Source organism: Oncorhynchus nerka, linkage group LG9b, assembly GCF_034236695.1.
Source record: "Oncorhynchus nerka isolate Pitt River linkage group LG9b, Oner_Uvic_2.0, whole genome shotgun sequence".
NCBI lineage: Eukaryota > Metazoa > Chordata > Actinopteri > Salmoniformes > Salmonidae > Oncorhynchus > Oncorhynchus nerka.
Genome location: NC_088424.1, coordinates 40872440 through 40944528, shown reverse-complemented (window position 1 = coordinate 40944528; position 72089 = coordinate 40872440). Strand labels below are relative to the sequence as shown.

The 72089-nt window shown below is 44.7% G+C and overlaps 2 protein-coding genes across 10 annotated transcripts in view; both read right to left on the bottom strand.

The window, feature by feature from the left end:
- LOC115114733 (rho GTPase-activating protein 12-like) overlaps positions 1-15244 on the bottom strand; it is a 182779-nt gene extending 167535 nt beyond the window's left edge. For 4 of the 8 annotated variants that reach the window (XM_065013699.1, XM_065013703.1, XM_065013702.1 and 1 more), the window contains exon 1: positions 15014-15244. The gene's annotated coding sequence lies outside the window, so the exon portion shown is untranslated. Of the gene's footprint in view, positions 1-14747; positions 14990-15013 lie in introns of those variants that run through there. The other 4 variants (XM_065013704.1, XM_065013705.1, XM_065013706.1 and 1 more) reach the window with 3 other exon arrangements.
- Positions 15245-18741: 3497 nt separating this feature from the next.
- On the bottom strand, positions 18742-61621 carry LOC115118034 (kinesin-1 heavy chain). 2 transcript variants are annotated; one of them, XM_065013697.1, is made up of 25 exons: positions 61265-61621; positions 47033-47120; positions 45164-45342; positions 44077-44125; positions 43247-43302; positions 42514-42601; positions 41355-41479; positions 39043-39147; positions 38603-38748; positions 38229-38377; positions 35893-36080; positions 33687-33755; positions 33397-33483; positions 33189-33308; positions 32883-33026; positions 32521-32709; positions 27138-27255; positions 25955-26010; positions 25612-25721; positions 25250-25351; positions 24775-24835; positions 24331-24507; positions 21870-22086; positions 21612-21747; positions 18742-20363 (listed from the first exon to the last, which is right to left on the bottom strand). In XM_065013697.1, the coding sequence occupies exons 1-25, from the start codon at positions 61391-61393 to the stop codon at positions 20357-20359; spliced, it is 2895 nt and encodes a 964-aa protein (XP_064869769.1). In that variant the 5' UTR covers positions 61394-61621; the 3' UTR covers positions 18742-20356. The 2 variants fall into 2 exon arrangements, with proteins under 2 accessions (XP_064869769.1, XP_064869770.1); XM_065013698.1 differs by having other exon boundaries at positions 18742-20360.
- Between the last annotated feature and the right edge of the window lie 10468 nt (positions 61622-72089).

Here is a 72089-nt window from a genome sequence, read left to right as displayed (position 1 = left end):
GTGTTCCTCTTTCTCCCATTCTGACTGACCGGCCCCAGACCTGACTCTGACTGACCGGCCGTAAACCTCTGAGCAGCTCTGACTGACCGGCCCCAGACCTGCAGCTCTGACTGACCGGCCGTAAACCTGCAGCTCTGACTGACCGACCTGCAGCTCTGACTGACCTGCAGCTCTGACTGACCGGCCCCAGACCTGCAGCTCTGACTGACCGGCCCCAGACCTGCAGCTCTGACTGACCGGCCCCAGACCTGCAGCTCTGACTGACCGGCCCCAGACCTGCAGCTCTGACTGACCGGCCCCAGACCTGCAGCTCTGACCCCAGACCTGCAGCTCTGACTGACCGGCCCCAGACCTGCAGCTCTGACTGACCGGCCCCAGACCTGCAGCTCTGACTGACCGGCCCCAGACCTGCAGCTCTGACTGACTGGCCCCAGACCTGCAGCTCTGACTGACTGGCCCCAGACCTGCAGCTCTGACTGACTGCAGCCGACTGGCCCCACCCCCCCAGACCTGCAGCTGACCGGCCCCAGACCTGAGCTGACCGGCCCCAGACCTGCAGCTCTGACTGACCCTGCAGCCTGACTGACTGGCCCCAGACCTGCAGCTCTGACTGACCTGGACTGGCCCCAGACCTGCAGCTCTGACTGACTGGCCCCAGACCTGCAGCTCTGACTGACTGGCCCCAGACCTGCAGCTCTGACTGACTGGCCCCAGACCTGCAGCTCTGACTGACTGGCCCCAGACCTGCAGCACAGTGCCATTCGTTGTTCTGATTACTCAACTCACACATACTTCCCTCATGAAGCCACACATACCTGAGGCTAGGGACAAAAAATGAGCTCAGTCATGTGCAGCTTGTTGCACAATCTGACCTTTGATGAGCAGCTCCACCTAAGAGAGACATTCACTAGCCTGGAATCCAAAATGAATTGCTCAATTTCACTTTTGACATTCCCACAATTGGTCTAGAGACGAAGTTGACAGTCAGTACAAGTATTTGAGCTTGTCACAATCCAACCCAAAACCCTGTGCCAGCTCAGTGATAATGTTTAATGTCCTGATGTTATGCCGACAGGCTAAACTGTGCTCCAGAAGGGGAAGTTGGTGGTTTGCCGAGCCCGAGGCCCTTGCTGATTTGCCGAGCCCGAGGCACTTGCTGATTTGCCGAGCCCGAGGCCCTTGCTGATTTGCCGAGCCTCAAAGTTAGGCCATGTTTCATGTACAGTACTTGGATAAATCCCGCCGTCCAACTTTACACAGGCTAGTTAAGACAGTCATCATCACACAAACACGGTGTCAGTGCTCTCAAATGTCCCCCAGACCACCAAACCATCCATCCACCAAACCATCCTTTTCAAAAACATTGGTTTTGAGTAGCCTAGTTATTGGGGACTTAAGAAAGAAAACCACAGCGAGCCAAACTGCTTTGAGTATTTATACCCTGTCTCTACTGAGCCAGCCAACACCCAGCTAGAGGCCCCGAGACTGGTCTAAAAACGACCCAGAAAGGGGTACGAGTTATGTGGCCTTGTGGTTAGTGTCCCGCCCTGAGATTGGAAGGTTGGGGGGTTTTGATCCCCGGTACCAAAGAGTATGGCGCTGGCAACGCCAAGGATTGTGGGTTTGATTTTCACTAGGACAACCCATACCAAAGCCGTCCAGGGGGATGTACTTGTTCATCAAGCTGCCGTACGCTACAGAAACAGGCTCAGACAAGCCGTACTGAAAAGGGTCCTAAAGCAGAACGCTCATTAACAAACCAACCAAGTCCACCGCCTGCTTTCTTCATAGGGGTGATTGTGGGATAGGCACGTCCAGCCTTGAGGTGGCTCAGTGTGCACTGTGCTGACAACTTTGGATTTATTCTCATCCTTTCTTTAGCTTGCCTAGTTAAATAAAGGCTCAATACATGTTTGTTTTTCTAAAGCAGAGCAGTGTGAAGATAAAACCCTCAGAATGTATTAGCACTGAAGACTCAGGTGGATCACACATCACACGCTACAGAAGAACAAGAAGCCAGAGAGAGGATCCAAATAAACAACACAGTGTCTCATGGGTAATTTAAATTCAAACCCAATAACCCACTGTGGTAAACAAACAGATGGTGGTTTTATGAATCACAATTCGTCAGGCCTAGGTTGCATCTCAAACAGCACCCTACTTCGTAGTGCACTATATCGGAAACTAGTTGCCATTTCAGACACAGATAAAATGTGTTCTCAATCAACATCTGTCTACACAGTCTGCAATAGGCTATTATAGCAGTATCTCTCCAGCAATTCCTAGTTTGTCCCAAATGGCACCCCTTACCCTTTCTAACAAACTACTTTTGACCAGAACCTTTACAAAATGGGATGCCATTTGTCTGCAGTCACTCACAGTAGATGTTATCTTTAGATCATTACCTTAAAACACACACCGTGAGACTGTGTGATTAACTAACTCCCCTAATAGGAATACCTCAGCCAGAACACCAATATTACCACAACCACACTCTCCACGGCTACTAATCCCACCAAACATCCATGGTTTACCGAATGATAAATCACAGCTGAGCTGAGCAGAGCCACTGGCCAGCATATTCATTCTATAGTATTGGACACTGAATAGGGGCCAGATGTGACGACTGTGGGTGCATCCTAAAATGGAAACCTATTCCCTATCAGTGTTCTACTTTTGACCAGAGCTGTGTGGTCTCTGGTCAAAAGCAGTGCACTATATAGGGAATAGGGTGCAAAAGTAGTGCACTATATAGGGTATGGGTGCAAAAGTAGTGCACTATATAGGGTATGGGTGACATTTAGGACAGAGACTTGGTCTGATTGATTTCCTAGCTGCATTTCCTGACAGACAGACGGACAGTTTCTGCAGGCGAGAATGACAGGAAGATGCAGCCGTTCTCGGTCTGTCCAGACTAAACCTTATTTTGAGGAGATATGGAGGGTGGCCAAGACAAGACGCCAGTCTCTTCTAGCGACCTTGCTTCCCAGAGGCTTTTCAGGCGTCTCTGGCACATGAAGAGAGCAGCACTGACAGGATGTGTGCCTCCTCGCCTGCGGTAGTTGCAGACTGACTAAGGTATTGGGTACTGCTTTGCAAGGTGTGAGGTTAGGTCCTGTGTGGCTCAGTTGGTAGAGCATGACGCTTGAAACGCCAAGGATTGTGGGATTGATTTCCACCGGGGGGCTACCCATACTGAAAATGTATGCACGCATGGCTAAGTCGCTTTGGATAAATGTGTCAGCTACAAATGGCATATTATAATGTAAAAATCTCAGAACTAGCTCGTGGCAAGAAAAAGTATGTGAACCCTTTGAAATGACCTGGATTTCTACATAGAATTGTGCTTAAACTAAATAACACTAATTATTGTATTTTTCTTGTCTATATTGAACACATCATTTAAACATTCACAGTGTAGGTTGGTAAAAGTATGTGAACCCCAAGGCTAATGACTTCTCCAAAAGCTAATTGGAATCAGGAGTCAGCTAACCTGGAGTACAATCATTGAGACAAGATTGGAGATGTTGGTTAGAGCTGCCTTGCCCTATAAAAACACTCACAAAATGTGAGTTTGCTATTCACAAGAAGCATTGCCTGATGTGAACCATGCCTCAAACAAAAAGAGAGCTCAGAAGACCCAAGATTAAGAATTGTTGACTTGCAATAAAGCTGGAAAGGGTTACAAAAGTATCTCTAAAAGCCTTGATGTTCATCAGTCCACAGTAAGAGAAAATGTCTGTAAATGGAGAAAGATCAGCACTGTTGCTACTCTCTCTAGGAGTGGCCATCCTGGAAAGATGACTGCCAGAGCACAGCGCAGAATGCTCAATGAGGCTAAGAAGAATCCTAGACTGTCAGCTAAAGACTTACATCTCTGTTGACGAGTCTACGATACATAAAACACTAAACAAGACTGGTGTTCATGGGAGGACACCAGGGAAGAAGCCACTGCTGTCAGCTAAAGACTTACATCTCTGTTGACGAGTCTACGATACATAAAACACTAAACAAGACTGGTGTTCATGGGAGGACACCACGGAAGAAGCCTCTGCTGTCAGCTAAAGACTTACATCTCTGTTGACGAGTCTACGATACATAAAACACTAAACAAGACTGGTGTTCATGGGAGGACACCACGGAAGAAGCCTCTGCTGTCAGCTAAAGACTTACATCTCTGTTGACGAGTCTACGATACATAAAACACTAAACAAGGCTGGTGTTCATGGGAGGACACCAGGGAAGAAGCCTCTGCTGTCAGCTAAAGACTTACATCTCTGTTGACGAGTCTACGATACATAAAACACTAAACAAGACTGGTGTTCATGGGAGGACACCACGGAAGAAGCCTCTGCTGTCCAAAAAAACACTGCTGCACGTCTGAAGTTCACAGAAGAGCATGTGGATGTTCCACAGCGCTTCTGGAAAAATATTCTGTGGACAGATTCAACTAAAGTTGAGTTGTTTGGAAGGAACACAACACTAGACAACAGAAGACAATACACCTGTGGCCCAGTCAGAGTCCTGACCTTCTGGAGTGGCCCAGTCAGAGTCCTGACCTTCTGGAGTGGCCCAGTCAGAGTCCTGGCCTTCTGGAGTGGCCCAGTCAGAGTCCTGGCCTTCTGGAGTGGCCCAGTCAGAGTCCTGGCCTTCTGGAGTGGCCCAGTCAGAGTCCTGGAGGAGTGGCCCAGACAGAGTCCTGGCCTTCTGGAGTGGCCCAGACAGAGTCCTGACCTTCTGGAGTGGCTGGTCAGAGTCCTGGCCTTCTGGAGTGGCCCAGTCAGAGTCCTGGCCTTCTGGAGTGGCCCAGTCAGAGTCCTGGCCTTCTGGAGTGGCCCAGTCAGAGTCCTGGCCTTCTGGAGTGGCCCAGTCAGAGTCCTGGCCTTCTGGAGTGGCCCAGTCAGAGTCCTGACCTTCTGGAGTGGCCCAGTCAGAGTCCTGGCCTTCTGGAGTGGCCCAGTCAGAGTCCTGGCCTTCTGGAGTGGCCCAGTCAGAGTCCTGGCCTTCTGGAGTGGCCCAGTCATTGTCCTGACCTCAACCCGATGGAGATGCTGTGCATGACCTCAAGGCGGCGGTTCATACCAGACATCCCAAGAACTTTGCTGAACTGAAACAGTTTTGTGAAGAGAAAGAGTCCAAAATTCCTCCTGACCGTTGTGCAAGGTCTGATCCGCAACTACAGAAAACGCTTGGTTGAGTTTATTGCTGCCAAACGAGGCTCAACTAGTTATTAAATCCAAGGGTTCACATACTTTTCCCACCCTGCACTGTTAAAATGTGTACACGGTGTGTTCAATAAAGACATGATAACGTATAGTTGTTTGTGTGTTATTAGTTTAAGCAGACTGCGTCCGTCTATTGTCGTGACCTAGATGAAGACCAGATCAAATTTTATGCAGAAATCTGGGTATTTCCAAAGGGTTCAGGTACTTTGTGTTGCCACTGTATGCCTAGGCCTCTCGTACCAAGTCCATGCACTGCTGTCGACTGACAACCTGACTGAGCCTGGCTAGCACCGTGTGGACTGGACAGAGAACCAGTTTGCTACTAGTTGATTAGACCTATATCTAGACGGCACTGTCCCAGATAAACACCCCTAGAAATGTAGTGAAGCACTCGTTTCACACCCCTTCCATACCAAAGTGACTTTTTCATAGCTGGTTTGGAGAATTTATTACAGCAGATTAGGATAATTAAAGTAGCAGGTTAGGGGACTCAGGTTAAGGTTAGAAGACTCAGATTAGGATAATTAAAGTAGCAGGTTAGGGGACTCAGGTTAAGGTTAGAAGACTCAGATTAGGATAATTAAAGTAGCAGGTTAGGGGACTCAGGTTAAGGTTAGAAGACTCAGATTAGGATAATTAAAGTAGCAGGTTAGGGGACTCAGGTTAAGGTTAGAAGACTCAGATTAAGGTTAAGAAAAGGGTTAGGAGACTCAGATTAAGGTTAGAAGACTCAGGTTAAGGTTAAGAAAAGGGTTAGGGTTAGGAGACTCAGGTTAAGGTTAGAAGACTCAGATTAAGGTTAGAAGACTCAGATTAAGGTTAAGAAAAGGATTAGGGTTAGGAGACTCAGGTTAAGGTTAGAAGACTCAGATTAAGGTTAGAAGACTCAGATTAAGGTTAAGAAAAGGATTAGGGTTAGGAGACTCAGGTTAAGGTTAGGAGACTCAGATTAAGGTTAAGAAAAGGATTAGGGTTAGGAGACTCAGGTTAAGGTTAGGAGACTCAGGTTAAGGTTAGGAGACTCAGGTTAAGGTTAGGAGACTCAGGTTAAGGTTAAGAAAAGGGTTAGGGTGAGCAAAAATGCTTTCCTAACCTGCTATGAAGATCACTTCTTATCAAAGTGGCGGGAACAGAGTATGTCCCTAGCAGCATCCCTTTAAAAGGACAGTGTGACATTTGGGCAATTAAACCCATTTTCTACAAACCCAGTCAGATTAATTTATGGATATAATTTGTATGTCTCTGCGTGCAGTTTGAAGGAAGACGAAGGCAGTTTCTGGAGCCATTGTCTACAGGAACAACTACCACACTTTAACACGGCTTTGATCCGCATCAGTCTGCCTGCAGAGAGCCAAAAGACACAGCATTGACTTTTAAAAGCCACTTGTATTCCGTGACAATAAGGGGATGGGATTTACAATGGAGGTGCTTTAGGGCGGGCGGGCCCTATGTTCCTCCAGGAACAAAGAGGATTACGTATAATGAGGTATGGGGTGGGACTTGGAGGGAGGGGCAGTTTCAATGGTACTGAACACAAACAAGGGTCACAGAGAGAATAGCTAGAGGACATAAATCAGGCCAAGTTAGGAATGCTGGGACTCTGTGGTAGCATCCCAAATAGCACCCTATATAGTGCACTACTTATGACCAGAGCCCATAGCACCCTATTCCCTATGTAGTGCACTACTTTTGACCAGAACCCATAGCACCCTATTTCCTATGTAGTGCACTACTTTTGACCAGAACCCATAGCACCCTATTCCCTATGTAGTGCACTACTTTTGACCAGGACCCATAGCACCCTTCCCTGTGTAGTGCACTACATTTGACCAGGACCCATAGCACCCTATTCCCTATGTAGTGCACTACTTTTGACCAGGACCCATAGCACCCTATTCCCTATGTAGTGCACTACGTTTGACCAGGACCCTGTCTCTTCATCTAATAATCAATGCCAGACACCGTGGTAATGACTGATGCACGGCTGGTGTCTGCATTACCACATGTTTCTATGTCCCCCCTCACTTCATTGAAATCACACTTCAGTTATCATAAAACATTATTTTCCATGTTTTAAACGATCGGTTATAAAGGCCTGGGGGAAGACTGTAATTGAAATAAAACCAGAGAGGAGGTGAACTTTAGGATACTTGGTGAATTTAAGGCATGAACGAAAAGACATTGCGAAATGCAGATTACCAAAACATATGAGCATCTTTCGTCTGCCTCCCTCTCTCCGGCTAATAATGGAGGTCTGTGTGTATCCTAGCGTATTCATGGTACCAATGTCTTAGGGACAGTCCTGCAAGCACAGATAATCCTTCTCTTCATTTTACCTCATTACAGTAGGCTATCGGTAGCATGTATTGCTTACGCTTTCCAGACATAATGGAATGTGGCCCGTTAAACGCACCTCGGCTACAGCATGTCTGTCTGTCTGTCTGTTAGGGTAGGCTACATTACGGGTTTTTAAAATGCCAAACCTTCTCCGGTGATATGAACGGACATTTTACTTGTCTGTAACAGGAATGCTGCTTCTGACTTCCATCACTAGGCAACCAGAACTGTCAATCAAATCATCTCAAGCTGCTGTGCGCAACCTGCTTGCCTGCGCACAGACCACTCTCTCCTAAAAAAGTACTTTCAAGTTTGTTAAATACTGTAAGAAAAAAACAATACATCAATCAGCAAAGTTTATTGTTAATTGGGGGAAAAATACAGAACACTTTACAGAATTCTACTGAATGAAAGGGTACAGACCTGATGGCAGTATGCTTTGTGCCAAAGAACAGCCCTAAACATGTGCTATATTGGCCATATACCACACCCCCATATACCACACCCCCATATACCACATTATTGCTTAAATATACACTGAGTATCAGTGGTGGAAAAAGTATCCAATTGTCATACTTGAGTAGAAGTAAAGATACTTTTACTTGAGCCATTTTCTGTTAAGGTGAGTCACCCAGTAAAATACTACTTGAGCAAAAGCCTAAAAGTATTTGGTTTAATATCAAAAGTACATGTAATTGCTAAAATATACTTAAGTATGAAAAGAAAAAGTATAATCGTTTCAAATCGTTTATATATAAAGCAAACGGCACCATATTGTTTTTTTTTTTTTGGGGGGGGGGGTCCGGTCATCCCTACTGCCAGACCAGAGGCAGTATGCATGACCAGGGATGTTCTCTTGATAAGTGTGTGAATTGGACTCTTTTCCTGTCCTGCTAAGCATTGAAAATGTAACAGGTACTTTTGGGTGTCAGGGAAAATGAATGGATAAAAAAGTATATTATTTTATTTAGTAATGTAGTAGAGTAAAAGTAAAAGTTGTAAAAATATAAATAGTCAGGTAAAGTACAGATACTTCAATAAACTACTTAAGTAGTACTTTAAAGTATTTTACTGAAGTACTTTACACCACTGCTGCGTACACAAAACATTAAGAACACCTGCTCTTTCCATGACAGACAGACTGACCAGGTGAATCCAGGTGAAAGATATGATCCCTTATGTCACTAGTTAAATCCACTTCAATCAGTGTAGATGAAGGGGAGGAGACGGGTTAAAGAAGGTTTCTTAAGCCTTGAGACATGGATGGTGTCTGTGTGGAATTCAGAGGGTGAATGGGTAAGACAAAACATGTAAGTGCCTTTGAATGGGGTCTGGTAGGTGCCAGGTGCACCAGTTTGTGTCAAGAACTGCAACGCTGCTGAGTTTTTCACACTCAACAGTTTCCCGTGTGTACCAAGAATGGTCCACCACCCAAAGGACATCCAGCCAACTTGATGGTATTGCCATGGTGTGAGTCCAACTCATCTCGTCCCCAAACGGCGCTCTAGTAATTGAGCCTGTGGATGTCTGAGGTTATGCTGCAACATCCAATGGACTCTAAATGACCTGGTCAAGCTAAATAAACGAAATCCTTCTCTAGCCGGGGAAGGATGGGCTGAGTCTGGTTCTTCTGAAGGTTCCTTCCTCCCTGGGCCTGACTGCTGCTGCCAGCATTACATATAAATCAACATCATATGGAATGTAGAAGCCCAGAGAAATGATCAAACCATAAACCAGGGATCATCAACTAGACACAGGCGTGGCCTGTAGAGCGGATGGTCACGGGGTCAAAACATCATTTCAAATCATTTGTAGATTGCAAATTGACCGGAAGAAGCCCAAACAGATATAATATTTGACTAAAATAATCATGTCAAACCTTGCTTACATTTGTATATGAACACATATCTCTCTATTATGTGGGAACACTTTGGAGGCAGGACAACATGCAGCGCCTCAGAAAGTATCCCTACACTTTGTTGTGTTACGGCCTGAATTTAAAATGGATCACAATTAGATTCTGTCATCACTGACCTACCCACAATACCCCATAATGTCAATGTAGAATTATGTTTTTAGACATTTTTACAAATTCATCAAAAATGAAAAGCTGAAATGTCGAGTCTAAGTATTCAACCCCTTTGTTATATGGCCTAAATACATTCAGGAGTAATAATTTGCTAAACAAGTCACATAATAAGTTGCAATAATAGTCTTTAACATGATTTTTGAATGACTACCTCACCTCTGTACCCCACACATACAATTAACTGTCAGGTCCCTCAGTAAATGTAAAAACACATTCTACCACACACCAGGGAGTTTTACCACTGCCTCACAAAGGGGACCTTGTAGATGGGCTTTAAAAAAAGCAGACATTGAGTCTCCCTTTGAGCATGGTGAAGTTATTCATTACACTGGATGGTGTATCAATACACCCACATCAACAACACTGTAGGATGGTGTATCAATACACCCACATCAACAACACTGTAGGATGGTGTATCAATACACCCACATCAACAACACTGTAGGATGGTGTATCAATACACCCACATCAACAACACTGTAGGATGGTGTATCAATACACCCACATCAACAACACTGTAGGATGGTGTATCAATACACCCACATCAACAACACTGTAGGATGGTGTATCAATACACCCACATCAACAACACTGTAGGATGGTGTATCAATACACCCACATCAACAACACTGTAGGATGGTGTATCAATACACCCACATCAACAACACTGTAGGCTATCCACAATACTAACCTAATTGACAGTGACAGAGTGACAGAGTGCTGAAGGCCCAAAAAGGTGATACTTTGTTTTGTGTTGCACTGAAACATGCACAAAAAAATCCCTGCTAGGGGGAGATGCAGGTTAAACTAATTACATTTAATTTTTTTATTTTACCTTTATTTAACTAGGCAAGTCAGTTAAGAACAAACTACCTTGTTCAGGGGCAGAACGACAGATTTGTACCTTGTCAGCTCGGGGATTTGAACTTGCAACCTTCCGGTTACTAGCCCAACGCTCTAACCACTACCCTGCCTCCCCAAATAACAAAGAATGTGATCTACATAATCAGTCTCTGTGTGTAACATTAAAAGTGGTTCATGTGAACCTAACTCACAGCTAAAACATGTAAAGAAAGCAGTCCAATGTTATTTGTTGCCAAGACTTTACTGCAAAATGACATGTCTTAAGATGTCATTTTCACCTAATTCTCTCATTCTGAAAATGAACCACATACTGTAGATGGAAAAGATTGGTTAATAGACAGCGGTTAGTTCGTTAGCTAGTTAACGTGTCACACAGATTGCCGGGGTCCAGTGAGCAACTAACGCGTTATAACTTGAAGAACGGCAAGGAGTCGTATAGTTAATACAATAGCGAATTGGTTAGGTTACTAATGTTAGCTCATCTGATGTTGTAACGTTAGCTGTCTGACTTTATTAGCAAGCTAATTCTCACACCATAAACTCAATTATTTGATCAGGTGAGTTGGCTAATGTTGCTCAACATTTCTCTGGCTAGCTAACGGACAAGTCGATACAGTTAGCAAGATACTTAACAATGCTAATACTTGTTCCACCACACTTTCTCCCTCACCTCAAACTTTCCAAATGTTTTTTTGGTTACAGTGATTAATTTGGTGGCTAGTTTGTGAACAGAATAAGAGATATTCCAAAACATCCTGTTTTCAACTCAAGGAACTAAAGTAAAACTGCAACAACAACAACAAAATATGACAAAGAAATGCACTTTTTGTCCGGAATACAAAGTGTTAGATTTGGGGCAAATCCAATAAAACACATTACTGAGTAACACTCTTCATATTGTCTAGAACAGCAGCGGCTGCGTCATGTTATGTGTATTTATCATGGATCCCCATTAGTTCCTGCCAAGACAGCAGCTACTCTTCCTGGGGTTTATCATGGATCCCCATTAGTTCCTGCCAAGACAGTAGCTACTCTTCCTGGGGTTTATCATGGATCCCCATTAGTTCCTGCCAAGACAGTAGCTACTCTTCCTGGGGTTTATTATGGATCCCCATTAGTTCCTGCCAAGACAGTAGCTACTCTTCCTGGGGTTTATCATGGATCCCCATTAGTTCCTGCCAAGACAGTAGCTACTCTTCCTGGGGTTTATCATGGATCCCCATTAGTTCCTGCCAAGACAGTAGCTACTCTTCCTGGGGTTTATCATGGATCCCCATTAGTTCCTGCCAAGACAGTAGCTACTCTTCCTGGGGTTTATCATGGATCCCCATTAGTTCCTGCCAAGACAGTAGCTACTCTTCCTGGGGTTTATCATGGATCCCCATTAGTTCCTGCCAAGACAGTAGCTACTCTTCCTGGGGTTTATCATGGATCCCCATTAGTTCCTGCCAAGACAGTAGCTACTCTTCCTGGGGTTTATCATGGATCCCCATTAGTTCCTGCCAAGACAGTAGCTACTCTTCCTGGGGTTTATCATGGATCCCCATTAGTTCCTGCCAAGACAGTAGCTACTCTTCCTGGGGTTTATCATGGATCCCCATTAGTTCCTGCCAAGACAGTAGCTACTCTTCCTGGGGTTTATCATGGATCCCCATTAGTTCCTGCCAAGACAGTAGCTACTCTTCCTGGGGTTTATTATGGATCCCCATTAGTTCCTGCCAAGACAGTAGCTACTCTTCCTGGGGTCCAAACACACCAAACCATCCACATTACATTTAAAACAACAGATAAAACAGAGAACTATGTTTGTACTGAATGAGCTAAAGATAAAACAGTACATCATATAACATCCCTACACCACCACACATCCACAACATGCTCAATCCCACCATACAACAATATCACAATGTGTGCGTATGCATGTGTCTGTAGCTTTGTGTGTCCCTTCACAGACCTTGTTGTTCCATAAGGTGTATTTTTACCTGCTTTTTAAATCTGATTCTACTGCTTGAATCCGTTACCTGATGTGGAATAGAGTTCCATGTAGTCATGGCTCTATGTAGTACTGTGTCCCTCCCATAGTCTGCCTCCCTCTCACTCTGTCTTGTGGGGTGTCCGAGCGGTCTGTTTAAACTACTAGCACACAGCGCAGTACATTCAGCTTGTCAACACATCTTACAAAAACAAGTAATGATGAAGTCAATCTCTCTTCCACTTTGAGCCATGAGAGATTGACATGCATGTCAGTAATGTTAGCTCTCCGTGTACTTTTAAGGGCCAGCTGTGCTGCCCTGTTCTGAGCCAACTGCAATTTTCACAAATCCTTCTTTGTGGTACCTGACCACACTACTGAACAGTAGTCCAGGTGCACCAAAACCAGGGACTGTAGGACCTGCCTTGTTGATAGTGCTGTTAAGAAGGTAGAAACTAGGGCCTGTAGGACCTGCCTTGTTGATAGTGTTGTTAAGAAGGTAGAAACTAGGGCCTGTAGGACCTGCCTTGTTGATAGTGTTGTTAAGAAGGTAGAAACTAGGGCCTGTAGGACCTGCCTTGTTGATAGTGTTGTTAAGAAGGCAGAGCAGCACTTTATAATGGACAGACTTCTCCCCATCTTAACTACTGTTGTATCAATATGTTTTGACCATGACAGCTTACTGTCCAGGGTTACTCCAAGCAGGTTAGTCATCTCAACTTGCTCAATTTCCACATGATTCATTACGAGACATAGTTGAGGTTTAACGTTCAGTGAATGATTTGTCCCAAATACAATGCTTTTAGTTTTGGAAATATTTAGGAAGAACTTATTGGTATGCTTGTAATCGGACTGGGGTGTTTTTCAGGACAAAAATAGAAACAGAATAGCGCTAAGCAATCCTAGAGGAAAACTCTGGTCAGTCTGCTTTCCACCAGACACTGGGAGATGGATTCACCTTTCAGTAGGACTGAACAAGGCCAAATCTACACTGGACTTGCATAACAAGAAGACAGTGAATGTTCCTGAGTGGCCGAGTTACAGTTTTGACTTAAATCTGCTGGAAAATCTGTGGCAAGACTTTTAAAATGGTTGTCTAGCAACGATCAACAACCAAATTGAGCTTGAAGAATTTTGAAAATAATAAATGGACAATTATTGTACAATCCAGGTGTGCAAAGCTCTTAGAGACTTACCCAGAATGACTCACAGCTGTAATCACTGACAAAGGTGATTCTAACATGTATTGACTCAGGGCCAGGGATATGATTACTTACGTAAATTAGATGCTTTGAATTTTTAATAATAAATACACCTTTTCACTTTGTCATTATGGGGTATTTTGTGTCGATGGGTGAGAAAAAAAAGGGATTTAATCCATTTTGAATTCAGGCTGTAACACAAAATGTGGAATAAGTCAAGTGGTGTGAATTCTTTATGAAGGTAATGTAACTCTATTCGATTGTGTATAACACCAAATAAACTATTTTGTTAGCAAGCTGCAGTTGTCTTGCTAGTTATGGGTACTTCTTCATGTAGGAACATGCCAAGAAGTTGCCTGGACACCTGCTTTTGAATTGCAATTTAATTCAACATCGAGCAGAAATGAGCATTTGAATCAGGAAAGTTTCCTCTCACCTCTGCATGCCAGAATGTGTAATTAAAATCATATTTTAATGTACTTTACCAGTTGTCTGTGCTGTTGTTCGGTTGGAATGTGACAATAGATCCACAGAAAAGTAGAATTATAAAACTTTTCTAAGGGGAAGTGAGTTCACATTTCTATCATCTGAAACACGCGCAGAACCATGTAAACAAGTGCACCATGCATCTCCCGCATGTACTTTAATATTGTGTGCGTGCTTCATGTAATATACATCTGAAAACACTACCAGTGGTTTGAAAAGTTGCCTTAATGATACTTTCCTGTGGGTATACTGTCTCACATGACCTACAGCCAAAAAGGACCAACCGCACGGACAACCGGTAATGTATGAAAAAAATATAATTTTATTCAACATTATGGCTTGTAGAGGTCGTGTGAGGTAACTTTCCCCATTTAAAAGCTAGTTTGTGCCCGACGTAGAATTCAATGGAATGCAACGTCGGTGTTCCAGCCAAGAAGCCACTGAGCAGCTTCCTGGAATATTTATGCCTCCTCTCCCCCCTAGGTTAGGTAGCTAGTGTGGTGTTATTAGGGGTAACAACGTACAATATTTCTCTATTTCACATTCTAAGGGCACGAAATAAGGAAGTCTACCTGGTTTGGTGTTTCCTCCTAACGCCAGGTACAAGTAATATCCAACCACCTGAATCTATCGTTCCGTGGATCAGCGAGTCGGAACAGGTTGCTTCTCATTTCAGAAGGCCAGTGGCTCGTTTTACTCGCTGAAAGCAAAACTCCATTTGTGGGAAGACGCGCTAGTTAGTTAGTTAGTTAGCAGGATTAACTACCTAGCAAACTAGAACAGTAAATAATACATGTTTCATTCTCCTGGGAAAGACAACCAGTCAGACTCGACATACCTTGTCTTCAGGCTGTAATAATCCTTGTTTTGTCAAAGTAAGCAATTGTGGAGAGGGTATAATTCCATAAACTTTTCGTCTTATCTTTTCGCCTCGACTTCCCTGTGGACACTACACCGTCATCAGTTACGACACTTCTAGCAAGGTATCCGCACTAACTACACACTTTCTCCGCCTTGTTCCACTTTTCCCTGACGTTCCCGTCTGCGCTCGCTCCCGCTTTTGCCTATCTGCCAGTTTCGTCAGTCTCCTACCGCTCAACACAGTCCGCAACTATTTTTGAGGGAGGACTGTTGGTAAACGGGCTCCACCTTGTGGCGCAAGGGAAAAGGGCTCCCAAACACATTCGGCGAGCAATGGTGAATTTTGAAACGGCTTCTAATCCAAGGTTACATACACCCCATTACAACTGAAATGTATGCTGCCCTACAAATGCAAAACGCAGTAACTACGAATTTGGTCAAATGTCTTTGGTCTGTTGTAATGGCCAGGTATTTTTATCTGATTAATGTGGTATTTAGTTTCCTGACAAGAACAAGCCAGTTGATCAGAATATATCATGGAGTAATCAGGAATTGCGGTCTGTCTAGAGTCTAGATTGAAGTCAGATTTTGCAGTAAAAAGAAAATGTAGTTGCTGCGTTTTGCCTTTGTAGGGCAGTATGGAGGCTTCCAAAATGATTGGTAGGACATGGTATACACATCAATAAGTGATTTCAATCATCACTAAGAGTTCTCAGTGGCAGGAGAAATAGAACAAATATGGTGTAATGCAACATTGGAAAAAGGTTTTATGCTAATAAAGTTAATTTGTATCACTTTTGAACACTAGTCAATATCAGCCTCAATAGATCTCTTCCAACATCTATGGGGGTGCAGGGTAGGGCATTGCCCTCACAAACTTTCATGTTGCCCACCCAAATGATTATGCTTGAGCCATATTAAAATGTAAAAAATGCAGGATATTTGCTCAGAAACAGCCCAAAACATATCTCTACAATAAGAACGCTTGAAGGAGACTGAACGGGTTGAGCACAGAATGAGAATGACACCAGATATGTTTTTCTCATAATGATTTAATCACACATACATGCAGTCAATCCAAAAAGGTGACATCATCATTAACCTTTAACCTCCCCTCCTCCTCCAATCAGAGCGCTGCGATTGTGGCCCAGTTCTCTATGGTTCCGTCCAAAATGGAACCCTATTCCCTATGTACAAAGTAGTGCCCTACATAGGAAATAGGATGCGATTTGGGACAGAACCTAGGAATGATCCAGTACCTTTGTCCTTATATGTAAATTAGAAATTGTTGAGTAACTATTACACAGTAATAAAAGTGGCTACGCTTTTCTTTAGAATCAATGCAAACAAATTAATTTGGTTGGTAAACGCCATGGACAAATGGCTGTTACTGTGCTTCTTGTTCTAGACTTTTCTATTTAATATCCATTAAATCCATATCAGTAGAACCCTGGGCAGGTAAGGATAAGGTACTAAGCACTTCGAAGAACATGTTGCAAAGTGTTTACTGTTCTAAAAGTTAGAAAGAGGAAAACGTGATAGACGGAAAGCATTGTCCTGTCATAGGTATAGCCTACCTACCTCTCCCAAACTAGCCTCTAATAACAGCAAATGGACCACTATGCCAATCACGTAAACAAAGTTCCATACATTTAACTTACATTTATCAGACTTTTGAAAATGCTTTACACTTCCCCCTCATAAGTTACCACAGGTATTAAGTGTTTTACAAGGGAACCTAATGTTAGGGTTACATTAAAGCGCAGGTGTATGTGGAGAAGAGTTCTGAAGTGCTATCAATTTGTGTGTATAATCCTCCCAAGACAACAAAAGTTCATTTCATAAACACCATCACCTTGTCATGGCTAAAGACTATTAAAACGATTCAACCCTGGGTCACACCGAACAATATATTGTTGATATACAGTATAATCATATTGGGCTCACAAGATGTCGGTGGTTTGATTCATGCTGAGCTACAATCACAGCAATGTTTTTGCAAATGTTTCAGAATTTACACCAGGACATAAAATCAAGAGAAAACATTTGACTCTCATATATCAGGCGATTCGGGAAGACATTTAAAAAATGAAAGAGAAGAAGTGTCAAATCTATCTGTATAGTCCTTGGCTCCTGACTAGATATTTGATGAATAACCCATATTCTTTAGGATAGGCTGAGTATGAAAGCACACTATATAGGGAATAGGCTGGTATTTCACACGAAGCCCTAGTTTACCAGCAGACTAAACCAAACTATGTTCCCCACCCGCTCCAGGGTGACGTTTTCCCTAGGTACAGATCTAGGATCAGCTTCCCCTCCCCCAATCCTAAACTTTACCATCAGTGGGGGAAATATAAAACTGGATACCCTATTCTCCTTCCTAACCCAAGGCCCCACTCATCTGACTGGCTGATCAGTGGCAAAGGTGGGCCAATCAAACACTGCCATCCCAACCAATCCAGATCCAATTTACAGACAGATACAGTACAGCAATCCACAGCAATCTACCGATAAGTAGTAACTGTTAGCCGTAGAGCTGACTCTATGGGTAGTAACTGTTAGCTTTAGAGCTGACTCTATGGGTAGTAACTGTTAGCCTTAGAGCTGACTCTATGGGTAGTAACTGTTAGCATTAGAGCTGACTCTATGGGTAGTAACTGTTAGCCTTAGAGCTGACTCTATGGGTAGTAACTGTTAGCATTAGAGCTGACTCTATGGGTAGTAACTGTTAGCATTAGAGCTGACTCTATGGGTAGTAACTGTTAGCATTAGAGCTGACTCTATGGGTAGTAACTGTTAGCATTAGAGCTGACTCTATGGGTAGTAACTGTTAGCATTTTAGCTGACTCTATGGGTAGTAACTGTTAGCTTTAGAGCTGACTCTATGGGTAGTAACTGTTAGCCTTAGAGCTGACTCAATGGGTAGTAACTGTTAGCTTTAGAGCTGACTCTATGGGTAGTAACTGTTAGCATTAGAGCTGACTCTATGGGTAGTAACTGTTAGCATTAGAGCTGACTCTATGGGTAGTAACTGGTTATTAGCTGACTTATGGGTAGTAACTGAGCATTAGAGCTGACTCTATGGGTAGTAACTGTAAGCATTAGAGCTGACTCTATGGGTAGTAACTGTTAGCATTAGAGCTGACTCTATGGGTAGTAACTGTTAGCATTAGAGCTGACTCTATGGGTAGTAACTGTTAGCCTTAGAGCTGACTCTATGGGTAGTAACTGTTAGCATTAGAGCTGACTCTATGGGTAGTAACTGTTAGCATTAGAGCTGACTCTATGGGTAGTAACTGTTAGCATTAGAGCTGACTCTATGGGTAGTAACTGTTAGCATTAGAGCTGACTCTATGGGTAGTAACTGTTAGCATTAGAGCTGACTCTATGGGTAGTAACTGTTAGCTTTAGAGCTGACTCTATGGGTAGTAACTGTTAGCATTAGAGCTGACTCTATGGGTAGTAACTGTTAGCATTAGAGCTGACTCTATGGGTAGTAACTGTTAGCTTTAGAGCTGAATCTATGGGTAGTAACTGTTAGCTTTAGAGCTGACTCTATGGGTAGTAACTGTTAGCTTTAGAGATACAGATAATTTAAAAACATATATTTTTGGAAAAGTCTCATTCTCAATATAAGGCTCTGGGAAAAGTATTGATTCAAACCAAATAGATGGATCAAATATAGCAGTATCCAATAGCATAGTTGATTAACTTTGTTTAATCCACTTCACATGACAGGGAGGGCACCACATGGGAGCCCCTTGATAACAATAAGATACTAGAAACAGAAAATGAAAAACAGCAACCAGCCAATATCCTTGGTTTGTTTAGAGAGGAGGTCAGGGCAAAGGTGATGAATGGATCAGAAGACCTAGCTAGGACAGGACAAGCATGTGTAGTCTATGCATGTGTGGGACATCTATCTCAGTGGACCAGTAGTCTATGCATGTGTGGGACATCTATCTCAGTGGACCAGTAGTCTATGCATGTGTGGGCCATCTATCTCAGTGGACCAGTAGTCTATGCATGTGTGGGCCATCTATCTCAGTGGACCAGTAGTCTATGCATGTGTGGGCCATCTATCTCAGTGGACCAGTAGTCTATGCATGTGTGGGCCATCTATCTCAGTGGACCAGTAGTCTATGCATGTGTGGGCCATCTATCTCAGTGGACCAGTAGTCTATGCATGTGTGGGCCATCTATCTCAGTGGACCAGTAGTCTATGCATGTGTGGGCCATCTATCTCAGTGGACCAGTAGTCTATGCATGTGTGGGTCATCTATCTCAGTGGACCAGTAGTCTATGTGCTCCTATGTGCAGATAGATAAATAACAACCCAGCATTTAAAACCGATAAAAACAGTACATTAAAATGGACTAAATAGGCTGTGATAAGGTATAGGTAGTGTCCCAAATATAACCATATTCCTCATATAGTGCACTACTTTTGACCAGAGCCCTATTGGTCCTGTTGAAAATAAGTGCACTATATAAGGGAAAGGGTGTCGTTTGCGATGCAGACATGACAGCGCGCTCCTGATCGGACTCCTCTTTCCTTCTCACATATGTTTCATGTAGCCACCTCACCCGCACGTCGCTTTATTTTCCTCACTCTAAAAAACAATGGCCGCCACAGGTTTTCTGTCATGAAATAGATCCACACTGTAGTCCCACCTCTTGGCATTTCAAATCCAAACACCTCGTAAGGAAGCAGTGCCATGTTACACCTGTACGACAGGACAGTAGTGCTCGATGGCCATCTATTCGGTTCAGACCTTTTAACAAGCTTGTAAAATCTATTCAGAGAAAGAAGTGTTGTGCAACCAGGAGGACAATAAGGAAATGTGTTGTACAAGAGATTAGTGAAAAAACATCTGTGTTGTCAATCATCTTTTTCTTTCTTTCTTTTCCCCAGTCGCTTTTCATGTTTTCCTCTCACCTCTTCTGAAATCCTGGTTACAGTACATTCAACTTGGCACAGTGCAGACTAAACCTTAAGACACAGATGACAACAAACTGTGCAACGAAACAAAGCTACACATTCAAGTCACATGTCGTTCATAACACCAAGACTCTGTGGTTGGTGGATGTCGTGTTGTTTTGTATATTCAATTCATTTCTGTAGTTCATGTTTGTTTCAGAGAGAAGAAACATGAGGGTAGGTGGATCTGTACAGGCAATGAATATTTATATATTTATATTAAAACTCCTCCCTCACTCTAATATATACCCTGCAAGGAGCCAATGGCTGTAATGGGATGACAGGTTGTCAGGGTGATATCCTTCTGCTTCTTCTGTGGTCACGCCCCATCCTGTCCTCAGCTGCTTCAGAGGCGAGAGGAGGAGAGGAACATGTCGTGGGGAAAAGAGAAAGAGAGGAGAGGTGGGGGAGAGATAGAGGGGAGGTGGGGGAGAGATAGAGGGGGAGGTGGGGGAGAGAAAGAGAGGAGAGGTAGGGGAGAGATAGAGGGGAGAGGTGGGGGAGAGAAAGAGAGGAGAGGTAGGGGAGAGATAGAGGGGAGAGGTGGGGAGAGAAAGAGAGGGAGGGGAGAGATAGGGGGAGAGAAAGAGAGGAGAGGTGGGGGAGAGATAGAGGGGGAGGTGGGGGAGAGATAGAGAGGAGAGGTGGGGGAGAGAAAGAGAGGAGAGGTGGGGGAGAGATAGAGAGGAGAGGTGGGGGAGAGATGGGAGGAGAGAGGAGAGGTGGGGGAGAGAAAGAGAGGTGGGGGAGAGATAGAGGGGGAGGTGGGGGAGAGATGAGGGGGGTGGGGGAGAGATAGAGAGGGAGAGGTGGGGATAGAGAGAGAAGGGGGAGAGAGAGAGAGAGGTGGGGAGAGAAAGAGAGGAGAGGTGGGGAGAGATAGAGGGGGAGGTGGGGGGAGAGATAGAGGGGGAGGTGGGGGAGAGATAGAGGGGGAGGTGGGGGAGAGATAGAGGGGGGAGGTGAGAAGATAAGGTGGGAAGAGGGAAGATGGGGAGGAGAGGGAGAGAGGGCTATTAGTGGACTTTACCAAGAGATTATTAACACAAATTCTTACTGGTATCTTCCTAGAGTGATGTACATGTGGTAATGTGATCAGCACGGGTTAGTAAAAAACAAGCACGACTCATATCGCTACAGGATCCTTGCTATGTCATCCAGAAAAGTCCAGGCCTTTCAACCACACAGCAGTTTTCTGATCATTTATGGTAGGAAATCCTTTCAAAAGCCTTCTAAACTCCCAAGCTCTGTGTAGCAGGTTAGCTGTCACTCACACAAGCATCGCCCATTAAAAGGGTAGTTCACCCAAATTGCTAACTGACATATGTTTCCTCACCCGGTAAGGTGACCTCTGACCTGACCTCAGTAGTCTGTGGATAAGGTAAGACAGCAAACCCATGCTTTGCTTTTGTTATGTGTTATGGCTACCAAGCCGGCAGTGACCTGTCTGTCTCCTCTTTGTATCAGTTCCTGTCTCTACTCTAGACCCTGACCTCTGACCTGACCTCAGCGGTCTGAGACGAGACTCTCCCTCTGTTCCTCATATTCTACAGTATATTATCCTCATTGAGGCAGTGGTCTCAGTCACTCACTTCTGGTCTGGCTTCACGCCTCCTCCTCCCCTGATGGCCACGGTCTGGCTGTTCTGATAGAAACCCCCTCCGCTACGGTTCACATTGGGGTGGGTGGGGGATGCCACTGGGGGCTGGCCAGGACGAATGGGTTTGGCTGTAGAGGGGGTGGAGGGAGGAACACAAGAGTTTAGGAACGGCATCCATTCAGATACTGAATAACAATTTGTTTTAAAAGACGCACTGCATTATGGGAGGTGTGTGTGTGTCTCTCCTCACCGATCTGAGCGGAGTGGCCCCTCCTGGCCATGTTCTTGGCCCTGACGGCCTCTTTGATGCGGTCCACCTCCTGCTGGTAGCGTTTGCGGTCGCGTGCGGCGTTCTCTTTGGCCTCCTTCAGGGCCGACTCCAGGGCCTTGACCCGCTCAGCCGTAGCACGCAGACGCTTCTCCAGTTTAGGAAGCTCACAGCGCAGGTCTGCATTATCACGCACCAGCTGAGAAAAGGAGGGAGGGAGATCACAACAAGTTAGTGATCTCCAAAAGCACTAGAAGCGTAGCCTGACTGCCAGTCTGTTTGTGCTAGCATGTCAACTACTCGTCACTCACTGTCATGTTTGGCTTCACAAGGACAGCAATGGAGTTGGCAACAGCACAAACAGATCTGGGACCAGGCTATTTAGGGTGGGGTGGGGTGTTGATCTGGGACCAGGCTATGGAGGGTGGGGTATTGATATGGGACCAGGCTATGGAGGGTGGGGTGTTGATATGGGACCAGGCTATGGAGGGTGGGGTATTGATCTGGGACCAGGCTATGGAGGGTGGGGTATTGATCTGGGACCAGGCTATGGAGGGTGGGGTATTGATCTGGGACCAGGCTATGGAGGGTGGGGTGTTGATCTGGGACCAGGCTATGGAGGGTGGGGTATTGATCTGGGACCAGGCTATGGAGGGTGGGGTATTGATCTGGGACCAGGCTATGTGGGGTATTGATCTGGGACCAGGCTATGGAGGGTGGGGTGTTGATCTGGGACCAGGCTATGGAGGGTGGGGTATTGATCTGGGACCAGGCTATGGAGGGTGGGGTATTGATCTGGGACCAGGCTATGGAGGGTGGGGTATTGATCTGGGACCAGGCTATGGAGGGTGGGGTATTGATCTGGGACCAGGCTATGTGGGGTGTTGATCTGGGACCAGGCTATGGAGGGTGGGGTGTTGATCTGGGACCAGGCTATGGAGGGTGGGGTATTGATCTGGGACCAGGCTATGGAGGGTGGGGTATTGATCTGGGACCAGGCTGTGTGGGGTATTGATCTGGGACCAGGCTATGGAGGGTGGGGTGTTGATCTGGGACCAGGCTATGTGGGGTATTGATCTGGGACCAGGCTATGGAGGGTGGGGTATTGATCTGGGACCAGGCTATGGAGGGTGGGGTATTGATCTAGGACCAGGCTATGGAGGGTGGGGTATTGATCTGGGACCAGGCTATGGAGGGTGGGGTATTGATCTGGGACCAGCCTATGGGGGTGGGAGTGGTGATCTGGGACCAGGCTATGGGGGGAGTGGTGATCTGGGACCAGGCTATGGGGGGGGTGATCTGGGACCAGCCTATGGGGGTGGGGGTGGTGATCTGGGACCAGGCTATGGGGGGTGGGGGGTGATCTGGGACCAGGCTATGGGGGGGGGGTGATGATCTGGGACCAGGCTATGGGGGGGTGATATGGGACCAGGTTACAAGAAGAGGTATGATTTCAGTGTATTTGGGTCTGTTTGTTGGGTTCATAGGCGAGTTGATTGCATACCTGTTTGTACAGTAGGGTACAGAGTACATACCTGTTTGTACAGTACAGAGTACATACCTGTTGTACAGTACAGAGTACATACCTGTTTGTACAGTACAGTGCACATACCTGTTTGTACAGTACAGAGTACATACCTGTTCTACAGTACAGTACAGAGTACATACCTGTTGTACAGTACAGTACAGAGTACATACCTGTTGTACAGTACAGTACAGTGTACATACCTGTTTGTACAGTACAGTACAGAGTACATACCTGTTTGTACAGTAGTACAGAGTACATACCTGTTTGTACAGTAGTACAGAGTACATACCTGTTGTACAGTAGTACAGAGTACATACCCGTTTTTACAGTACAGAGTACCTACCCGTTTGTACAGTACAGAGTACCTACCTGTTGTACAGTACAGAGTACATACCTGTTGTACAGTACAGAGTACATACCTGTTTGTACAGTAGTACAGAGTACATACCTGTTTGTACAGTAGTACAGAGTACATACCTGTTGTACAGTAGTACAGAGTACATACCCGTTTGTACAGTACAGTACAGAGTACATACCCGTTTGTACAGTACAGTACAGAGTACATACCCGTTTGTACAGTACAGAGTACATACCTGTTTGTACAGTAGTACAGAGTACATACCTGTTTGTACAGTACAGAGTACATACCTGTTTGTACAGTAGTACAGAGTACATACCCGTTTGTACAGTAGTACAGAGTACATACCCGTTTGTACAGTACAGTACAGAGTACATACCCGTTTGTACAGTACAGTACAGAGTACATACCCGTTTGTACAGTACAGTACAGAGTACATACCTGTTTGTACAGTAGTACAGAGTACATACCTGTTTGTACAGTAGTACAGAGTACATACCTGTTTGTACAGTAGTACAGAGTACATACCTGTTTGTACAGTAGTGCAGGGTACATACCTGTTTGTGAACCTTGGTAAGCTGCTCCAGGTTGTTCTCCAGAAAGGAGATCTTCTGTTTCTGAGCTGCGCTGCCTCCTGTGTCATCAGAGTCCATCTCAGCACTCTTCTTCACTCGGGTAGCCAGGTCCTGGACAAACAGCTTCCTCAGGTTGTGCAGGGTCTGGAGCTCCTTGGCCTGGGAAGGGGGACAAAGAGAGAGAAGAGGTTTAAAGCTATTTCTATGGGAGAGATCCGTTGTTGGTTATATCAAAGGAAGCGATTGTCCATTAAAAAACACACAAACAGTTTGATCTTTTTTACGTATGCAATTGGTCTGAAAATAGTTGATTTGAGTTGTACGGACAATGTACAGTAGGTCATTTAGGGTTTCATCCGTGTTCATGTGCCTGAGTGTGGCTGCAGTGGAAGGAGAAAGCAGGTGCAGTTATAGACATCTACTCACCACAGTCTCCTCCAGTCCCTTCAGGTCCTGTCTGGCCTGCTCTCTCCTGTCCTGCATCACCCTGCACAACACAGCACACAGAGCCATTAGTCACAGATTGACTATAGTGATATTGGACAGGTCATAGTGCTAAACAAAGCTAACCAGAAGCATGTTAGGTGGGCCCTAGTGAACAACATCATTGTATATGGTGTGGCAGGTAGCCTAGTGGTTAGAGGGGCGGCAGGTAGGCTAGTGTTAAGAGCGTTGGGTCAGTAACTGAAAGGTTGCTGTATCGAATCCCGAGCTGACAAGGTAAAAATCTGTCGTTCTGCCCCTGAACAAGGCAGTTAACCCACCGTTCCTAGGCCGTCATTGAAAATAAGAATTTGTTCTTAACTGATTTGCCTAGTAAAATAAAGGTTAAATAAAACAGAATCAAATGTTCATACGTCACAGTACTTTAACATGCTGTCTGTAGGTGTAGGTAACGTACGTGAGCTCGTGTAGCTTCCGGCTCTTCTCCTGGTCAGTGGACTTGAGTTTGTCGTGTTCCACCCTGAGGCGCTCCTGTTCCAGCATGATCTTCTGGTTCAGACTGGAGGAGAACAACAACGAGGTGAGCCCAGCGTAGGACAACACCGTTATCTCCTTATGGCAACCTATTCCCTTTATACTACCCTCACTGTGGTCAAATGTAATACACTGTAATGGCAATACGGTGGCATTTAGTACGTGACCATAACAGTTAACAGTAGACAGTGTGTGTGTGTGTGTGTGTCTGTGTGTGTGTGTGTGTGTGTCTGTGTGTGTGTGTGTGTCTGTGTGTGTGTGTCTGTGTGTGTGTGTGTCTCTTACTCCTGCAGTTCAGTCATGAGGTGTTCCTTCCTGTCCAGTTCATCTCTCAGGCTGCTGATCTGTTTCTGATGGGCCTCACGGTGACCAGCGATCTGCTGCTCCACAGCCTCCTGGGGATGCCACACACAGGTCAATAGGTCAACAATCATCTGAATAACTGAAACAACAGCTCCAGCTCCTGACGCCACGAAAGGTGGAAAGGAAAGTCAGACTGCTTCACACTGTAATTGACATACAATTGATGATACTTAGACATCCCGCGTCTCCCTATATATATATATATATATAAACCATAACATATGATCATAGTGGGCAGTTCTATAGTATGAACAGGGTGACATACCTTGACCTCATTAGCAGATTGGATCTCGTTCTCCTTCTCCATGGCTGTGACTTTCTCTGCAAAAACAAAAACATTTGACCTTTGTCACTAGATGGCACTATTTGTTCTAAATCCGTTTTAGAGACGTTTATAAGGAATTTATTATATTATGTGTCATCGATGCATACAGAGCAGCTGGGTGTGTTACAGAGCAGCTGGGTGTGTTACAGAGCAGCTGGGTGTGTTACAGAGCAGCTGGGTGTGTCTGTTACAGAGGCAGGGTGTGTCTGTTACAGAGCAGCTGGGTGTGTTACAGAGCAGCTGGGTGTGTTACAGAGCAGCTGGGTGTCTGTTACAGAGCAGCTGGGTGTGTTACAGAGCAGCTGGGTGTGTTACAGAGCAGCTGGGTGTGTTACAGAGCCGCTGGGTGTGTTACAGAGCAGCTGGGTGTGTCTGTTACAGAGGCAGGGTGTGTCTGTTACAGAGCAGCTGGGTGTGTTACAGAGCAGCTGGGTGTGTCTGTTACAGAGGCAGGGTGTGTCTGTTACAGAGGCAGGGTGTGTCTGTTACAGAGCAGCTGGGTGTGTTACAGCAGCTGGGTGTGTCTGTTACAGAGGCAGGGTGTGTCTGTTACAGAGGCAGGGTGTGTCTGTTACAGAGGCAGGGTGTGTCTGTTACAGAGGCAGGGTGTGTCTGTTAGAGCAGCTGGGGGAGGGGGAGGGTGTTAGAGCAGCTGGGGGGGTGTTACAGCAGCTGGGGGGGATGTTACAGCAGCTGGGGGGGTGTTACAGCAGCTGGGGGATGTTACAGCACCTGGGGAGGGGGGTGTTACAGCAGCTGGGGGATGTTACAGCACCTGGGGGGGTGTTACAGCAGCTGGGGGTGTTACAGCAGCTGGGGGGTGTGTTACAGCAGCTGGGGGTGTTACAGCAGCTGGGGGTAGGGGGTGTTACAGCAGCTGGGGGGAGGGGGTGTTACAGCAGCTGGGGGAGGGGGTGTTACAGCAGTTGGGGGAGGGTGTTACAGCAGTTGGGGGAGGGGGTGTTACAGCAGCTGGGGGGTGTTAAAGCAGCTGGGGGGTGGGGTGTTAAAGCAGCTGGGGGGGTGGGGTGTTACAGCAGCTTGGGGGTGTTACAGCGGCTGGGGGTGTGTTACAGCAGATGGGGAAGGGAGGGGGGGGTTACAGCAGATGGGGGTGTGTTACCCTGGGCACTGATCTTGACCAGTTCCTCGTTCAGAGAGTCAACGTTCTCCTCCAGCTGTCTCTTCTTCTGCTCCACGTTCTGAAGGTACTCTGTCAGAGACTTGATCTTAGCCTCGTGCTGCAGGGGGAGATGGAGATTACTACAACATTACTACATTTCATTATTATGTTACTACATTACTAATTGACCACATATTAGAACTATATGAATATATTATTACTACATTACTATATTATATTACTACATTACTATATTATTACATTACTATATTTTATTACTATATTAATATATTATTACTACATTACTATATTATATTACTACATTTCATTATTATGTTACTACATTACTATATTACCACATATTAGAACTATATGAATATATTATTACTACATTACTATATTACTACATTTCATAATTGTGTTACTACATTACTATATTACATTACTATATATTATTACTATATTAATATATTATTACTACATTACTATATTATATTACTACATTATTGTATTGTATTACTGCATTATTATATTACTACATTACTAGATTATATTGATACATTATATTACTACATTATTATATTATATTACTAGATTATTATATTACTACATTATTGTATTATATTACTACATTATTGTATTATATTACTATATTATATTACTCATTATTATATTACTACATTACTATATTATATTGCTACATTTTATTATTATATTACAACATTACAATATTATATTACTACATTATTATATTTCTACATTACTATATTATATTACTACATTATTATATTACTACATTACTATATTATATTACTACATTTCATTATATTACTACATTTATTATTATATTACTACATTTCATTATTATATTACTACATTTATTATTATATTACTATATTACTACATTTCATTATTATATTACTGCATTATATTATTATATTACTACATTTTACTATTATATTACTACATTATATTATTATATTACTACATTACTATATTATATTACTACATTTCATTATATTATTATATTACTACATTTGACAATTATATTACTACATTTCATTATTATATTACTACATAACTATATTATATTACATTACTACATTATATTAGTATATTATATTACTACATGACTATATTATATTACTACATTAGATTAGTATATTATATTACTGCATTACTATATTATATGATATTACTACATTATATTACTACATGACTACGGCAGGTAGCCTTGTGGTTAGAGCGTTGGGCCAGTAACCGAAAGGTTGCTGGATTGAATCACCGAGCTGACAAGGTAAAACTCTGTCGTTCTGCTCCTGAAAAAGGCAGTTAACCCACTGTTCCACGGGCGCCGAAGACATGGATGTCGATTAAGGCAGATTCAGATGCATTCAGTTGCACAACTGACTAGGTATCCCCCTTTCCCTTTACTATATTACAGTATATTACCACTATACAGGGTCTTTATAGAGAAGGGGTCCAAGCAGATGCAGATAAATCTGTTGGATTCTTTTGGAGGTCTAACTGTCAATTTGTGAAACTAGCACAATATTGTTGGATTTCAAGAGGCAGTGGGTGAGAGGTAACAGGATAATGATGGCGAGTAGCCACTGTTGTACCTGAGAGTTGTTACACGACGCAACCTGCAACAGAATTGCTTCTTGATTGCTCTGTGAACCATAAGCAACTCATCTTTTGAACTTGGTGCAAGCGGATGCTTTTGTCACATGATCCATTCGAAGGTTCGGACACAGATATAACAGGGAGCCAGATAAACTCAGCAAAAAAAGAAACGTCCCCTTTTCAGGACCCTGTCTTTCAAAGATAATTAGTAAAAATCAAAATAATTGTAAAGGGTTTAAACACTGTTTCCCATGCATGTTCAATGAACCATAAGCAATTAATGAACGTGCACCTGTGGAATGGTAGTTAACTTCTTTCGGGTACGGGGCAGTAATTTTCATGTCCGATGAAAAGCGTGCCCAGAGTAGACTGCCTGCTACTCAGGCCCAGATGCTAGGATATGCATATTATTAGTAGATATGGATAGAAAACACTCTGAAGTTTCTAAAACTGTTTGAATGATGTCTGTGAGTATAACAAAACTCATATGAAAGGCAAAAACCTGAGAAAAAATCCAACCAGGAAGTGGGAAATCTGAGGTTTGTAGTTTTTCAACTCTTTGCCTATCCAAGATACAGTGGAAATTTGGTCCGACTGCACTTCCTACGGCTTCCATAAGATGTCAACAGTCTTTAGAACCTAGTTTGAGGCTTCTACTGTGAAGGGGGAGAGAATAAGAGCTGATTGAGTAAGGTCTGCCAGAAGGATCTGCCAGAAGGCCATGTGCTCAGTCAGGCGTGCGCCCGTGAGAGTTAGCTGCGTTCCCTTTCATTTCTAAAGACAAAGGAATTCTCCAGTTGAAACATTATTGAAGATTTATGATAAAAACATCCTAAAGATTGATTATATACATCGTTTGACATGTTTCTACGAACTGTAATATAACTTTTTTGACTTTGTCTGGACCTAGTGCCTGCGCATTTGGATTACTGTACTAAACGCACGAACAAAAAGGAGGTATTTGGACATAAATGATGGACTTTATCGAACAAAACTAACATTTATTGTGGAACTGGGATTCCTGGGAGTGCATTCTGATGAAGATCAAAAGGTAAGTGAATATTTATAATGCTATTTCTGACTTTTGTTGACTCTACAACATGGCGGGTACCTGTATGGCTTGTTTTGGTCTCTGAGCGCTGTACTCAGATTATTCCATGGTGTGCTTTCGCTGTAAAGCTTTTTTGAAATCTGACACAGCGGTTGCATTAAGGACAAGTGTATCTTTAATTCCATGCATAACAGTTGTATATTCATCAACATTTATGATGAGTATTTCTGTAAATTGACGTGGCTCTCTGCACTTTCACCGGATGTTTTGGAGGCAAAACATAACAACGCGCCAATGTAAACTGAGATTTTTGGATATAAATATGAACTTTATTGAACAAAACATACATGTATTGTGTAACATGAAGTCCTATGAGTGTCATCTGATGAAGATCATCAAAGGTTAGTGATTCATTTTATCTCTATTTCTGCTTTTTGTGACTCCTCTCTTTGCCTGGAAAAATGGCTGTGTTTTTTGTGACTAGGTACTGACCTAACATAATCGCATGGTGCGTGGATGTGCCTTAGGCATGCTGCAAGGAGGCATGAGGACTGCAGATGTGGCCAGGGCAATAAATTGCAATGTCCGTACTGTGAGACGCCTAAGGCAGCGCTACAGGGAGACAGGACGGACAGCTGATCATCCTCGCAGTGGCAGACCACGTGTAACAACACCTGCACAGGATCGGTATATCCGAACATCACACCTGCGGGACAGGTACAGAATGGCAACAACAACTGCCCGAGTTACACCAGGAACGCACAATCCCTCCACCAGACTGTCCGCAATAGGCTGAGAGAGGCTGGACTGAGGGCTTGTAGGCCTGTTGTAAGGCAGGTCCTCACCAGACATCAATGGCAACATCGTCACCTATGGGCACAAACCCACCGTCGCTGGACCAGACAGGACTGGCAAAAAGTGCTCTTCACTGACGAGTCGTGGTTTTGTCTCTCTCACCAGGGGTGATGGTCGGATTTGTGTTTATCGTTGAAGGACTGAGCATTACACCGAGGCCTGTACTCTGGAGCGGGATCGATTTGGAGGTGGAGGGTCCGTCATGGTCTGGGGCGGTGTGTCAGAGCAGTGTTCTGCCATGGCCAGCGAAGAGCCCGGATCACAATCCCATTGAGCACGTCTGGGACCTGTTGGATTGGAGGGTGAGGGCTAGGGCCATTCCCCACAGAAATGTCTGGGAACTTGCAGGTGCCTTGGTGGAAGAGTGGGGTAACATCTCACAGCAAGAACTAGCAAATCTGGTGCAGTCCATGAGGGGGAGATGCACTGCAGAACTTAATGCAGCTGGTGGCCACACCAGATACTGACTGTTACTGAACCCCCCTTTGTTCAGGGACACATTATTCAATTTATGTTAGACACATGTCTGTGGAACTTGTTCAGTTCATGTCTCAGTTGTTGAATCTTGTTATATTCATACAAATATTTACACATGTTAAGTTTGCTGAAAATAAACGCAGTTGACAGTGAGGACGTTTCTTTTTATGCTGAGTTTATTTTACCGCATGTATAATCTGAAACATCTGGCTGGAATTTCCCCTACCCATTAAATATGGTGATGAGAGGAAGCCCCAAGGCCAGCAGTGGGAGAGAGATAAAAACCCACATTCTGATGACTTTCTCATTGAAGAAAAGCCCGATCTCAATGCAGTTTTCTGTTCCCAAAACTACAATCACCATCATTCAGTTATGAACAGGGTGCACTAAGTTTTGTAGACGTGACCCTTTGCCAAAGTCTCCGGGTTTTTATTTGTTTTAATAAGAGGGCGAATTGAGTTATTGCACTGTCACACTTCACAGAGGTGTTTGGAAATATGCAAATACATGTTAGAACTCGTGCCTGGCTCTGTCCTCCTCCTTGCTGCCCATTGTGCTTCATGTGCTTCCATTGAAAACAACACAGATGAACTATCTTGGGTTAGTTATAAATATCTTTGGGTCAGAACTCCTGCCCAGTTGCCATGTCAACAATACAACTGCCAGTGCTGTGGGAACCGTGATGAAGGTGGACAGAAGAGAGATTTGCTAAACGGGAGCTGTATATATAAATATTGTCATCAAAGCTAGTAAAGGTTTAATGTACATGGTTTGGCAGCCAATAAATGTCATTTCTGAAATGAACTCAGGCCTCTCTCTAAACAGTGTCAACTGAAATTGTTCAACATGAACTGCGCCACTAGCTAGCTAGCTTAGTTTGTTGCTAGCTTGGTTGCTAGCTAGCTAGCTTAATTTGTTGCTAGCTTGGTTGCTAGCTAGCTAGCTTAGTTTGCTGCTAGCTTGGTTAGATGGTTGCTAGCTAGCTAGCTTGATAAAAGTGCTGTCAATTTCATTTTGGCTCGCTAGCAAAATTGTACAGCCAGAATTTTGTCTAAATCGATCCTTATACAATAACTAAATGGTTGGATAAACAATTACATTTGTGAAAATCACAATTTAATGCAGCAGATGACATTTGGTGGGTTTAGAGTTCCCAAACCATGTGGAATGATATGACAAAACAAAAGCAGCTTCAATTTGATTGGCTGTTGCATGTCATTTTAGTTGCGTTTGAGTTGCTTCATGTATCAGCAAAGTTGCTTGAAATTCTGTCACTTACAACGGTAACAAAAAATGGTGTGAAAGTTGCGTCGTTTTACTCCAGCCTAAGAATGTGTTGGACATTAACTACTGTATGATAAGTAGCAGGCTAACCTGTTGTATCCTCAACTGACAGGCGGCCAGCTCCTGGTCGTTCTCGTCCATCTTCTGGTTGCTCTCTGACTGGGTGCTCTCCAGCTGTCTACAGCGTTTCACCATGGTCTTCACCTCCGACTTCATCTTACTGATGTACAGACGAGCCACCGTGAACTCCTCGTCTATCAGACCACTGCCCTCGTGTTGCTGTGGGAGGGGAGGGAGGGAGAAAAGAGAGAGAGACAGAGGTAGAAAGAAGAGCAAGGTTATAATTTTATTCGGGTTTAGGGGAAACATATATTACATATTTCCTTTAGATGCTTATAAAATAATACCAATCTTTTGGAATGTCATGTGGTGACGTGTCATTTCCTGTTTACCTTGATGTCGTTGCTGCCCACGGCGATGCCAATCTCTGCCAGGTCTTTGAGTAGTGATGACATCATCTCACTGGTCCTCTTCTTCTGGTGGTTGGTCATCTCCTTCACTTTCTGCAGCTCAGAGTCAATGGACGTCAGGACGTTCTGGAAACAGACAGAGAAAAACATTTTCATATTTTAATATAATATGGACAAAAATAGAGGTATGACTGACTTATACAGATAACAAAAAACAACATGCAGGTCTTAAAACGTATTACAATATGAATAGACAGCTTTCTTCATGAGGAGTAGACATTATCTCACTGATTTCTGGTTGAGCTCTTCGCTGAGCATTTCAAAGTCCGTGGTCTTCTGCTCCACCTCCTGACTCTTCTGGTCGTAGTTAACAGCCAGCTCCTCCAGGGCCTGCAGCACCTCCTTCACCTACACCACAACAACATTAATAATAACTTTAATAATTATTATTTAAAAAAATAACTATAGTAATAATAACAATATTATTATCCTTCACCTCATCCTTGGAAGCCTCGTTCTCAGCCTGCAGGCGATTCAGCTCTGACTGCAGGTTGTCATGGTCGCGTCGCGATGACACCAGCAGCTACACACACACACACACACACACACACACACACACACACACACACACACACACACACACACACACAAATGAAAAGTCAGACCATGACATAGATAGAAAGGTCATTTAGCTAACATACAGTTTGATTACTTTGATTGAGGTTCAACAGTCTTTAACCAGAATTACAGTAACAACAAGATGACAACAGCCCAATCAGCACTCACCTCCTCCTGGTCCAACATCTGCTGCTTGAGCTTCTCAGCCAGCTGGCTCTGCTGGTTTATCTCATCATCCTGGACACACAGAGAGAGAGGACAGCAGAGAGAGAGAGGACAGCAGAGAGAGAGAGGACAGCAGAGAGAGAGAGGACAGCAGAGAGAGAGGGGACAGCAGGGAGAGAGAGAACAGCAGGGAGAGAGAGAGGACAGCAGGGGGAGAGAGAGGACAGCAGGGGGAGAGAGGGGACAGCAGGGAGAGAGAGGGCAGCAGGGGGAGAGGACAGCAGAGAGAGAGAGGACACCAGAGAGAGAGGACAGCAGAGAGAGAGGACAGCAGGGAGAGAGGACAGCAGGGAGAGAGAGGACAGCAGGGAGAGAGGACAGCAGGGAGAGAGGACAGCAGGGAGAGAGAGAGGACAGGCTTAGCATCATCATCATTCAAACACACAGACAAACACACGCTCCAACATGGGGCGTCTCCCATGGACAGTAAACTACACTACATGACCAAAAGTATGTGGACACCTGCTCGTTGAACATCTCATTCCAAAATCTTGGGCATTAATATGAAGTTGGTTCCCCCTTTTCTGCTATAACAGCCTCCACTCTTCTAGGAAGACTTTCCACTAGATGTTGGAACACTGCTCTGGGACTTGCTTAGGCCTTGCTCGCATTCGGCGTTCCAATTAATCCCAAAGGTGTTCGATGGGGTTGAGGTCAGGGCTCTGTGCATGCCAGTCAATTTCTTCCACACCGAACTGGACAGTCAATTTCTGTATGTACCTCGCTTTGTGCACGGAGGCATTGTCATGCTGAAACAGGAAAGGGCCTTCCCCAAACTGTTGCCACAAAGTTGGAGGTCCTATATCCCCCATTGGACTGCCAGATGGTGAAGCGTGATTCATCACTCCAGAGAACACGTTTCCACTGCTCCAGAGTCCAATGGCAGTGAGCTTTACACCCCTCCAGCCGAAGCTTGGCATTGCGCATGGTTACCTTAGGCTTGTGTGCGGCTGCTCAGCCCCAACGAACAGTTCTTGTGCCGACGTTGCTTCCAGAGGCAGTTTGGAACTCGGTAGTGAGTGTTGCAACTGAGGACAGCACTCGGCGGTCCCGTTCTGTGAGCTTGTGTGGACTACCACTTACAGTTGACCGAATGTTTGTCTGTGGAGATTGCATGGCTGTGTGCTCGATTTTATACACCTGTCAGCAACGGGTGTGGCTGAAATGGATGAATCCACCAATTTGAAGGGGAGTATAAATAGTGTATTTTGATGGATTATTGTTCAACAACACACCTGCATCATGTCCAGTTGGCTCGTCCTAATATTTATATATTTTGTTAATTCCATTATTTTACTTTTAGGTTTGTGTGTATTGTTGTGAATTGTTAGATATTACTGCACTGTAGGAGCTACGAACACAAGCATTTCACTACACCCGCAATAACATCTGCTAAACATGTGTATGAGACCTGTGTGAGTGTCTTACTCAGCTCTTTCCCTTCAACTCATTAGTTGAGTCCTAAATGGCACCCTATTCCCTATTGGGTCCTGTTTAAAGGTAGTACACAATATAGGGAATAGGGTGCAATTTATGACGTAGACATTGGCTGTTGCTACTTCCTACTGGATGCTCTGAGGCCGGCCTCTCTCACCTGATCGTCCAGGTGCTTGTAAAACTTGGCCAGCTCCCCCTCACACTTGTCCTTCTCAACACGCACAAACACCCACACACACAAACACACACACATGCGCTCTGTGGCCGGTCTCTCTCACCTTATCATCCAGCTGCTTGTAAAACTTGGCCAGCTCCCCCTCACACTTGTCCTTCTCAACACGCACAAACACCCACGCGCGCACACACACACACACACACACACACACACACACACACACACACACACACACACACACACGCTCTGTGGCCGGTCTCTCTCACCTGATCGTCCAGGTGCTTGTAAAACAGCTCCCCTCACACTTGTCCTTCTCAACACGCACAAACACCTACGCACACACACACACACACACACACACACACACACACACACACACACACGCTCTGTGGCCGGTCTCTCTCACCTGATCGTCCAGGTGCTTGTAAAACTTGGCCAGCTCCCCCTCACACTTGTCCTTCTCAACACGCACAAACACCTACGCACGCACACACACACACACACACACACATGCGCTCTGTGGCCGGCCTCTCTCACCTTATCATCCAGCTGCTTGTAAAGCTTGGCCAGCTCCCCCTCACACTTGTCCTTCTCTGCGTCGGTCAGACGGAGCTGGGGCATGTTGGGGGTAGAGGCAGGCTTGTCGTTGGGCACATTGTCCAGGGCCAGCACCTCAGCCTGGGCCTTTTCCTTGTCAAACTGCTCGTCCACAGGCACACTCTCACCTGCAGGGGGCAGCGTGACGGTCACACAGAGAGGTCAGACACACCCTGCAGGCCTATCCGACACACAGCTGTACATTTCAATGAAACATGGTGAAGCTACAAAATTGCCCTCCCCAGCCTGTGTGTCAGACATAAGGAAGTGGATGGCTGCAAACGTTCTACTTTTAAACTCGGACAAAACAGAGATAATTGTTCTAGGTCCCAAGAAACAAAGAGATCTTCTGTTGAATCTGACAATTAATCTTAATGGTTGTACAGTCGTCTCAAATAAAACTGTGAAGGACCTCGGCGTTACTCTGGACCCTGATCGCTCTTTTGACGAACATATCAAGACTGTTTCAAGGACAGCTTTTTTCCATCTACGTAACATTGCAAAATTCAGAAACTTTCTGTCCAAAAATGATGCAGAAAAATGTATCCATGCTTTTGTTACTTCTCGGTTAGACTACTGCAATGCTCTACTTTCCGGCTACCCGGATAAAGCACTAAATAAACTTCAGTTAGTGCTAAATACGGCTGCTAGAATCCTGACTAGAACCAAATAATTTGATCATATTACTCCAGTGCTAGCCTCCCTACACTGGCTTCCTGTCAAGGCAAGGGCTGATTTCAAGGTTTTATTGCTAATCTACAAAGCATTACATGGGCTTGCTCCTACCGATCTCTCTGATTTGGTCCTGCCGTACATACCTACACATACGCTACGGTCACAAGACGCAGGCCTCCTAATTGTCCCTAGAATTTATAAGCAAACAGCTGGAGGCAGGGCTTTCTCCTATAGAGCTCCATTTTTATGGAATGGTCTGCCTACCCATGTGAGAGACGCAAACTCGGTCTCAACCTTTAAGTCTTTACTGAAGACTCATCTCTTCAGTGGATCATATGATTGAGTGTAGTCTGGCCCAGGAGTGGGAAGGTGAACGGAAAGGCTCTGGAGCAACGAACCGCCCTTGCTGTCTCTGCCTGGCCGGTTCCCCTCTTTCCACTGGGATTCTCTGCCTCTAACCCTATTACAGGGGCTGAGTCACTGGCTTACTGGTGCTCTTTCATGCCGTCCCTAGGAGGGGTGCGTCACTTGAGTGGGTTGAGTCACTGATGTGATCTTCCTGTCTGAGTTGGCGCCCCCCCTTGGGTTGTGCCGTGGCGGAGATTTTTGTGGGCTATACTCGGCCTTGTCTCAGGATGGTAAGTTGGTGGTTGAAGATATCCCTCTAGTGGTGTGGTGGCTGTGCTTTGGCAAAGTGGGTGGGTTTATATCCTTCCTGTTTGGCCCTGTCCGGGGGTATCAGCGGATGGGGCCACAGTGTCTCCTGACCCCTCCTGTCTCAGCCTCCAGTATTTATGCTGCAGTAGTTTGTGTCGGGGGGCTAAGGTCAGTTTGTTATATCTGGAGTACTTCTCCTGTCCTATCCGGTGTCCTGTGTGAATTTAAGTATGCTCTCTCTGATTCTCTCTTTCTCTCTTTCTTTCTCTCTCTCGGAGGACCTGAGCCCTAGGACCATGCCTCAGGACTACCTGGCATGATGACTCCTTGCTGTCCCCAGTCCAGCTGGCCGTGCTGCTGCTCCAGTTTCAACTGTTCTGCCTGTGATTATTATTATTTGACCATGCTGGTCATTTATGAACATTTGAACATCTTGGCCATGTTCTGTTATAATCTCCACCCAGCACAGCCAGAAGAGGACTGGCCACCCCACATAGCCTGGTTCCTCTCTAGGTTTCTTCCTAGGTTTTGGCCTTTCAAGGGAGTTTTTCCTAGCCACCGTGCTTCTACACCTGCATTGTTTGCTGTTTGGGGTTTTAGGCTGGGTTTCTGTACAGCACTTTGAGATATCAGCTGATGTACGAAGGGCTATATAAATCCATTTGATTTATCTTCTCATCGCCATAACCCCCCCCCAACAAATTCATTCATCACATAATTACTCAAATGTCCCTCTCTCAAGAAAATGACACAAACACAAATCAGGGAGGTAGTAGTATCTGTACTTCTTCAATAAGAAACACTTATTTTCATATTCTATTGCAAACCATTTGAAATGTTTTGCTCCGTTGTGCCTTAATGATCACGACCTTGCTGTTCTCCTACGTCTGTACAGTAAAGATGAGGACCTAGCCAGCTGATAACTTTGGGCCTCTCCTCCTCACCGTTCCTCCAGCGGTTGAGCTCATTCTCCAGCCAGGTGATGGTGTTCCTCAAGGCCTTGCCCTTCTCCTTCTCCCTCTCGTACTTCTTCTTCCACTGTTCTGCCGTCAGCTCCACGTTCACACACACAGTGTTCTTAATGGTCTTCGCTCTGGAAACACCACCAACAGGACCAAACCGTTACACCCTATTTTAAATCAACAGCCCTGAATAGCTCACTAAACAGTGATTGTAGTGACTCATTGTGAATTGTTGATGTTTTTTTTTAGAAAACGTGACTGTTGCCATGGATACTTGTGAGATTGTATTAACAGCGGACTACTACAAATATATTTTGGAGTGAACGATGCCTTTAGGAGCTAGTGAGTGAGCTCACCTCTGTCCAAACATGAGGGTGGACTTGGTCTCTGACTCGTTGTAGGCAGAGGGAGAGGCACAGATAACAATGGTGGTCCTACAGTTCCCCCCCAGAGAGTCCTGAAGGATTCTGGTCATTTTACTGTCTCTGTACGGGATATAACCCTGAAACAAAACAACATTCACTAAGAGAAACAACAATAGAATTCCCAGTCAAGTTGTTACATTCTGAGCAAAGAAGAAACAAAACAAACCAATCTATGATTGAAACAAAAGGAGTGGAATTATACAACTGTGAATCAGTTAGAACCAAAACCTGGCCTTTAGGAACATATATTTCAATCTCTAAAATAATGAGGGATACTGTTGATGTGAGGTATTGGGCTTTCGTGGGTCAACTCATCTTTACACCAACCAAACCAACAGCCACAGTATCTGTGATAGTGGAGGGATACTCACAGAGCCTTCTGCCAGGGCTGAGATGACGTTGCCCAGAGAAGACAGAGACTTATTGATGTTCTTGGCCTCGTCCAGCACGGCTCCCTCCGCCCCAGTCTTACTGACCTGGGAAGACAGAGACAGACAGGGACCGGCTGGTAAGATACATCACATGTACAGTCAAACACTTGCTGTACACCAGAGGCCTTAATAATCTATTGGGAAAGGTAAAACGTGTGTTCTGAGTGACATAACCTAACAATGTTCATCAGTCTTGATCAACAGATTAGACAACTGGGAAAAGAGACATTGTGGGATATGTACATTTACTCAGAGATAAATCTAGAGGGGGGTAAAGAGAGTGCAGCAGAAGAGAATGAGAGAGAGAGAGAGAGAGAGGGTGAAAGAGAGATAGAGAGAGAGAGAGAGGGTGAAAGAGAGATAGAGAGAGAGAGAGAGGGTGAAAGAGAGATAGAGAGCGAGAAGAGGGAGAGTGCAGCAGAAGAGAATGAGAGAGAGAGAGAGAGGGTGAAAGAGAGATAGAGAGCGAGAAGAGGGAGAGAGCAGCAGAGAAAGAGAGCGACAGAGAGAGAAAGCAGAAGAGAGAGAAAGAGAGTCTGTGGCGACCTAAATGCCAGAACCGGACAAGAACCTGACACCCTCAGCACACAGGGGGACAAACACCTGCCTGTAGGTGACAGTATTCCCTCCCCCATATGCTCCCCTGGACACAATTACGACAAAATAACCAACAAAAATGGGTCACAACTACTGCAGCTCTGTCGCACGCTGTGTATTTACATTGTCAATGGTAGGCTTCGAGAGGACTCCTATGGTAGGAACACCTATAGCTCATCTCTTGGCAGTAGTACCGACGACTACTTTATCACTGACCTCAACCCAGAGTCTCTCAGAGTTCACAGTCAGCGCACTGACACCCCTATCAGACCACAGCAAAATCACACTCTACTTGAACAGAGCTATGCTCAATCATGAGGCATCAAAGCCAAAGCAACTGAATAATATTAACAAATGCTATTGATGGAAGGAAATAGTGTGGAAACCATATCTGTTGCCACAAGAAAAGTGAAGAACAAACACCATTATGAATACAACCTATATTTATGTTTATTCATTTTCCCCTTTGTACTTTAACTACTGCACATCACATTTGGTGTGGCAGGTAGCCTAGTGGTTAGAGCATTGGGCCAGTAACCGAAAGGTTGCAAGTTCAAATCCCCGAGCTGACAAGGTAAAAATCTGTCGTTCTTCCCCTGAACATGGCAGTTAACCCACCGTTCCTAGGCCGTCATTGTAGATAAGAATTTGTTCTTAACTGACTTGCCTGGTTAAATAAAGGTTAAATAAATAAATTACAACACTGTATATAAACATGATATGACATTTGAAATGTGTTAATTCTTTTGGAACTATTCACTCTTGCTTTGGCAATGTTGGCATGGTAAACATATGTTAATAAAGCACCTTAAATTGAAATTGAATTGAGACAGAGAGCAGTAGAGAGAGAGAGAGAACAGGAGAGCGAGAGAAAGAGCAGGATAGAGAGCAGGAGAGCGAGAGAGCAGCAGAGAGAGACAGAGAGAGAGAGACCAGAAAAGAGAGAGAGCAGGAGAGAGAGACCAGCAAAGAGAGAGAGAGAGAGAGAGAGAGAGAGAGAGCAGGAGAGAGAGACCAGCAAAGAGAGAGAGAGAGAGAGAGCAGGAGAGAGAGACCAGCAAAGAGAGAGAGAGAGAGCAGGAGAGAGAGACCAGCAAAGAGAGAGAGCAGGAGAGAGAGACCAGAAAAGAGAGAGCAGGAGAGAGAGACCAGAAAAGAGAGAGCAGGAGAGAGAGACCAGCAGAGAGAGAGCATGAGAGAGAGACCAGCAAAGAGAGAGAGCAGGAGAGAGAGACCAGCAAAGAGAGAGCAGGAGAGAGCGAGAGAAAGAGCAGGATAGAGAGAGAACGAGAGAGCATAAGAGAGAGAGCAGGAGAGAAAGAGAGTAACAGAGAGAGGGAGTGAGAAGGAGGGTAAAAAAGAGAGAGCAGCAGAGAGAGAGAATTTGTGTCAGGGAGCTCAGTTTCCCTCAGACAGCAGGCAGTTAGTAGAGTCATGAGGGGCCAGATCAGGATGTTTTGACTCATACATGTTGTTGTAACTTTTCTCTAAAAAAAGAAAGCCTGCACACTGCTCTTGCCAGTATCCCTTTACAAAAATGACATATCGGAATCGGTTGTCTGCCTTAATCAGAACAGGACCAGTGTGCAGGCTTCTCTTTTCATTGTTTTATTCCTGAACCTGCAATAAGCTAACCTCAGATATTCTTTTCCTACCTTTTCACTTCCAGCCAGGTCGACGAGGTAGAGCTTTCCGCTCAGTTTCTGCTCTGTAGCAGTGTTCTCCTGCTTCACGTTGATCTGGAAGATACTGTGACTTCTGGAGCTGTGCTCATTCATGTCTGAGACAAGACAACATATCTGGGATCAGCGCTGATCAGGCAGGTAGAATAATAACACACAAATAGAGACTGGTTGTGTCTGAAAAAGCACCCTATTCCCTTCATCGACCAGAGCCCTCAAAAGTAGTGCACTATAAAGGGAATGGGGCCCTGGTCAAAAGTAGTGCACTATAAAGGGAATGGGGCCCTGGTCAAAAGTAGTGCACTATAAAGGGAATAGGGCCCTGGTCAAAAGTAGTGCACCTTAAAGGGAGTAGGGCTCTGGTCAAAAGTAGTGCACTATAAAGGGAATGGGGCTCTGGTCAAAAGTAGTGCACTATAAAGGGAATGGGGCTCTGGTCAAAAGTAGTGCACTATAAAGGGATTGGGGCCCTGGTCAAAAATCGTGCACTATAAAGGGAATGGGGCCCTGGTCAAAAGTAGTGCACTATAAAGGGAATAGGGCCCTGGTCAAAAGTAGTGCACCTTAAAGGGAGTAGGGCTCTGGTCAAAAGTAGTGCACTATAAAGGGAATGGGGCTCTGGTCAAAAGTAGTGCACTATAAAGGGAATGGGGCTCTGGTCAAAAGTAGTGCACTATAAAGGGAATGGGGCTCTGGTCAAAAGTAGTGCACTATAAAGGGAATGGGGCTCTGGTCAAAAGTAGTGCACCTTAAAGGGAATAGGGCTCTGGTCAAAAGTAGTGCACTATAAAGGGAATAGGGCTCTGGTCAAAAGTAGTGCACTATAAAGGGAATGGGGCTCTGGTCAAAAGTAGTGCACCTTAAAGGGAATAGGGCTCTGGTCAAAAGTAGTGCACTATAAAGGGAGTAGGGCTCTGGTCAAAAGTAGTGCACTATAAAGGGAATGGGGCCCTGGTCAAAAGTAGTGCACTATAAAGGGAATGGGGCTCTGGTCAAAAGTTGTGCACTATAAAGGGAATGGGGCCCTGGTCAAAAGTAGTGCACTATAAAGGGAATGGGGCCCTGGTCAAAAGTAGTGCACTATAAAGGGAATAGGGTGCCATTTGGGATGGACCTTATGGCAGACTCTTACTTGTAACTGCTACATGTCTGTTAGATTTGCCTTCATCAATGGTGTCCATGACTTCCTCTGGGCTGCAGACAAATCTCTCAGTGCATCCCTGGGGACAAAGAAAACCTATGATGTGACGACACTGGACCATCTTATCAACTCTTAATGTAATAACAAAAATAAATGGCTTTATGCAGTCACTTTTATCCTAAGAGAGTTAGAGTGGTATAAATGGCTTTAAACAGTCACTTTTATCCTTAGAGTGTTAGAGTGGTATAAATGGCTTTATGCAGTCACTTTTATCCTTAGAGTGTTAGAGTGGTATAAATGGCTTTAAACAGTCACTTTTATCCTAAGACAGTTAGAGTGGTATAAATGGCTTTAAACAGTCACTTTTATCCTTAGAGTTAGAGTGATATAATTGGCTTTATGCAGTCACTTTTATCCTAAGAGAGAGTGATATAAATGGCTTTAAACAGTCACTTTTATCCTAAGAGAGAGTGATATAAATGGCTTTATGCAGTCACTTTTATCCTAAGAGAGAGTGATATAAATGGCTTTAAACAGTCACTTTTATCCTAAGACAGTTAGAGTGATGCATGCATACAGTTGAGTAGCTTCAGAGCCTGTCTTTTCATTGGGAATCGCTACATTGTCTATGTCAGGTGACACCATGTTTTATGTTATTAGGTGGCTGCAGTCTTAACTCAGACAGTGTACTGGGTGAGTAACTCAGTGAGGACTAAAGACTCACCTTGACATAGGGAACTCTGTTTTTGTCTTCATGCACTGACAGGTTGGTCTTTGACACTGGAGAGAAGGAAACATGCAACATAGTCAAGACTCTAGACCAGGGATGTCAACCTCATTCCACGGAGGGCCGAGTGTCTGCGGGTTTTCGCTACTCCCTTGTACTTGATTGATGAATTAAGGTCACTAATTAGTAAGGAACTCCCCTCACATGGTTGTCTAGGTCTTAACTGAAGGGAAAAAACACAAAAACCTGCAGGCAATAGGCCCTCAATGGAATGACTTAGACACTCTTACTGTGGACTATTCTGGATAGTTCTGGAGCCACAACAGAAAGCCCGTCTAAATGGAGATTGAACTAGCCATTTAAGTATCATTGCGTGTGTGTGAAGAAACCTCATGCTCAAACTGGGTGAGGAAAACGTACTTAACAACCGATACAAATACACCATGTCTACAGAGGCACAATGCAGACCTTCTTTCTCTTCAGTCCAAACAGGAACAGACTATTCATTCTAATATCAGTAAAAAACATTTCCAGCTGACGTCCTGAACACCACTATCCACCCTTTCCTGTTTCAACAGGCAACATTTCATTAATCAGCTCCTTTTAACAGACAGCGATGTAAACTAGCCAATTATACACACCAGCATGGCCACAAGCCAGGAGGAGAGGCACGCTATACATGACGTGTCCTAAATGGCACCTTATTCCCTACGTAGTGCACTAGTTTTAACCAGGGCCCATAGGGCTATGGTCTAAAGTAGTGCACTACGTAGGTAATAGGCCTTCCATTTAGGACACATGCTGTGTTCACTCTGCCTAAGACTTACTATCCAAGAGGTCCCGAATCTTGTCCAAGTAAATTTCATAATATGAAACCTGGAAAATAAGAGGAGTGTCTCATTAGAAAGTATCCAGAGAGACAAATCAACAGGTTTTAAAACCCTGTCAACTAAAGTGATTCTACTGAATGTCTTTCAACTAGCTACTGTAAAGCAATTCAACTCTGAAGTAGTAGAGCCGTAGCCAGTAGCTACCTTGATGTAGAACTCTATGTTCTGGTATAGTAGAGCTCTAGCCAGTAGCTACCTTGATGTAGAACTCTATTTTCTGATGTAGTAGAGCTCTAGCCAGTAGCTACCTTGATGTAGAACTCTATGTTCTGATATAGTAGAGCTCTAGCCAGTAGCTACCTTGATGTAGAACTCTATTTTCTGATGTAGTAGAGCTCTAGCCAGTAGCTACCTTGATGTAGAACTCTATGTTCTGATGTAGTAGAGCTCTAGCCAGTAGCTACCTTGATGTAGAACTCTATTTTCTGATGTAGTAGAGCTCTAGCCAGTAGCTACCTTGATGTAGAACTCGATGTTCTGATGTAGTAGAGCTCTAGCCAGTAGCTACCTTGATGTAGAACTCTATGTTCTGTCTAGTAGAGCTCTAGCCAGTAGCTACCTTGATGTAGAACTCGATGTTCTGATGTAGTAGAGCTCTAGCCAGTAGCTACCTTGATGTAGAACTCTATGTTCTGTCTAGTAGAGCTCTAGCCAGTAGCTACCTTGATGTAGAACTCTATGTTCTGATGTAGTAGAGCTCTAGCCAGTAGCTACCTTGATGTAGAACTCTATGTTCTGATGTAGTAGAGCTCTAGCCAGTAGCTACCTTGATGTAGAACTCTATGTTCTGATGTAGTAGAGCTCTAGCCAATAGCTACCTTGATGTAGAACTCTATGTTCTGTCTAGTAGAGCTCTAGCCAGTAGCTACCTTGATGTAGAACTCTATGTTCTGTCTAGTAGAGCTCTAGACAGTAGCTACCTTGATGTAGAACTCTATGTTCTGTCTAGTAGAGCTCTAGCCAGTAGCTACCTTGATGTAGAACTCGATGTTCTGATGTAGTAGAGCTCTAGCCAGTTAGCTACCTTGATGTGGAACTCCAGGTTCTCGTCCATAGAGTAGATGTAGTTAAAGATGTCCTGCACTATCCTGGGGATGATCCCCATCCCATCTGTGTCATGAAGGTTACCCTCCATCGTGTGTGTTTTGCCGGATGACGTCTGTCCATATGCAAATATTGTCCCGTTGTACCCCTCCAGAACATCTGGAAGAAGAAGAGGAATCAATGTTAATCCAAGATGGAAATGTACCCAAATCCCCCGAAACACACACACACACACACACACAAAGAAATACACACACACACACACACAAAGAAATCCACACACACACACACACAAAGAAATCCACACACACACAAAGAAATCCACACACACACACACACAAAGAAATCCACAGACACACAAAAACACACACACAATGAAATACACACACACAATGAAATACACACACACACACACACACACAAAGAAATACACACACACATTCACTACAGTTCAAAAGTTTGGTGTCACTTAGAAATGTTCCTGTTTTTTAAAGAAAAGCAATTTGTAGCTGGAAACGGCAGATTTTTAATGGAATATCTACATTAGGCGTACAGAGGCCCATTATCAGCAACCATCACTCCTGTGTTCCAATGGCACGTTGTTAGCTAATCCAAGTTGATCATTCAATTATGTTAGCACAGCTGAAAACTGTTGTTCTGATTTAAGAAGCAATACAACTGGCCTTCTTTAGACTAGTTGAGTATCTGGAGCATCAGCATTTGTGGGTTCGATTACAGGCTCAAAATGGCCAGAAACAAATACCTTTCTTCTGAAACCCGCCAGTCTATTCTTGTTCTGAGAAATAAAGGCTATTCCATGTGAGAAATTGCCAAGAAACTGAAGATCTCGTACAACGCTGTGTGCTACTCCTTTCACAGAACAGCGCAAACTGGCTCTAACCAGAATAGAAAGAGGAGTGGGAGGCCCCGGTGCACAACTGTGCAAGAGGACAAGTACATTAGAGTGTCTAGTTTGAGAAACAGACGCCTCACAAGTCCTCAACTGGCAGCTTCATTAAACAGTACCTGCAAAACACCAGTCTCAACATCAACAGTGAAGAGGCGACTCCGGGATGCTGGCCTTACAGGCAGAGTTGCAAAGAAAAAGCCATATCTCAGACTGGCCATTAAAAATAAGAGATTAAGACGGGCAAAAGAACACAGACACTGGACAGAGGAACTCTGCGGGTTCTATTTACATGTATTTAACCCAATACATTGGGCAGTAAACAGTCTCCATATACAGTATACTTTCATGCATTTTTTCAACTGGTACCGAGGGACCCAGATGAGTCTTGTGAGGCCCGTGGGTGTCCTAGAGCAACACAGCCGACATGGACGTGTTCGTGATAGTCCCACCTTTGCACAGATGTATATCAGTGTATTATTACTGTGTAGCCCAAAATGTTGGGATGCTACAGACAGAAGTTGGCAGACCGACTTCAGACGAGTCCCAAGACGCTTGTGAGTGTCGTACAGTAAAACGGAGAACATCGTCGTGTTTGTGAGAGTCTCATATCTCATAATAGTTTGTAAGCTAAACTGTTCAGCGTTACAGACGATTTTGTGAGAGAACCGTTTTTTGGGGGATGTCTCATGGTCTGACAAACACCGCTCGAGCTCTGTCAGCTTTCACCGAAGATGTGGAAGTGAGACATGGTGGATGTGGTGGATTGAGACGCAATGCAAAAAAAAAAACATATCTCCTGCTTAAACTGACAGATTTTAAATGGGGATTTTTGTACTATGCTAATTAGATTTCCACGGGGGCGTGGACATCGACCTTAGGGGTTAACAAACATCTACAGTAGAGCAGAGTGTTCATAAACAATGTCTGAGCAGAGCTCACCTTTGACGATCTTCTGGGCGCAGGCGTTGTATACTTGCTCCTGTGTCGTATTAGGCTGGAACACTCTGTCAAACTGGAACGGTTTGCTCTGCGAGACAGAGAGAGACAGTGAGACAAAGACAGAGACAGAGAGACAGAGAGACAGTGAGACAGAGACAGACAGAGAGACAGAGAGACAAAGAGAGACAGAGACAGAGAGACAGAGACAGAGAGAGAAAAAGAAATTAGAGAATAAGTTTCACAACTGTCTGTCTGACATTCAATTTAAACACTTCCTATTCCATCATAAGACTCAGCATAAAGTGTCCCACAGTAAGGGGCTATACCCTGCAGATGAGCTATCTAAAAGGTACAATTGGCCCAGCGTCATCCGGGTTTGGCCGTCATTGTAAATAAGAGTGTTCTTAACTGACTTGCCTATTTAAATAAAGGTTAAATAATAATAATAATATTCAGAGAAGTTGCAAGTGCCATACCAAACCAACTGAGCCTCATGGGACACCATATTAGTGTTAAAACATCACTGTGATCAGCTGCACATACACACACTAATAAACCCCCGGTGACCCTCCATGCCAGCCATACTTATTTTCCACCATAATTTGCAAATAAATTCATTAAAAATCCTACAATGTGATTTTCTAGATTTTTTTTTCTCATTTTGTCTGTCATAGTTGAAGTGTACCTATGATGAAGATTTACAGGCCTCTCTCATCTTTTTAAGTGGGAGAACTTGCACAATTGGTGGCTGACTAAATACTTTTTTGCCCCACTGTATATGAATAAGTAGGCTGTGTAAGGGATATTTAAACAAAAAGGAGAGTGATGTAGTGCTGCATCAGATGACCTGGCCTCCACAATCACCCGACCTCAACCCAATTGGGATGGTTTGGATGAGTTGGACCGTACAGTGAAGGAAAAGTAGCCAAGAAGTGCTCAGCATATGTGGTAACTCCTTCAAAACTGTTGGAAAAGCATTCCAGGTGAAGCTGGTTGAGAGAATGCCAAGAGTGTGCAAAGTTGTCATCAAGGCAAAGGGTGGCTACCTTGAAGAATCTAAAATATATTTTGATTTGTTTAACAATTTTTCAGTTACTACTAGAGGTCGACCGATTAATCGGCATGGCCGATTTAGAGTTTTCATAACAATCGATAATCGTCCTTTTTGGATGCCAATTAACATTACATTGCAATCCATGAGGAAACTGCGTGGCAGGCTGACCACCTGTTACGCGAGTGCAGCGTCAAAAGGACCTTGTGGCAGCAATGAGCCAAGGTAAGTTGCAAGCTAGCATTAAACATATCTTAATTAAAAACATGATCAATCTTCACATAATCACTAGTTAACTACATAATCAATTCGGTGACTGGTAATTTATCATCAGATCACTGCCTAATTCAACTATGCCAAACGGGTGATGATTTAACTAAAGTGCATTTGCAAAAAAAGCACATTCGTTGCACAAATGTACCTAACCATAAACATCAATGCCTTCCTTAAAAACAATACACAGAAGTATATATATATATTTTTTTTTTACCTGCATATTTACTTAAAATAAATACATGTTAGCAAGCAATATTAACTGTGTTTTTGCATTATTTAAACAAAATCGAACATGTTTCAGTATTTATTTGAGACTAAATACATTTTATTTATGCATTAAGTCAAAATAAAAGGGTTCATTGTTCATTCAGTATTGTTGTAATTGTCATTATTACAAATACAGTTGAAGTCAGAAGTTTACATACACAGTCAATAAAACTTGTTTTTCAACCACTTCACAAATGTCTTGTTAACAAAATATAGTTTTGGCAAGTGGGTTAGGACATCTACTGTGCATGACACAAGTCATTTTTCCAACAATTGTATCACAATTCCAGTGGGTCAGAGGTTTACATACACTAAGTTGACTGCATTTAAACAGCTTTGGAAATTCCAGAAAATGATGTCATGCTTTAGAAGCTTCTGATAGGCTAATTGACATCATTTGAGTCAATTGGAGGTGTACCTGTGGATGTATTTCAAGGCCTACCTTCAAACTCAGTGCCTCTGCTTGACATCATGGGAAATCAAAAGAAATCAGCCAAGACCTTAGAATTTTTTTTTGCAGACCTCCACAAGTCTGGTTCATCCTTGGGAAAAATGTCCAAATGCCTGAAGGTACCATGTTCATCTGTACAAACAATAGTACACAAGTATAAACACCATGAGACCACACAGCCGTCATACCGCTCAGGAAGGAGACATGCACTGTCTCCTAGAGAGGAACGTACTTTGGTGCGAAAAGTGCAAATCAATCCCAGAACAACAGCAAAGGACCTTGTGAAGATGCTGGAGGAAACAGGTACAAAAGTATCCATATCCACAGTTTAAGAGTCCCATATTGACATAACCTGAAAGGCCGCTCAGCAAGGAAGAAGCCACTGCTCCAAAACCGCCATTAAAAAAGCCAGACTACGGTTTGCAGCTGCACATGGGGACAAAAATCGTACTTTTTGGAGAAATGTCCTCTGGTCTGATGAAACAAAAATAGAACTGTTTGGCCATAATGACCATCGTTATATTTGGAGGAAAAAGGGGGAGGCTTGCAAGCTGAAGAACACCACGGGGGTGGCAGCATCATGTTGTGGGGGTGCTTTGCTGCAGGAGGGACTGGTGTACTTCACAAAATAGATGACATCATGAGGCAGGAAAAGTATGTGGATATTTTTACTAGGATTAAATGTCAGGAATTGGAAGAAAAAAAACTGTGTTTAACTGTATTTGGCTAAGGTGTATGTAAACTTCCGATTTCAACTGTATATGTAAAAATCGGCCAATTAATCGGTATCTGCTTTTTTTGGTCGGTATCGGCATCGAAAAATCATAATCGGTCGACCTCTAGTTACTACATGATTCCATATTTGTTATTTCATAGTTTTGATGCCTTCACTATTATTCTACAATGTAGAAAATATTAAAAATAAAGAAAAACCCTTGAATGAGTAGGTGTCCCAAACTTTTTGACTGGTACTGTACATCAATGCAGCACAGTAGAACAGCGAAAGGCAAATGTGGGTTTGTGCTCCGAGGAACCTCTCTATTCAGGACAGCAGCTATAACACTGCTCACTACTCAGAACCACAGAGTTATCCGTACAGGACATCACCTGACCTGACCCACTGATCAGTCACAAGATGGGGCACAGCCAGCCACAACACAACCTCGCCAGACTTACACTGCAGTACTGACAACATTAGGCTGCAGTACTGACAACATTAGGCTGGCCCTGTCCTCACTATCAGTAGTACAGCCCAAGTTAAAAGTTCTCATGAGTCTGGAAGGCAGTGCTCCTTTACCTCCACTACACTGCAGCCTGAAAGAGTCATTATTACTCAGTGGAGATGACACAGTGAAACCATTGTTCTAGTATTTATAAGTGATGTCTTTCACAGACACTACTACTGGCTTCTTGGTCTGCCTTGGGAAAATCTGATTTGTCTCGAATGTACAAACACGTCTATTGAACAGGCCAGTGATAAATACAAGATCACCCAGAGTGCAGAATAAACAGCCCCAGGGGGTGGAAGTGCTTTAGCCAACTGGATTCCCCCCCCCCCCTATAGACTCTGTATTTACTAGGCAATAGAATGGTAATAACTGTCTGGAAAGTATATACCCAGTTTAAATCATAGTGCTGCGAGGTGGTCGCCTCTCTTCTAGTCCTTAGGAAACTATGCAGTAAATTTGTTTTTTTAATGTATTATTTCTTACATTTTTAGCCCAGAAAATCTCAAGTGTTATTAAGTCTTATTACATACAGCCGCGAAAAACTATTGGATATAAAAGCGACGTCAAGTTACCAACATTACGACCAGGAATACGTCTTTCCCGAAGCGGAACCTTTGTTTGGACCTCCACCCTGGACATGGGATCTAATCTCAGAGGTCGACCCAAAACAACAAGGCCGCTGCAGGAGAAGCAGACGGAGCGGCCTACTGGTCAGACTCAGAAGGCGAGCACACCGTCTACCGCTTTCTAGCATATTAATTGCCAATGTCCAATCTCTAGACAACAAAGTGGACGAAATTAGGGCACGAGTCGCCTTCCAGAGACATTCTCTGTAACATTCTCTGTTTCATGGAAACATGGCTCACTCAGGATACGTTGTCAGTCAGTACTGCCACCAGGTTTCTCCATGCGTCGCGCCGACAGAAACAAACATCTCTCTGGTAAGAAGAAGGGCGGGGGTCTATGCCTTATGATTAACGAGTCGTGGTGTAATCATAACAACATACCGGAACTCAAATCCCTTTGTTCACCTGACCTAGAATTCCTTACAAGCATGCCGACTGCATTAAGAGAATTTTCTTAGATTATAGTCACAGCCGTATATATCCCCCCAAGCAGATACCTCGACGGCCCTGAGTGTGATTATCTTAATTTACCGAGGTTAGCTAGCCAGCTATTTGTCGTCCTTAACGTAGGAGACACTGCTAGCTAGCCAACAGCTAGCCAACGTCTACCGAACAGAACTTCCACACTCGCTTCGCTCCACAGGTAGTATCACATTTTTCATTTCATTTCATTACAGTACAATGGCTTGATTTGTTTGATCGTAGCTAGCTACATAGCTAGCTACATAGCCGTCTTTGTATCAAAGATAATTGTGTAGTCTTGAGCGATTTCCTAGGTTAGCTAGCCAGCTATTGTCGTTCTTTTAACGCAACGTAACGTAATCAACACTGTTAACTAGCCAGCTAGCCCCGAATAGCAGCACAGTAGCACAGTAGAAACTATTACACTCAACGGAACGACTTGATTAGTGTAGTGTCAACAACGCAGACACTGCCAGCTAGCCTACATAGTCAACAACGCAGCCTCTGCCAGCTAGCCTACTTCAGCAGTACTGTATCATTTTAATCATTTTAGTCAATAAGATTCTTGCTACGTAAGCTTAACTTTCTGAACACTCGAGACGTGTAGTCCACTTGTCATTCCAATCTCCTTTGCATTAGCGTAGCCTCTTGTGTAGCCTGTCAACTATGTGTCTGTCTATCCCTGTTCTCTCCTCTCTGCACAGACCATACAAACGCTCCACACCGCGTGGCCGCGGCCACCCTAATCTGGTGGTCCCAGCGCGCACGACCCACGTGGAGTTCCAGGTCTCCGGTAGCCTCTGGAACTGCCGATCTGCGGCCAACAAGGCAGAGTTCATCTCAGCCTATGCCTCCCTCCAGTCCCTCGACTTCTTGGCACTGACGGAAACATGGATCACCACAGACAACACTGCTACTCCTACTGCTCTCTCTTCGTCTGCCCACGTGTTCTCGCACACCCCGAGCTTCTGGTCAGCGGGGTGGTGGCACCGGGATCCTCATCTCTCCCAAGTGGTCATTCTCTCTTTCTCCCCTTACCCATCTGTCTATCGCCTCCTTTGAATTCCATGCTGTCACAGTTACCAGCCCTTTCAAGCTTAACATCCTTATCATTTATCGCCCTCCAGGTTCCCTCGGAGAGTTCATCAATGAGCTTGATGCCTTGATAAGCTCCTTTCCTGAGGACGGCTCACCTCTCACAGTTCTGGGCGACTTTAACCTCCCCCCGTCTACCTTTGACTCATTCCTCTCTGCCTCCTTCTTTCCACTCCTCTCCTCTTTTGACCTCACCCTCTCCCCTTCCCCCCTACTCACAAGGCAGGAAATACGCTCGACCTCATCTTTACTAGATGCTGTTCTTCCACTAACCTCATTGCAACTCCCCTCCAAGTCTCCGACCACTACCTTGTATCCTTTTCCCTCTCGCTCTCATCCAACACTTCCCACACTGCCCCTACTCGGATGGTATCGCGCCGTCCCAACCTTCGCTCTCTCTCCCCCGCTACTCTCTCCTCTTCCATCCTATCATCTCTTCCCTCTGCTCAAACCTTCTCCAACCTATCTCCTGATTCTGCCTCCTCAACCCTCCTCTCCTCCCTTTCTGCATCCTTTGACTCTCTATGTCCCCTATCCTCCAGGCCGGCTCGATCCTCCCCTCCCGCTCCGTGGCTCGACGACTCATTGCGAGCTCACAGAACAGGGCTCCGGGCAGCCGAGCGGAAATGGAGGAAAACTCGCCTCCCTGCGGACCTGACATCCTTTCACTCCCTCCTCTCTACATTTTCCTCTTCTCTCTCTGCTGCTAAAGCCACTTTCTACCACTCTAAATTCCAAGCATCTGCCTCTAACCCTAGGAAGCTCTTTGCAACCTTCTCCTCCCTCCTGAATCCTCCTCCCCTCCCCCTCCTCCCTCTCTGCAGATGACTTCGTCAACCATTTTGAAAAGAAGGTCGACGACATCCGATCCTCGTTTGCTAAGTCAAACGACACCGCTGGTTCTGCTCACACTGCCCTACCCTGTGCTCTGACCTCTTTCTCCCCTCTCTCTCCAGATGAAATCTCGCGTCTTGTGACGGCCGGCCGCCCAACAACCTGCCCGCTTGACCCTATCCCCTCCTCTCTTCTCCAGACCATTTCCGGAGACCTTCTCCCTTACCTCACCTCGCTCATCAACTCATCCCTGACCGCTGGCTACGTCCCTTCCGTCTTCAAGAGAGCGAGAGTTGCACCCCTTCTGAAAAAACCTACACTCGATCCCTCCGATGTCAACAACTACAGACCAGTATCCCTTCTTTCTTTTCTCTCCAAAACTCTTGAACGTGCCGTCCTTGGCCAGCTCTCCCGCTATCTCTCTCAGAATGACCTTCTTGATCCAAATCAGTCAGGTTTCAAGACTAGTCATTCAACTGAGACTGCTCTTCTCTGTATCACGGAGGCGCTCCGCACTGCTAAAGCTAACTCTCTCTCCTCTGCTCTCATCCTTCTAGACCTATCGGCTGCCTTCGATACTGTGAACCATCAGATCCTCCTCTCCACCCTCTCCGAGTTGGGCATCTCCCGGCGCGGCCCACGCTTGGATTGCGTCCTACCTGACAGGTCGCTCCTACCAGGTGGCGTGGCGAGAATCCGTCTCCACACCACGTGCTCTCACCACTGGTGTCCCCAGGGCTCTGTTCTAGGCCCTCTCCTATTCTCGCTATACACCAAGTCACTTGGCTCTGTCATAACCTCACATGGTCTCTCCTATCATTGCTATGCAGACGACACACAATTAATCTTCTCCTTTCCCCCTTCTGATGACCAGGTGGCGAATCGCATCTCTGCATGTCTGGCAGACATATCAGTGTGGATGACGGATCACCACCTCAAGCTGAACCTCGGCAAGACGGAGCTGCTCTTCCTCCCGGGGAAGGACTGCCCGTTCCATGATCTCGCCATCACGGTTGACAACTCCATTGTGTCCTCCTCCCAGAGCGCTAAGAACCTTGGCGTGATCCTGGACAACACCCTGTCGTTCTCAACTAACATCAAGGCGGTGGCCCGTTCCTGTAGGTTCATGCTCTACAACATCCGCAGAGTACGACCCTGCCTCACACAGGAAGTGGCGCAGGTCCTAATCCAGGCACTCGTCATCTCCCGTCTGGATTACTGCAACTCGCTGTTGGCTGGGCTCCCTGCCTGTGCCATTAAACCCCTACAACTCATCCAGAACGCCGCAGCCCGTCTGGTGTTCAACCTTCCCAAGTTCTCTCACGTCACCCCGCTCCTCCGCTCTCTCCACTGGCTTCCAGTTGAAGCTCGCATCCGCTACAAGACATGGTGCTTGCCTACGGAGCTGTGAGGGGAACGGCACCTCAGTACCTCCAGGCTCTGATCAGGCCCTACACCCAAACAAGGGCACTGCGTTTATCCACCTCTGGCCTGCTCGCCTCCCTACCACTGAGGAAGTACAGTTCCCGCTCAGCCCAGTCAAAACTGTTCGCTGCTCTGGCCCCCCAATGGTGGAACAAACTCCCTCACGACGCCAGGACAGCGGAGTCAATCACCACCTTCCGGAGACACCTGAAACCCCACCTCTTTAAGGAATACCTAGGATAGGATAAAGTAATCCCTCTCAACCCCCCCCCCCCCTTAAAAGATTTAGATGCACTACTGTTCCACTGGATGTCATAAGGTGAATGCACCAATTTGTAAGTCGTAAATGTATGGACTCTATGTAAACTGGAAACCATATATCCTGAGGCTGCATTTTTTGTAGCTGGGGATTTAAACAAAGCTCATTTGAGAACAAGGCTGCCTAATTTCTACCAGCACATTGATTGCTGTACCCGCTTGAGCAAAACATTGGACGACTGCTACTCTAACTTCCGCAACGCATACAAGCCCTGCCCTCCCTTCGGCAAATCTGACCATGACTCCATCTTGTTGCTCCCCTCCTATAGGCAGAAACTAAAACAGGACGCGCCCGTTCTTAGGTCTATCCAACGCTGGTCTGACCAATCGGATTCCACGCTTCAAGATTGCTTCGATCACACGGACTGGGATATGTTCCGGGTACCCTCAGACAATAACATCGATGTGTACGCTGACTCGGTGAGTGAGTTAATTAGGAAGTGCATTGGAGATGTTGTACCCACTGTGGCCATTAAAAGCTTCCCTTACCAGAAACCGTGGATTGATGGAAGCATTCACGCAAAACTGAAAGCGCGAACCAAAGCATTTAATCATGGCAAGGCAACTGGACTCATGACTGAATACAAACAGTGTAGCTATTCCATACACAAGGCAATCAAACAAGCAAAGCATCAGTATAGAGACAAAGTAGAGTCGCAGTTCAACGGCTCAAACACGAGACCTATGTGGCAGGGTCTACAGACAATCACGGATTACAAAAAGAATACCAGCCCCGTCGCGGACATCGACGTCTCGCACCCAGACAAATTAAACAACTTCTTTGCCTGCTTTGAGGACAATACTTTGCCACCGACACGGCCTGCTACCAAAGACTGCAGACTGTCCTTCACTGCAGCCGACGTGAGTAAAACATTTAAACGTGTTAACCCTCGCAAGGCTGCCGGCCCAGACGGCAACCCTAGCCACATCCTCAGAGCATGCGCAGACCAGCTGGCTGGTGTGTTTACGGACATATTCAATCAATCCATATCCCAGTCTGCTGTCCCCACATGCTTCAAGATGGCCACCATTGTTCCTGTTCCCAAGAAAGCTAAGGTAACTGAACTAAATTACTATCGCCCCGTAGCACTCACTTCTGTCATCCTGAAGTGCTTTGAGAGACTAGCCAAGGATCATATCACCTCCACCCTACCTGATACCCTAGACCCACTGCAATTTGCTTACCGCCCCAATAGGTCCACAGACGACGCAATCACACTGCACACTGCCTTAACCCATCTAGACAAAAGGAATACCTATGTAAGAATGCTGTTCATTGACTACAGCTCAGCATTCAACTCCATAATACCCTCCAAACTCATCATCAAGCTGGAGGCCCTGGTCTCAACCCCGCCCAGTGCAATTTGGTCCTGGACTTTCTGACGGGCCGTCCCCAGGTGGTGAAGGTAGGAAACAACGTCTCCACTTCGCTGATCCTCAACACTGGGTCCCACAAGGGTGCGTTCTCAGCCCTCTCTTGTACTCTCTGTTCACCAATGACTGCGTGGCCATGCACGCCTCCAACTCAATCATAAAGTTTTCAGACGACACTACAGTGGTAGGCTTGATTACCAACAGCAACGAGACAACCTACAGGGAGGAGGTGAGAGCCCTCGGAGTGTGGTGTCAGGAAAATAACCGCTCGCTCAACGTCAACAAAACAAAACAAAGGAGATGATTGTGGACTTCAGGAAACAGCAGAGGGAGCACCCCCCTATCCACATCGACGGGACAGTAGTGGAGAAGGTGGAAAGTTTTAAGTTCCTCTGCGTACACATCATGGACAAACTGAAATGGTCCACCCACACAGATAGTGTGGGTGGAGGCTGAAGCACCAGCACCGCCCTCAACCGCAAGGCACTCCAGAGGGTAGTGCGGTCAGCACAATGCATTTCGGAACTGTCGGAACTAGAAACACAAGCATTTCGCTACACTTGCATTCACATATGCTAACCATGTGTATGTGACCAATAAAATGTGATTTGATAGTGGAAGCCTTTCTCTCTCATCTCTTTTTCACTCCTCTTCCTCCCTCACTCCTCTTTCCTCCCTCACTCCCTCCTCTTCCCTCCCCTCCTTCCCTCCCCACTCCTCTTCCCTCCCCTCCTTCCCTCCCTCACTCCTCTTCCTTCCCTCCTCTTTCCTCCCCCCTCCCTCCCTCCCTCCCTCCCTCCCTCTCCCTCCCTCCCTCCCTCCCTCCCTCTCTCCCCTCACTCCTCTCCCCTCCCCTCACTCCTCTTCCCTCCCCTCCTCCCTCCCTCCCCCTCAGTCCTCTCTCCTCACTCCTCTTCCCCTCACTCCTCTTCCCTCCCTCCCTCCCTCAGTCCTCTCTCCTTCGCTCCCTCCCTCCCTCCTTCCCTCCCTCCCTCCCTCACTCCTCTTCCCTCCCCTCACTCCTCTTCCCTCCCTCCCACTCCTCTTCCCTCCCCCTCCCCTCCCTCCTCCCTCCCTCACTCCTCTTCCCTCCCCTCACTCCTCTTCCCTCCCTCCCTCCCTCTCCTCTTCCCTCCCCTCACTCCTCTTCCCTCCCTCCCTCCCTCCCTCCCTCCTCTTCCCTCCTCTTCCCTCCCTCCCTCACTCCTCTTCCCTCCCCTCACTCCTCTTCCCTCCCTCCCTCCCTCCCTCCCTCACTCCTCTTCCCTCCCCTCCCTCCTCTTCCCTCCCTCCCTCCCTCACTCCTCTTCCCTCCCCTTCCCTCCCTCCCTCCCTCCCTCAGTCCTCTCTCCTCCACCTATCTTTTGTTAGTTTCCACTGCTGAATCTAAAAGTAGCACACTCTCACGGTGTGTGTGTGAGTGTGTGTGTGTGTGTGTGTGTGTGTGTGCGTGTATAGCTGTATGGAGATGGTGGAATCATGTGACAGCATCCTACCCTGGGAGGCTGACGTGATCGCTCTCTCTATGTGAGCAGCACCAGCAGCAGGACTGACAGTCAGGGCAGTAATAGAAGCATGAATAATTCACCCCTGCATTTTCTATTCTAGATCTAGTCAACTACTCTCTCTCTCTCTCTCTCTCTCTCTGTCTAATCGGAGACTGGAGGGAAGACTGTTAGTTTAGTTTCTTCCATCTCCAGTGCTGTACCAAGCTGACTGAGATTGTCGAGGCTACATCCTGGTTCTGAATAGTTGACTGGTTAAGGTTCAGGACTGCCTATCAGGACTGAGAGAAGTAAAAACATACAGTCTGTTCAAGGTTCCAGGTGTAAGCATCATCTGTCCCACCATCTCAGCTCCCCTGGTTTGCACTGTGCCAAGAACATCAGAGCAGAGATAACTGTCTGTGTGGTACTTGTCCCAAGCCTAGTGAGTGGACAGATGTTGCCGTTGAGGATTTATATTTATACAGTGGATTGTTTCAAATAGATACAAAATATGAGCTAAGTGAGTTAGAGTCAGTCACCCTGGATAGGTGCATCCGTGAAACAAACAGGCATTATAATAATAATAATCACTAGACAGTCCCACCAACCCAGAGGAAGCACACAGCCGCACCCAACAGAACTCTCTCTGATTGGTGGAACAGCTGGTTGCCAGGAGAAAGACAGGGGGATTACCCAGGGGGCCAGCTGTGTGTGTGTGTGTGTGTGTGTGTGTGTGTGTGTGTGTGTGTGTGTGTGTGTGTGTGTGTGCAATTGGACAGAGACAGAGAGGCCTAAGCTCTGATTGGACAGAGAGAGAGGCCTAAGCTCTGATTGGACAGAGAGAGAGGCCTAAGCTCTGATTGGACAGAAAAAGAGGTCTAAGCTCTGATAATACGCTGGGAAAGTAATGACATCACAAGCCCTGAAAATTTCAACAAAAACAAGCACTGGAGACAACCATCACTTTCTATCGCTATAATAGATTATTGTCTTCCAACTTTGTGGCTGAATGATATAGGCAAATGGGCCAGGTTCCATTATGCCAGCTCAGATCCACCCCTGGCCCAAATATATACTATATATCCCCACTGACCATCCCTTTCAGTGGCCAATGGCCATGATGTCATCATACTGTGTTTCCCATGAATGATGATGTCATTCTTTATTCAGTCTTCAAATCAAATTTCATTTGTCACATGCCCTGAATACAACAGATGTTGACCTAACAGTGAAATGCTTACTTACAAGCCCTTAACCAACAATGCATTATTAAGAATAATACGTGTTAAGAAAGTATTTACGTACTAAAATAAACTATAGTCAAAAATAAATAAAACATTTAAATTGAAAATAGAATAATAACAAATAATTAAAGAGCAACAATAAAATAACAGTAGTGAGGCTATATACAGAGGGTACCCGTACAAAGTCAAATCTAGTCCTACAAGCGTGATATTGTATAGTGGTGGTGTTGTGTATAGTGGTGGTGGTATGTACTACCCACATTTAAAATATACAAAATTACTGTGTTGTTTTTTACATTTTTTATTTAACTAGTAGGCAAGTCAGTTAAGAACAAATTGTTATTTACAATGACGGCCTACACTGGCCAAATCCGGACGATGCTGGGCAAATTGTGCGCCGCCCTATGGGACTCCCAATCACAGCCGGTTGTGATACAGCCTGGTTTCGAACCAGGGTGTCTGTAGTGACGCCTCTTGCACTGAGAAGCAGTGCCTTAGACCGCCGCGCCACTCGGGAGTGTAAAAGTCCCCTTTTTGTTGAAGATGAAGATGTGCAAGGACATGCACTCAGTGCAAATAAGTTACAGAACTACAACGGCTTGCTATTTGTAGCCTACTATATAAACCTTTATAGACTTCATTATGTTGGCGTTGGTGAGGTGTGTCCAGACAAGGGAATCAAAGTCCATGGCTCTGTCTGAACACTGACTAAAGGTGGTCATACCTCATCCTAGTGCTTATTCTCTTCTGGCCTACAGTGCAAATATGAAAAGATGGCATGATATGACATGTACAGACAGTTCTTTTAAACCAATTTCCCCACAGATCAAGGAAAGGGATTATGTCTAGAGAGAAAAATATAAAACTATTTGTTTTTAACTTCAAGCACCCCTTTGTGTGGGAGGCATTTCCTTCTTTTGTCATAACAGAGTGGCACCCATTTAATTATCCTTATCTGGTGTCAAGGGTATGTCCCAAATGGCACCCTATTGCCTATATACACCCCATAGAGCTCTGGTCAAAAGTAGTGCACTACATAGAGAATATAGTGACATTTGAGTGCAGACAGATGACTAAAGAAAACAAACAAACTGCCATTTCCTGAATCCACTTAGTAATGGGCCAGTGGTGGTAACATTAACCAGATATTTTCAGAGATAATAACTAATGTAGCTACCTAAGTGCACTACACTCATTTGAAGAAATGTATGTCACTACCCGCCGTTATAACAACATGAACAGACATTGTAGCTACAGACCGTACAAACATCTACTAATGTAACAGTGGTTATGAGTTAATTAAATGTGTTGTGTCTGAATTGTAAATTCTGCTCCTCATACAGTACCGCACTTGGCTACTATAGTCTTGTAACGTACCGCACAACAGTCTTGGTTTGACTAAATAAATCAACTGGGCCCAGCGGCAGTCATCGGAGCTGGCTTGTCAGTGATCTTGTTGATGAAACAGTTACAGTAGCTAACTAGTCCTATTCTGCACCATCTTTGCGTCTGGCTGTAGCTAACTTTAGGCCAGATAATATGCCACTGCCATCTCAGCTGGCCTAAAGTTAGCTAGATAGCTAGAGATGAACTCCCAGCAGGTGTTGAGTGTTAACTGAAAAATGATGAGTATTTATTTTGAACGCAACGTTAGCTCGTGTTGTTGGTACTGTAGTTAGCTAGCTAAAGTTAGCTAGCACTTGCCTGTCATTGTTGTTGTTGGATGACAGCTGACTGACCAGCTACAGTAGCTAACGTTACCTGACACGGCAAGATTAGTTCATTGCGACGACAAAAGTTGACTCGGTAAAGTAGAGAAATACAGCTAGCTAACGATACAAACGTGACTGGCTAGCAATCAATAGTGTGTCCTGTTTCCGATCGGTGATGGTGTGGGTGAACTAGCTTAGTGCTAACGTTTAACGCTACACAGCTGATGCGGGTGGACAGGTAGGTCAGTTAGCCAGCTAGCTAGCTACGCTAACATACTAGTGACACTGCTGGCCGAGCCGATCACCGTGTCAATGGCGCAGCGCAGACTGTCACAGAGGACACTCGCTTGCAGACAAAAGAAATATGACAAACCAACTTACCCCGACGACCACATGGTCTTCCCCTTGAAACTTAGGTATGTATTTGTCCCCTCTGGTCACTTCTGAACTATTCAAGGGCCTGAAACGGCACATCACTTTGATGGTGCACTCCGCCGGTACGTCGGCCATCTTCCACGATTTATGGATGAAAACTCACAATAAAAACACTGAAGATCCTCCTTCTAGAGGCGGTCGAGGGAGAGAAGAGGGCGGCACGGACCCTCAGTCCCAATATGAGACTAGAACGGGCTCAGATTTTCAACAATGAATGGCTATTTTCTTCTAGGGTGTGCTAAAAACACTTCATATCCAATGTGGAAGCCATGATGCCGGTGGATCACTGGCTGCTCACCCCCTCTGTCCGTGGGACCCATATACCAAATTACGTCACCACAAAATCGTCAACACTCTCTCTGATGTAGCTACTGTACACTATCCAGTCTAGTCGATTATGTTTCTGCAAGTTCATATCATTGACCTATATAAATGAATATACTATGGCAATAACCAATCAATAGACTAATTGTTGAGATCAGTTATTACTTAGCTATTACTCATGCATGAAGAGATAATGTTGTCTTTTCTTGATGGCAATGCATGGTTATTGATTATCCAGTATTCCCTCAGATCGTATGAATGATGCTAATGCATGAGTTTAGTTATCATTAAAAGTATTCGCACCCCTTCACTTTTCCCACATTTTGTTGTGTTGAAGGCCTGAATATGAAATGGATTAAATTGAGATTTCGTGTCATTGGCCTACACACAATACCCCATAATGTTTTCCAATGCCTCACAAGGAAGGGCACCCATTGGTAGATGTATTTTTTTAAGCAGACATTGAATATCCCTTTAAGCATGGTGAAGTTTTTAATTACACTTTGGATGGTGTATCAGTAAACCCATTCACTACAAAGATACAGACGTCCTTTCTAACTCAGTTGCAGGAGAGGAAGGAAACCGCTCAGGGATTTCAACATGAGGCCAATAGTGACATTAAAACAGTTATAGAGTTTTATGGCTGTGATAGGGGAAAATTGAGGATGGATCAACAACATTATAGTTACTCTACAATACTAACCTAAATGACAGAGTGAAAAGAAGGAAGCCTGTACAGAATAAAAATATTCCAAAACATGCATCCAGTTTGCAGTAAGGCACTAAAGTAAAACTGCAAAAAAATGTGGCAAAGAAATTAACTTTAAGTCCTGAACACAAAGCGTTATATTTGGGGCAAATCCAACACAACACATCACTGAGTACCAGTCTTTATATTTTCAAGCATGGTGGTGGCTGCATCATGTTATGGGTATGCTTGTCATTGGCAAGGATTAGATAGTTTTTTTTAGGATAAAAACAAATGGAATAGAGCTAATTACAGGCAAAATCCTAGAGGAAAACCTAGTTCAGTTGGCTTTCCTGTGTGTCATATACACTGGGAGACAAATTCACATTTCAGCAGGACAATAACCTAAAACACAAGGCCAAATATACACTGGAGTTGCTAACCAAGACGACAATGAATGTTCCTGAGTGGCCTAGTTACATTTTTTACTTAAATCGGCTTGAAATCTATGGCAAGACTTGAAAAGCAGTTGATCAACAACCAACTTCCACAGAGCTTGAGGATTTAAAAAAATAATAATGTGCAAATATTGTACAATCTAGGTGTGTAAAGCTCTTACATAATTACAGCTGTAATCGCTTCCAAAAATTGAATCTAACATGTGAATCTAACATTGACACAGGGGTATTGTGTGTAGATTTGATTAGAAAAATACATATATTTAATCAATTTTGAGTTCAGGCTGTAACACAACAAAATGTGGAATAAGTCAATGGGGTATGAATACTTTCTGAAGGCACTGTGTGTAATATAGAACAATTAGATGACTGTCTACATCATTCCCTGTAGACTTATAGACTCTCTGTTATAGCCTCCTCTCTCACACAACATATCACACAATGGGAAAATGCCCGGATAGTGTTTAAGCAGATTTCCTGGCTGCTGTTACCTGTAATAGCGAAGGAGGGCAATTTTTTGGGACGTCTCAGCTCATTTAAATACTAGATCGAGTTGCTCTCTGTTTATTTTCTCAGAGTGAGAGTGAGTTAATAGGTGTGGTTGTGATACTGGATAATGGATCATAGTCACTATTGTCACTAGGACACAGAGGAGTCCCCAGGCTTAAACAGTGTCTCAAATTTCCTTATAAAGTAAGAGGTGCCATTTGGGACTCAACCCATTCTTTCCCCTCTAACAGCAGCCCCACTTCACTGTCAACCTGCAAGAAAGGCTAAGCAGCCTATATCGATGATGTCATTACCATCATAATCACTGCATTAGTTAATTAGTAGAATCATAATAGTCACTTCACATAAGCAGCTTGACTGACAATATCAGAGTGGTGTTTTCATTCAGTACCAGAAGCAAGGTGTAATGACGGCCGGTAGAAAAGCAGCAGACCTACTTCTAGTGGCATTAGGTTTAGGCTACGTTGTCCAGAAATGTTGTTGCTGGTTTTTGTGGGAAAAACATGGCCGAGAAGGATCTCTCTCAAACCAGGATTACACAGAGTGCTTCCCAAATTGCACCTTTTTCGCCCTAAAAAGGTGCAATTTGGGAAGCACTCTGTGTAATCCTGGTTTGAGAGAGATCCTTCTCGGCCATGTTTTTCCCACAAAAACCAGCAACAACATTTCTGGACAAAGTAGCCTAAACCTAATGCCACTAGAAGTAGGTGCACTATTTTTAACCAGAGCCTTATGGGCCCTGGTCAGAAGTAGTGCACTGAATAGGGGGGCCTTTTGGAATGCTGGCCCAGAATCCTCAGTTTTATAAGATGATGATGTAAGTCTATCTTTTTCAGTGCTTGTGTAACAGTATAACTTTAGACCGTCCCCTCGCCCATACCCGGGCGCAAACCAGGGACCCTCTGCACACATCAACAACAGTCACCCACGAAGCATCGTTACCCATCGCTCCACAAAATCCGCGGCCCTTGCAGAGCAAGGGGAACTACTAATTCAAGGTCTCAGAGCAAGTGATGTCACCGATTGAAACGCTATTTAGCGCGCACCACCGCTAACTAGCTAGCCGTTTCACATCCGTTACACTTGGGAGGCTGTAAAGATTGTTAATGATAATAAAGGCCTTATTACATGGAACAAAGACTGTGTTGGCAATAAGACAGCAGGCATGCAGTCATTCAAGAGGGAAATCTAGTATCTGCATCAAAATTCAAAGAAACTCCCCAAATATATTGTGGTATGTCATTATTTACATAATAATCATAATTGGAAAAACACTGTTGAGTTTGTGCTTGCATGAGTTGGTTTTAGGTTTGCATGTGACAACCAACATTTGATTGGATTTGAACAGTGACATTAATTTAGTGGTCAATTTAGCTAATGAGAGGAAAGTACTAGAAAAGTATTTACAGAGAATGCTTCACAATGAAATGTCACTGTAGTAGGCTACGTTTCAGTTAATAAAACAGCAGAGGCAAGTCAATAACCAGCAAAGACATTAAAGATAATACTATAAAATAAAAGTGTCTGTAGGAAAACGGCTAAAAGATTATCAGGACTCATATATGTCAAGAAATACATACAAAAATAGCCACAATCCAAGTAGATTCAATATATATACACACAGTTATGTATACAATAGTTTTTTATGTAAATTATAAATATACATACAGTTTTACAATGGAAGCATTTAGGCAGCCGTATTCCAAAACCGCCACAAGATGGCAGTCTTATAGCTAATTTGTGATTGTGTTCTGAGCAGATTTTCCACATTGACTGAGAGACCTAACGAACCACATGAATGTCTCCAAGAGAACCAATGATAAAATATGAAGGAACGGATTGAATGTGCAATATTTATACGAAATACAAATTCTAAAACTAAATTATGTAAAGGAAAAATGCGCAGACAGGGAGCTGCTCTGTTTCTTTCCAACTAAATGTACAAAGGAAACCTAAGGGAGAACAAATAGTCAGACCAACAGAAGGACAAGAAACACTGTTGTACAAGTAGTTGCATAGTCTCTTTATGGAGTCATAATAGTGCCAACATAAATTGAATCTGAATTCAATCACATTTGTTGGCACTAACATGACTCCATACCTGTTTTTCTGGATTGTGAAAGTTCTGTGCCGATTATTATATGGGGAACTCTGTAGTAAAGACCAATATTTTGGTCTTGTAAATGTGGTAAAAGAAGAAGACAGTGGCAAAGACAGTACAGTATGAAAACTGCTTCTCCAATAGAAATCTCTGATCACACTTGTAGGCGATGTTGGCCAGCTAAACTCATGCGTGGAAATATCACGCATTTGGTCTGTTTCTCAAACTCTCCCAGAAGTCTTGCGATGTTGCGCCTTTGGGTTAGAAACTCACTACAGGTGAACAGGAAGTTATTTGGGTCTCCAGGAAGTTATTTGGGTCACGTGATTCAAAAATCTAATCCCCGATGAAAAGACATATGTATAGGCCCCATACACTCAGTGGCCAATTTATTAGGTACACCACCCCGTACGTTCGCTCCTACAGACATTAAGTCATGTGGCTGTGGCTTTCTATATAAAACAGGCAGACAGACTTCAAGACATTCAGTTACTGTTCGATTGAACGTTAGAATAAGCAAAACGAGGGACCTAAGCGACTTTGAGCGTGGTACGATCATCACTGCCAGGCGGGCCAGTTCCAGTATCACAGAAACATCCGGCCTCCTGGGCTATTTACGCATGACAGTGTCTATGGTTTACCGAGAATGGTACGACAAACGAAAAAAATACAGTCAGCGGCAGTCCTGTGGGTGACAAAAGCTTGTTGATGAGAGGTCGAAGGAGAATGGCAAGAATCGTGCAAGCTAACAGGCAGGCCACAAACAGGAAAATAACGGCGCAGTACAACATTGGTATGCAGAAGGGCATCTTGGAACACACAACTCGTCAGTCCTGGTCACCGATTGGCTATTGCAGCAGATGACCACACCGTGTTCCACTCCTATCAGCTAAAAACAAGAAGAAGCTGCTCCATTGGGCACGCCATCACCAACACTGGACAACTGAGGAGTGAAAAAGCATTGGCTGGTCCGATGAAACCCAGTTCCTTCTTGCGTCATGCTGATGGCAGAGTCAGGATTTGGCGTAAGCAGCACAAGTCCATTTAATTTTAATTTTTTTTAATTTTACCTTTATTTTACTAGGCAAGTCAGTTAAGAACAAATTCTTATTTTCAATGACGGCCTAGGAACAGCGGGTTAACTGCCTGTTCAGGGGCAGAACGACAGATTTGTACCTTGTCAGCTCGGGGATTCGAACTTGCAACCTTTCGGTTACTAGTCCAACGCTCTAACCACTAGGCTACCCTGCCGTAAGCAGCACAAGTCCATGACCACATCCTGCCTGGTGTCAACGGTACAGGCTGGTGGCGGAGGTGTAATGGTGTGGGAAATGTTTTCCTGGCACACGTTAGGTCCCGTGATACCAATTGAGCAATGTTTTCATGCCACAAAGCATTCAAGCTGTTATGGAGGCAAAGGGGGTCCGACACAGTACTAGATTGGTGTACCTAATAAACTGGCCACTTAGTGTATAATCAATGTATTGCCTGCAAATTAATTACTGTGTATTTTTGCAATGTACAGTATATAGAAGAGGAACAAGTTGGCTGTTCTATATTTTATCAACTGTCATACATTTTGACATGTATTGACTTAAATTGCTTCTATTCAGGATTGTAGGTGATATTTACAAGAGTCAATAAACATAGTAGATAGCCTTAGTCTCATTGTTCAACTGGAGTCTTTATTTGTTCCAATGAAACATTTCATTACTTGACCAACTTTGGGCAGATATACTGTAAAGTCTGAAGCCAGTTTACGTTCTTGTTCATTTGAATTATTTGCACTCGCCTCCTGTTCGAGAACACAGCTCTGGTACACTGACAAATTCACTAATAGCATGAAGTATGAACTCTGTATGAAGCATAGTCTCTCTAGACAGACGGGTTGCCTCCCACAATGCACCAGTGTTCCAGCTCTAGGTCTATATGAAGGATGATGCAGTTAAGATGTCAAACTGATACTGTTACGAACAGGGAACCCAAGTGTTCCCTTCTTCCATTTCCTTCTCCTGATGTTTGATTGTTTTTTTCTATTCAACTCACAAACAATCTCTATCCAGCCCAATGCTCCGCTTACCACATCAGGCTACCATCAAACCATCTCTATCCAGTCCAATGCTCTGCTTACCACATCAGGCTACCATCAAACCATCTCTATACAGTCCAATGCTCTGCTTACCACATCAGGCTACCATCAAACCATCTCTATACAGTCCAATGCTCTGCTTACCACATCAGGCTACCATCAAATCATCTCTATCCAGCCCAATGCTCCGCTTACCACATCAGGCTACCATCAAACCATCTCTATCCAGTCCAATGCTCTGCTTACCACATCAGGCTACCATCAAATCATCTCTATCCAGCCCAATGCTCTGCTTACCACATCAGGCTACCATCAAACCATCTCTATCCAGTCCAATGCTCTGCTTACCACATCAGGCTACCATCAAATCATTTCTATCCAGCCCAATTCTCCGCTTACCACATCAGGCTACCATCAAACCATCTCTATCCAGTCCAATGCTCTGTTTACCACATCAGGCTACCATCAAACCATCTCTATCCAGTCCAATGCTCTGCTTACCACATCAGGCTACCATCAAACCATCTCTATCCAGTCCAATGCTCTGCTTACCACATCAGGCTACCATCAAACCATCTCTATCCAGTCTAATGCTCTGCTTACCACATCAGGCTACCATCAAACCATCTCTATCCAGTCCAATGCTCTGTTTACCACATCAGGCTACCATCAAACCATCTCTATCCAGTCCAATGCTCTGCTTACCACATCAGGCTACCATCAAACCATCTCTATCCAGTCCAATGCTCTGCTTACCACATCAGGCTACCATCAAACCATCTCTATCCAGTCCAATGCTCTGTTTACCACATCAGGCTACCATCAAACCATCTCTATCCAGTCCAATGCTCTGTTTACCACATCAGGCTACCATCAAACCATCTCTATCCAGTCCAATGCTCTGTTTACCACATCAGGCTACCATCAAACCATCTCTATCCAGTCCAATGCTCTGCTTACCACATCAGGCTACCAACAAACCATCTCTTTCCAGTCCAATGCTCTGTTTACCACATCAGGCTACCATCAAACCATCTCTATCCAGTCCAATGCTCTGCTTACCACATCAGGCTACCATCAAACCACCTCTATCCAGTCCAATGCTCTGCTTACCACATCAGGCTACCATCAAACCATCTCTTTCCAGTCCAATGCTCTGCTTACCACATCAGGCTACCATCAAACCATCTCTATCCAGTCCAATGCTCTGTTTACCACATCAGGCTACCATCAAACCATCTCTATCCAGTCCAATGCTCTGTTTACCACATCAGGCTACCATCAAACCATCTCTATCCAGTCCAATGCTCTGCTTACCACATCAGGCTACCATCAAACCATCTCTATCCAGTCCAATGCTCTGCTTACCACATCAGGCTACCATCAAACCATCTCTATCCAGTCCAATGCTCTGCTTACCACATCAGGCTACCATCAAACCATCTCTATCCAGTCCAATGCTCTGCTTACCACATCAGGCTACCATCAAACCATCTCTATCCAGTCCAATGCTCTGTTTACCACATCAGGCTACCATCAAACCATCTCTATCCAGTCCAATGCTCTGCTTACCACATCAGGCTACCAACAAACCATCTCTTTCCAGTCGAATGCTCTGTTTACCACATCAGGCTACCATCAAACCATCTCTATCCAGTCCAATGCTCGGTTTACCACATCAGGCTACCATCAAACCATCTCTATCCAGTCCAATGCTCTGCTTAACACATCAGGCTACCATCAAACCATCTCTATCCAGTCCAATGCTCTGCTTACCACATCAGGCTACCATCAAACCATCTCTATCCAGTCCAATGCTCTGCTTACCACATCAGGCTACCATCAAACCATCTCTATCCAGTCCAATGCTCTGCTTACCACATCAGTCTACCATCAAACCATCTCTATCCAGTCCAATGCTCTGCTTACCACATCAGGCTACCATCAAACCATCTCTATCCAGTCCAATGCTCTGCTTACCACATCAGGCTACCATCAAACCATCTCTATCCAGTCCAATGCTCTGCTTACCACATCAGGCTACCATCAAACCATCTCTATCCAGTCCAATGCTCTGCTTACCACATCAGGCTACCATCAAACCATCTCTATCCAGTCCAATGCTCTGTTTACCACATCAGGCTACCATCAAACCATCTCTATCCAGTCCAATGCTCTGCTTACCACATCAGGCTACCAACAAACCATCTCTTTCCAGTCGAATGCTCTGTTTACCACATCAGGCTACCATCAAACCATCTCTATCCAGTCCAATGCTCTGTTTACCACATCAGGCTACCATCAAACCATCTCTATCCAGTCCAATGCTCTGCTTACCACATCAGGCTACCATCAAACCATCTCTATCCAGTCCAATGCTCTGCTTACCACATCAGGCTACCATCAAACCATCTCTATCCAGTCCAATGCTCTGCTTACCACATCAGGCTACCATCAAACCATGTCTATCCAGTCCAATGCTCTGCTTACCACATCAGGCTACCATCAAACCATCTCTATCCAGTCCAATGCTCTGCTTACCACATCAGGCTACCATAAAACCATATCCATCCAGTCCAATGCTCTGCTTACCACATCAGGCTACCATCAAACCATCTCTATCCAGTCCAATGCTCTGTTTACCACATCAGGCTACCATCAAACCATCTCTATCCAGTCCAATGCTCTGCTTACCACATCAGGCTACCATCAAACCATCTCTATCCAGTCCAATGCTCTGCTTACCACATCAGGCTACCATCAAACCATCTCTTTCCAGTCCAATGCTCTGCTTACCACATCAGGCTACCATCAAACCATCTCTATCCAGTCCAATGCTCTGTTTACCACATCAGGCTACCATCAAACCATCTCTATCCAGTCCAATGCTCTGTTTACCACATCAGGCTACCATCAAACCATCTCTATCCAGTCCAATGCTCTGCTTACCACATCAGGCTACCATCAAACCATCTCTATCCAGTCCAATGCTCTGCTTACCACATCAGGCTACCATCAAACCATCTCTATCCAGTCCAATGCTCTGCTTACCACATCAGGCTACCATCAAACCATCTCTATCCAGTCCAATGCTCTGCTTACCACATCAGGCTACCATCAAACCATCTCTATCCAGTCCAATGCTCTGTTTACCACATCAGGCTACCATCAAACCATCTCTATCCAGTCCAATGCTCTGTTTACCACATCAGGCTACCATCAAACCATCTCTATCCAGTCCAATGCTCTGTTTACCACATCAGGCTACCATCAAACCATCTCTATCCAGTCCAATGCTCTGTTTACCACATCAGGCTACCATCAAACCATCTCTATCCAGTCCAATGCTCTGCTTACCACATCAGGCTACCATCAAACCATCTCTATCCAGTCCAATGCTCTGCTTACCACATCAGGCTACCATCAAACCATCTCTATCCAGTCCAATGCTCTGCTTACCACATCAGGCTACCATCAAACCATCTCTATCCAGTCCAATGCTCTGCTTACCACATCAGTCTACCATCAAACCATCTCTATCCAGTCCAATGCTCTGCTTACCACATCAGGCTACCATCAAACCATCTCTATCCAGTCCAATGCTCTGCTTACCACATCAGGCTACCATCAAACCATCTCTATCCAGTCCAATGCTCTGCTTACCACATCAGGCTACCACCAAACAATCTCTATCTAGTCCAATGCTCTGCTTACCACATCAGGCTACCATCAAACCATCTCTTTCCAGTCCAATGCTCTGCTTACCACATCAGGCTACCATCAAACCATCTCTATCCAGTCCAATGCTCTGTTTACCACATCAGGCTACCATCAAACCATCTCTATCCAGTCCAATGCTCTGTTTACCACATCAGGCTACCATCAAACCATCTCTATCCAGTCCAATGCTCTGCTTACCACATCAGGCTACCATCAAACCATCTCTATCCAGTCCAATGCTCTGCTTACCACATCAGGCTACCATCAAACCATCTCTATCCAGTCCAATGCTCTGTTTACCACATCAGGCTACCATCAAACCATCTCTATCCAGTCCAATGCTCTGTTTACCACATCAGGCTACCATCAAACCATCTCTATCCAGTCCAATGCTCTGCTCACCACATCAGGCTACCTTCAAACCATCTCTATCCAGTCCAATGCTCTGTTTACCACATCAGGCTACCATCAAACCATCTCTATCCAGTCCAATGCTCTGCTTACCACATCAGGCTACCATAAAACCATATCCATCCAGTCCAATGCTCTGCTTACCACATCAGGCTACCATCAAACCATCTCTATCCAGTCCAATGCTCTGTTTACCACATCAGGCTACCATCAAACCATCTCTATCCAGTCCAATGCTCTGCTTACCACATCAGGCTACCATCAAACCATCTCTATCCAGTCCAATGCTCTGCTTACCACATCAGGCTACCATCAAACCATCTCTATCCAGTCCAATGCTCTGCTTACCACATCAGGCTACCATCAAACCATCTCTATCCAGTCCAATGCTCTGTTTACCACATCAGGCTACCATCAAACCATCTCTATCCAGTCCAATGCTCTGTTTACCACATCAGGCTACCATCAAA

Bases quoted from the DNA above. Each gene is read 5' to 3' on its own strand.
- LOC115118034 (XM_065013697.1), bottom strand. From the start codon at position 61,393: ATGGCCGACGTACCGGCGGAGTGCACCATCAAAGTGATGTGCCGTTTC. The intron at 26,011-27,137 runs GTAACACACCCC...TTGTTTTTGCAG, and splicing joins GGTCAAGATCAGTGCCCAGG to AGAAAGTCACAGCCATGGAG. The intron at 25,352-25,611 runs GTAAGAGACACA...GTTCTCCTCCAG, and splicing joins CTCATGACTGAACTGCAGGA to TCTGAACCAGAAGATCATGC.